This window comes from Lolium perenne, chromosome 7 (genome assembly GCF_019359855.2).
Source record: "Lolium perenne isolate Kyuss_39 chromosome 7, Kyuss_2.0, whole genome shotgun sequence".
Classification (NCBI taxonomy): Eukaryota; Viridiplantae; Streptophyta; class Magnoliopsida; order Poales; family Poaceae; genus Lolium; species Lolium perenne.
Window position 1 is genome coordinate 172,500,489 of NC_067250.2, and position 72,089 is coordinate 172,572,577.

At 44.9% G+C, this 72,089-nt stretch overlaps 2 protein-coding genes and 1 long non-coding RNA gene across 3 annotated transcripts; 1 reads left to right on the forward strand and 2 right to left on the reverse strand.

Annotated features, from left to right (window-relative positions):
- The first annotated feature begins 11,465 nt into the window (after positions 1-11,465).
- On the forward strand, positions 11,466-15,343 carry LOC127301072 (protein SMAX1-like). The gene is made up of 3 exons (XM_051331287.2): positions 11,466-12,942; positions 13,137-13,392; positions 13,481-15,343. Exons 1-3 carry the CDS (start codon positions 11,729-11,731, stop codon positions 15,044-15,046), a joined length of 3,036 nt encoding a protein of 1,011 aa, XP_051187247.2. The 5' UTR covers positions 11,466-11,728; the 3' UTR covers positions 15,047-15,343.
- Positions 15,344-25,548: 10,205 nt separating this feature from the next.
- On the reverse strand, positions 25,549-26,245 carry LOC127298076 (uncharacterized). The gene is made up of 2 exons (XR_007849592.1): positions 26,148-26,245; positions 25,549-26,009 (listed from the first exon to the last, which is right to left on the reverse strand). It is a non-coding gene; the product is annotated as an uncharacterized lncRNA (long non-coding RNA).
- Positions 26,246-47,390: 21,145 nt separating this feature from the next.
- LOC127301073 (thioredoxin domain-containing protein 9 homolog) lies at positions 47,391-54,219 on the reverse strand. The gene is made up of 4 exons (XM_051331288.2): positions 54,063-54,219; positions 53,707-53,979; positions 47,842-48,000; positions 47,391-47,759 (listed from the first exon to the last, which is right to left on the reverse strand). Exons 1-4 carry the CDS (start codon positions 54,081-54,083, stop codon positions 47,577-47,579), a joined length of 636 nt encoding a protein of 211 aa, XP_051187248.1. The 5' UTR covers positions 54,084-54,219; the 3' UTR covers positions 47,391-47,576.
- Between the last annotated feature and the right edge of the window lie 17,870 nt (positions 54,220-72,089).

Below are 72,089 nucleotides of genomic sequence, written 5' to 3' on the forward strand. Positions count from 1 at the left end.
CTCGAAGGTAGATGTAGAGGAAGTGTGCCGACAGCGATCACATCGACTTTGGATCCATTTCCAACGCGCATGGTCACTTCATCCTTTAGTAGTCTTCGTTTATTCTTTAGTTCCTGTTTCGAGTTACAAATATGAGCAACCGAACCAGTATCAAATACCAGTACTAGTACGAGAACCGATTAAGATAAACATCTATAACATGTATATCATATATACCTTCTTTCTTCTTCTTGACAAGGCCGCTCTTCAGATCCGCCAAATACTTGGAGCAATTACGCTTCCAGTGTCCCTTCTCCTTGCAGTAATAGCACTCAGCATCAGGCTTAGGGCCAGTCTTAGGTTTCACAGGAGGCGTGGCAGCTTTCTTGCCACTCTTCTTGTTCTTGCCTTTAGACTTGCCCTGTTTCTTGAAACTGGTGGTCTTGTTGACCATCAACACTTGGTGCTCTTTCTTGATCTCAATCTCAGCAGATTTCAGCATGGAGAAGAGTTCAGGTAACTCTTTGTTCATGTTCTGCATATTGTAGTTCATCACAAAGTTCTTGTAACTAGGTGGCAATGATTGAAGGACACGATTAATCCCCAGTCTGTTAGGAATCACTATTCCTAAGTCACTGAGTTTCTTCGCATGCCCGGTCATGGCGAGCATGTGCTCACTAACGGAGCTGCCTTCTTCCATCATGCAGCTGAAGAAGTGTTTCGATGCTTCATAGCATTCCACGGCCGCATGAGTTTCAAACATAGTCTTCAACTCATTGATTAACTCACGTGGATCGTGGTGCTCAAAACGTTTTTGAAGATCGGCTTCCAGACTGCATAGGATGGCACACTGAACTTGAGAGTACCGAGTTTTCCGAGTCGCGTAAACATTCTTTACTTCATCGGTTTCAGTTTCTGCAGGAGGGTCACCTAGCGGTGCATCAAGCACATATTGCAGATTTCCGCCATTGAGGAAGATCCTCACATGACGGAACCAGTCGGTGAAGTTGCTACCATTGCTCTTAAGCTTTTCTTTCTCTAGGAACTGGTTAAAATTGATTGAGGACGCCATATCTACAACATATTTGCAATAGTTTAGACTAATGTTTATGACAAATTGAGTTCAAATTTTAATTCAACATAATTAAAAACTAGGTGAACTCCCACTCAAAACAATATCCCTCGCATTGTCTTAGTGATCACACGAACCAAATCCACCACACCAAGTCCGATCATCACGAGACAAGATGCAACTTCAATGGTGAACACTCAAAGTGTTCATCATATCAATCATATGACTCATGCTCTACCTTTCGGTATCACGTGTTCCGAGACCATGTCTGTACATGCTAGGCTCGTCAAGGCCACCTTAGTATCCGCATGTGCAAAACTGTCTTGCACCCGTTGTATGCACTTGTTGAATCTATCACACCCGATCATCACGAGATGCTTCGAAACGACAAGTCTTGGCAACGGTGCTACTAAGGATGAACACTTTATTATCTTGATATTTTAGTGAGAGGGATCATCTTATAATGCTACCGTCGCGATCTAAGCAAAATAAGATGCATAAAAGGATTAACATCACATGCAGTTCATATGTGATATGATATGGCCCTTTTGTCTTTGCGCCTTTGATCTTCATCTCCAAAGCACGGACATGATCTCCATCATCAACGAGCATGATCTCCATCATCGTCGGCAAAGCACCAAGGTCAATGGCGCCGTCTTCATGATTGTCCTCCATGTAGCAACTATTACAACTACTTTGAAATACTACTCAACATGAAATTTAAAGACAACCATAAGGCTCCTGCCGGTTGCCACAATACAATAATGATCATCTCATACATAGTCATCATCACATTATGGCCATATCACGTCACCAAACCCTGCAAAAACAAGTTAGACGTTCTCTAATTTGGTTTGCATATTTTACGTGGTTTAGGGTTTTCGAGAAAGATCCAATCTACCTACGAACATGAACCACAACGGTGATACTAGTGTTGTCAATAGAAGAGTAAATTGAATCTTCACTATAGTATGAGAGACAGACACCCGCAAAGCCACTTATGCAATACAAGTTGCATGTCGAGCGTGGAGCAAATCTCATGAACGCGGTCATGTAAAGTTAGCCCGAGCCGCTTCATCCCACTATGCCACAAAGATGCAAAGTACTCAAACTAAAGATAACAAAAGCATCAACGCCCACAAAACCATTGTGTTCTACTCGTGCAACCATCTATGCATAGACACGGCTCTGATACCACTGTAGGATAACGTAGCATAGAAAACAAAAAATTTCCTACCGCGAACACGAAATCCAAGCCAAGATGCAATCTAGAAGACGGTAGCAACGAGGGGATTGTCGAGTCTCACCCTTGAAGATATTCCAAAGCCTACAAGATGAGGCTCTTGTTGCTGCGGTAGACGTTCACTTGCCGCTTGCAAAAGTGCGTAGAAGATCTTGATCACGGCGCCACGAACGGGCAGCACCTCCGTACTCGGTCACACGTTCGGTTGTTGATGAAGACGACGTCCACCTCCCCGTTCCAGCGGGCAGCGGAAGTAGTAGCTCCTCTTGAATCCGACAGCACGACGGCGTGGTGTCGGTGGCGGTGGAGAATCCCGGTGGAGCTTCGCTAAGCGTGCGGGGAAGAAGGAGGAGTGGGGCGGCTAGGGTTTGGGGAGAGGGGGGCGCCGGCCATCTAGGGGTGCGGCCACCTTGTGGTGTTTGGGTGGCCGGCCCCCTCCCCTTGGCCCCTCATTATATAGGTGGAAGCCCCAAGTGTTGGACTACAAGTCTCCGAATAAGACCCGAACCCAAAACCTTCCATGTGATAGGGAAACCTACCCAAGGTGGGAATCCCACTTGGGGTGGGATTCCCCCCTTCCATGTGGGGGGGTGGCCGGCCCCCATAGGGGAGTCCACTTGGGACTCCTCCCCCTTAGGGTTGGCCGGCCATGGGAGGTGGAGTCCCTCCGGGACTCCGCCTTCCTTAGTGGTTTCTTCCGGACTTTTCTAGAACCTTCTAGAACCTTCCATAGAACCTTCCGGATCATTTTAAATCACATAAAATGACTTCCTATATATGAATCTTATTCTCCGGACCATTCCGGAACTCCTCGTGATGTCCGGGATCTCATCCGGGACTTCGAACAAATATTCGAACTCCATTCCATATTCAAGTTCTACCATTTCAACATCCAACTTTAAGTGTGTCACCCTACGGTTCGCGAACTATGCGGACATGGTTGAGTACTCACTCCGACCAATAACCAATAGCGGGATCTGGAGATCCATAATGGCTCCCACATATTCAACGATGACTTTAGTGATCGAATGAACAATTCACATACGATACCAATTCCCTTTGTCACGCGATATTTTACTTGTCCGAGGTTTGATCATCGGTATCACTCTATACCTTGTTCAACCTCGTCTCCTGAGAAGTACTCTTTACTCGTACCGTGGTATGTGGTCTCTTATGAACTTATTCATATGCTTGCAAGACATTAGACGACATTCCACCGAGAGGGCCCAGAGTATATCTATCCGTCATCGGGATGGACAAATCCCACTTGTTGATCCATATGCCTCAACTCATACTTTCCGGATACTTAATCCCACCTTTATAACCACCCATTTACGCAGTGGCGTTTGATGTAATCAAAGTACCTTTCCGGCATAAGTGATTTACATGATCTCATGGTCATAAGGACTAGGTAACTATGTATTGAAAGCTTATAGCAAATAACTTAATGACGTGATCTTATGCTACGCTTAATTGGGTGTGTCCATTACATCATTCATATAATGATATAACCTTGTTATTAATAACATCCAATGTTCATGATTATGAAACTAATCATCTATTAATCAACAAGCTAGTTAAGAGGCTTACTAGGGACTCATTTGTTTGTTTACATAACACACATGTATCAATGTTTCGGTTAATACAATTATAGCATGGTATATAAACATTTATCATAAACATAAAGATATATAATAACCACTTTTATTTTTGCCTCTTGGGCATATCTCCAACAGCTTCATCATATGCCTCAGTCCTTTTGAGGGTTGAATCTTTGGTCCATTCAAAGCCAAGGCTTGCTGCAAAGTAAAAAAGATCAGTTTCTTCCGCGGACAGAGAAAATTTTGAGGAAGCCGGAGTCAAAACAATAACAAAAAGGGTCCTTACGGAAGATCATCTTGTCAATAGCCTCCGCCTCTGCCTCCTGGCTCTTGTTCCTGGCCACCAGGGTGGTCACCCTTTGATGGCTCTTCTTGAGTTTGCCAGTCAGTTCCGCCATTTCGCGGGAATGTTTTTCCGAGAGCTCCTTCTTTTCTTTGGTTTCCTTCTCGGAGGACTCTTTCAAGAAGTTCTTCAGAGTTTCATTCTCCGCCTCCAATACCTGAATCTTTGTGGACAAGGCATCGATGGTGGGGCGCTTGTCAGTTTCTTCTGAAAACAGAACATCACACAAGTTATACATTATGGTTGTTCATACAGTACAAATTTAAGCAACTCGGATTTTTCACCTTTCAATCGGGTCTCCAGGCGGAGCACAGCTTGACGACTATTCTCAGCAGTCTGGTGCAGCCCTTCTATTTCCGTCATCTGCTCCAGCACATGAACGCGCAGGTCTTCGTGCAGCTTCCGCGTGCTCTGAGACGCAGAGAGGATTTAGCCGGAAATTCAAAATTCTGGGGGCTGGCGAGGAGTTCAAAGTTTTGGATCGAGAAAATTTCAAATTTCTGTCTAAGACTAATGTTGAGAGAAGCATCAGCTAACACATGTTACACGGAAAAAATGTCTGAACCAATGCTTGGGAGCTAGTGTTACCTGGCGCACCTCCTTATGTTTAGCAAAGAAGACCTTGAGATCGCTCTTGAGGTCAGAGAGCTCCTTCATCTCTGTATCCGCAGGCCCCCACACCTTCTCCATCATGGCTGAAATTTCCGCGTGACGTTGAGAGAGGGGGAGCTTCTGCAGCGACGGAGTCTGGGATGCGCCAGTGGCACGGATCAGCTGCACTTTCTGCTCGTATTGTTCGGCCGTAGGCTCGGCGGAAGTAGCGGTGGGTTGCTCAGGCGGAGGAACAGATGAGGAGGCGCCCTTGCCGGAATCGCCTTGGCCAGTCTCGTCGGTCGGGTCTTCAGGGATGTCATCAATGTTGATGACGTCCTTAGGATCCGGCTTGCCGGCTGAAGAAGCCTTGGGCGGAACTCCGACTTCTGGTGTGACTGGTATGGAAGCCGGAGATGGCTTAGTCTTCTTCTTGGGGGCTTTATGGGCCTTGGGGGGGCTAGCTTTCAGAACTTCTGTCGCGAAAAGAAAAGAGCGTTATGATTAAGTATATGCTAATTCACGATGGCGGAAGAATTTTCCTTCGGAAACTTAGCACTTACCCGGAAGGTCTGAAGAACTGGTGGATTTTTGGTTGGGCTCGGTTGCTGGTATCGATAAGTTTGAGGCGCTTTTTCTCCGCCTCCGCCTTGCGAGTTGCCGCGGTGCTGAGCACTTCGCGGGCACGTTTGGCTGAAGGACTGGAGGGGGCAGCCCTCTTCCTCTTGGATGGGCGCGGTGCTTCAGGAGCTTCCGCCTCCGATGCGGCCTCCGGGTCAGTATTGCCCGCATGAGGAACCCGGAGGAGAGTTCCGAGGTCGCCTTCCTCGAGGGCTTCGAGCTTTGTTGCAGAGTCAGTACTTAGTCAAAATACAGATTACAAATAAAATAACAAGTTAAGACGCGATAACATACCGCGGTCCCGGAACCGTTGGTGTGGATGTCCTTGTTACACACGTGAACGTGAAGATCACGCGGAATCTTGATCAACAGTTGGATCCGCTTGTCGATGGCGTCGGCGGAGAGGTTGTCCTTGGACACACGCATAGGATCGTCGCGCCCCGTGTACTGGAACATCAGGCGGTCCCTGTGCTGAAGTGGTTGGATCCGCTTGGTAAACCAGGACATGGTAAGGTCCTTCCCCGTCAGACCCTCCTCTGTCAGCTTGCAAATCCGCCTAACCATCCGAGTCAGCTGAGGTGACTCGGAGAGATGAGGACATTGTGTCCAGGCCGGATCCTCGCTGGCGGGGCTGTTCTTAAAAGGTGGCAGCACCCTCTCGCTCGCCGGGTCGGAGACGTCCTTCAGATAGAAGAAACCCCCTGACCAGTATCGCGCGGATTCATGGCGATCAGTTGGAGGGTAAACGCGGCCGGGGCGGAGCATGAAAGTGATTGATCCGCAGGTAGCCAGCTCGGAAGCTTTGGGAATCTTCTCCTTTTTTCACGGAGAAGTAGTACTGGAACAGAGCAAGGTCAGGAGCTACCCGGAGATGGCCCTCGCAGAGCGTCACGTGGTTGCTGATCGCCAAGACGGAATTCGGGGAAATATTGTGGGGCTGGAGCCCATAGGTCTTCAAGATTTCTGAAAAGAAATCAGATGGCGGAAAGGAGAATCTGTGCTCCACTAGCGCCTTCGTCACCACCATCTCTCCGTCTTCGGGAGCTGGAGTGGGGGCACCCGAGAGTGTCCGCCAGGATCCGGGTTTAATGAAGCCCTCCGCCTCGAGGTTGGAGAGCTCTGCGTCGGTGGTGGTGCAGGGCCACCATTTTCCCTTAGACTCATTGTCTCGTTGACGAGCCTTAGATTTCTTGGCGGCTGCCTCTTCCGCCTTCTTTTCCATTTGCTCTGCGCCCGTGATGTCTTCCGGGTTAGCAGAGGTGCCCTCGATATTCTTGTAGGAATCCTTTGAGGACTCCAGCCGAACTGGGACAAATGGAGGAGGGGCGGAGGAGATGGGCGTCGCCATAATTGGTTCGGAAGCGGGAGGCGGAGTCGAAGAAGACATCTGATAGGATGATGAAGACGGAAACTGACTTAGTCGGATCCTATGTTAAATCCCAGGTTCATCCCTACCAACTGCGGCGAAAGGACGAAGCTCAAGAACTCACCGTAATGGTTTCCACGGTGATCGGAGTCGCCGGCGGCGAGGTTTGTGCGTGGTGGCTCGCCGAAGTTAAGAACAGGATGAACTGCACGGTGGTGAAATCGCTCCGGCGAAACTCCGGCGAGTTTTCCGGCAGACTCCGGCACGGCGGAGGAGGAGCTCGCGGGCGGCGCTTCGCAGAGAGGTGAAAGAGGGGGTGAATGGGAAGATCAGGGTTGACGGTGGATATTTATAGGCCGAGAGGAGGAGATTCATGTTCCGCATCCTGTGGTCGGAACGCAAGCGTCGTGCCGTTGGATGCGTGACACGTGTCCAAACCCTAAACGGTAAAAATGGCTAAGGATAAGTTACCGCTCAAATCGCGCGAAAATGGCGCCAGAATTGGCGGAACCGTTTGAACCTTTTAAGGTTCCGGGTTGCAGCGCGAAGGTACTCGGATCCTTGTCTGCTGCAGGGGAGTAATCCGGAGACGTGCTGTGTGCTGTCGATGGATGAAGTCCCGCAGGATGAGGGGATTTTCCGACTAAAAGTTGGGAAAGAAGAAAATGTGAAGTTGGAGTTCTTCAAGTTTCTCCGCATTACCAACATTGCCGGAGACCATAAGGTGCTAGCAAGGCGGAAACTGAAGGTGAAACTCGGAGAACTCTGGGGGCTACTGTTGTGGGTATACTTCATGGGTGTACCATCGACAGTGCCTAGATCCGGCAAGCCCGGGTGGCCCATAGACGGTGATGTGGCGTGTGGCCCATCGGGCGGCCCAGTTGCTGTTGATCGTGAAGGATGAAGTCCGGCCCAGGATCAGTTAGTCGGATCCGTACCGACCTTCAGAGGAACTCAGATCCATGGAGGCCCATAAGGAACCCGGATCCAGTACGACGTGTATGGAGGGCGGATCCTTGACGTACACGGCAAGTCATTGTACCGTAGTTAGGCAATCTGTAATCCGGCTAGGACTCTCCATGTAAACCCTAGATCCGTGCGCCTTTATAAGTCGGATCCCGGGAGTCCTAGAGGCACAACCACAATTCATTGTAACAACGCGAAAGCGCCCAGATAATTCCAGACAAGCAGCAGTAGGCCCTGTCATCGTGCAGGTGTTCCGAAGCTGGGTAAATCGCGTACCACCATCCCGTGTGCACTCCGCCCTATGGACCCTACTTCTTCTCCCCCTCGTGAGGATCCCTCCTCCGAGGTACCGTCGAATAGGCAACGACAGCCCGTCTCGTGTTTTTCCTCCTGTTGGGCACCAAGGCAGTAACCTCTAGCGCAATTTCCCCAACATTCTGCCCATTTATCCATCTATCCCTCTAGAAGAAAATGTTTCTTCCATCTCCAATTTGGAACATAGCCAAACTCTAAAACACCTCATTGGCATATGTGTCATTGATCGCAAGTATCCCTTGCCATGACCTGGTAGGATATGTTTGGTGCAGCCAAATCCATCTAACCCTGAGAGCCATTCCTTGTAGCCGCAGATCCTTCACTCTCAGCCCTCCAAATTGAATTGGCGTGCAGATAGTGTCCCAAGACATAAACATTAACCACCGCTCACTTCTTTCTTTCCAGCCTAGAAGAACTCCCTTAACCATTTTACAATCTCTTCAATAGCCATGTGCGAGATAATTGGTATCAAACCTTTTAGGTAAAAAATGATCATGGTTTCATTTAAATTCTATAGTTTTTTTGCAATACTTGGGAGCCACTTTGGCTGTTCCGATCTGCAGCCTCCCCTAAAATATAGGGCACATTTGGTTGCATGGCCTCGCCTTGGCTCGCATCGGCCTGCAATTTTCGGCCCATTTGGTTGCCTAGGCTCACTCGCGATGTTGCACGAATAGGATATTAAAGCGCCCTCGGGCTAGGCCCTCGAGGAACGCCCGGATTAGCCGTTTCTAACAATGCAGACAAATCTCGTACGCAGCTGATGAAAAGTGAATCTTTGGCCCACGCGCGGAGATGAGGAGGGAGATGGCGGGAGCTGCGACGCGCATCGACGAAAAGCAAAAATGGGGGCGGGAAGGATTCCGCCACCTCCCGCTGCGCCCCATCGCCTATTTATACCCCCTCCTCCACCCTCCCCCACATTTCGAGCTCCTCCTCTCATCGGCAAGAAGGTAAGAGGCGCACACATCTCCAGTCGACGACGGTGGCAGCGGCGGCAACGATGACTCCATCTGGGCGGCTTCATCTTCTTCCTGGTGCAACAGTACTTATTCACCTCCGGCGATGACTGTAAGGATTCCCTTACCCCGGTACCTCGGTTATCTTTAGATCTAGGTTAGGAGTTGTCAGATCTTGGCTAGGTTTTGATCTTGTAGGAGGGGTTAGTCCCGATTGTGCCGAGCTATCATGATCTTGCTAGGGTGCCACATTTTCGTTTCCTTGTTTGTCCCAAATGTGCTGAGCTACCATGATCTCGCTAGGGTTTGTGCTGTCCACAGTTGCAATGTATTGCTTCTCTGATTTAGGATGATGTTGGTATGGTTTGTGTTGTCTACTTTAGCCATGTCTTTGTTCCCAAGTAGATTCACGTTATGTATACTACGATGTGTGTAGGACTCCTTCTGTGCTGACTTTAACCAGGCGCTTGTCTGCTTTGGGGACTCTCAGATCCCTTCGCAAGTTGCTGATTCACAACCCCTCTTTGAGTCCAAGGTGGCGGTCACCCATGTGCCGACCGTCAATGGGCCTATGGCTGACCTGGTGGCTCAGATAGCGGCAAAGGTGGCAGCGAGGTTGGCTCCACAAAGAAGAGCAAGAACCGTAGTGAAGTGGCCAAGGCCTTGAAAACCTCACAGAAAGGGAATATGAGCATGAAATGGCTTCCATTCATGTCCAGCTTCGTGTTGGAGAAGAATGTGCAGCTTGATCAAGACCGGAGTGAGAATTGACAAAGGATTCAAGGAAGTCCATCTGATTGATGTGGCGAAGGCCCTGTTTGAACTGTGGTGTACACGTTAGCTCCACTCAGTTGTACAACCACCCGAGGAAATGGAGGCAGAGGTGGCTCGCCATTACTAGGCTCCGCGATCTAAGCGGGGCTCAGTGGTGCGACGATACCAAATGCATCATCCTTGAGGGTGAGCACTACCGCGGGCACGTCGCGGTGAGCACGCTCTATCCACCTCACTAACTCTTTTGATCAGCGACGAGCACACCTAACATCATTGTCCCTTCATATCGTAGGATCACCCAAAGGACGCGAAGTTTCTAAATGTGCCCATTGCGAACTACGACGAGATGCATACCACCTTCTCTTTCGGCCTCGCCACCGGCAAGTACACCATGGGATCCAGTGAGCCCCTGGGCTCGGCTGCAGCTACTCCTTCACCTGAGGATGCTAAAACACAGGAGTCCGACACAATCATCCTCGATGGCCCTTCTAAAAAGGCTGCAGATGCGCCAGACAAGGCGACCGCCGGCAAGAGGAAGAGAGGTGCCTTCGCCGATGACAAGATGGTGGCCTTCACCAACATGACTGTTGTGAAGGACGTCGCTCAGGCCATCAAGGACAATAAGCCCACGGACATGCACCCTGACCTGTACAACGCGGTCATGGACATGATTGGCTTCGCCGAGGAGGATATCATGACGGCACTAAGCCACCTAGTCGACCACAAGGCCTAGGGTTGCAGCTTTGTGCGCATGATCGAGCCACACCGCGTCCTATGGCTAAGGAACTACCTTGCCAAGTACCACTGCAAGCTGTAGTGGTGCCCTTGAGGGGGTGGTTTAGGGGATGCATGCATGGAGGTGATGAACTTGATGATGATGTTGATGATGTACATTTTGGCAGTAGCTAGGGTTGAAAGACATTTGATGGGCCCCTTTTATAACTATGATGAGGTGGTATATACTAACCTCTCAGGTGATGGTGAACTATCGGTGTTAGAATGACACCCACTTTTGCTGTGGTGGTAGGATGACACCATAGTAGTGTAGAATGAACTTGTGATCCACTTTTATAATGATCATGCATGCCCCGGCCTGTTAGGTTACCAGTTGGAGTCAACACTTGTGTAGTTCTATTGCTATGTTATGAATTGGTTCATGGTTGTGATCGATTACTTGTTCTTCTTATGTCGTGCTAGTGGTATGTGGTGTTCCGCGGACGGGTGCGAGGAATCTACAACTCATGGAGGATCTGTCAAGACTAAGCCAGTGGCTACTCCAACAACAGCTACAGAGGGTATGAAACGTTGGAGTAGGCACAACAAAAGTAACTCACCTTCCTGGAAGTTCTTCACGTTGGTGCAAGAATCCAGCTCAGGGCAACCAAACCCGCACATAAGAATTCATGTTCATATTTTGTCGACGAGGAAAAAAGCCATTACCGGTAACGTTTCTTTCCGTGGCTGGAAAGTGGTGACGCGATACTCTCTTCACTGGAAACCACAGACGAGCAAAAATAACAAAGAAGAGAGACGAAAATAGTAAAGAGGAAAAGAAATTCTGGCGTTGAGTTCTCACCTCATCCGCAGCTGCGGCTGACGCTACGCTAGGCTAGCAGTGTAAATTGCAGAGAGGAAGCGAAGTCGGAGACGAAGATTCTATTCGCCTCTTCCTCCTCCTCCTCCTCTCTCTCTCTTCCCCTTTTGCTCGCCTCGCACTGCTCTCGTTTCCTCCGCCTCCTCCTCCGAGGCTCCCCCTTTTCCCACGATCCGACGCGCCGTACCGCGCCACGGCGGCGGCCACACCGGAAACAGGAACCCACCTACGTGAAGAACACAGGAGAATTCGCGCTCTTCTCTGATCGATTCATGAGCGGCAGGCCGCACCGGCGGCGACGACCATGAGGGCGGATCTCAGCACCATCCAACAGACGCTCACGCCGGACGCGGCCGCCGCGCTGGCGCGAGCCATGGACGAGGCGGCGCGACGGAGGCACGTCGCCACCACGCCGCTCCACGTCGCCGCCGCGCTCCTCACCGCGCCGGCCGGCCTGCTCCGCCAGGCCTGCGCGCGGGCCGCCGCCGCGGGGGGCGCCGCCGCCGCCTCCGGTGGCGCGCACCCGCTCCACTGCCGCGCTCTCGAGCTCTGCTTCTCCGTCGCGCTCGACAGGCTGCCCGCCATGGCGGCCGGCGCCAAGGCCGGCGGGGCGGCTCAGGCGCCTCCCGTGTCCAACGCGCTCGTCGCGGCGCTCAAGCGCGCGCAGGCCCAGCAGCGCCGGGGCTGCCCGGAGGCGGCGCAGCAGCCGCTCCTCGCCGTCAAGGTCGAGCTGGAGCAGCTCGTGCTCTCCATCCTCGACGATCCCTCCGTCAGCCGCGTCATGCGCGAGGCCTCCTTCTCCTCCGCCGCCGTCAAGAACACCATCGAGCAGTCCCTCACCTCGCCCTCCCCGTCCTCTTCCGCCGCCGCGTCTAGCCCCCAAACCACGCCAACCCCGTTCTCCCCGTCCCCTTCCCCTCTCCCGCGCGCCGGCACCGCCAGCGCCTACCTCAACCCTCGCCTCGCGGCCGCCGCTGGAGTCGCCGGCGGGGACGACGCGCATAAGGTGCTCGACGTCATGCTCAAGCCAGCGCGCCGCAACCCAGTGCTCGTTGGGGACGCCGGCCCGGACGCGATTCTCAAGGAGGCAATCCGGAGAATCCCAACGGCCACCTCGCCTGCCCTTGCTGCGGCCAAGATCCTGCGCCTGGAGGCCGACCTCGCTAAACTCGCCGGAGACAAGCCGGCCATGGCTGACAGGATCGTCGACCTAGGCGCCGTCGTCGAGAGGCTCGTCGCTGACCACGGCGGGGTGGTTCTTGACCTCGGGGACCTCAAGTGGCTCGTCCAAGGCCCCGCCGCACCCTCGTCGGAAGGGGGCAAGGCGGCCGTTGCTGAGATGGGCCGTCTGCTCAGGCGTTTCGGTCGCGGCCTTGTGTGGGCCGTCGCCACGGCCGCGTGCGCCACGTACCTCCGATGCAAGATCTATTACCCTGGGATAGAGGATGAATGGGATCTCCATGTCGTGCCCATCGCCCGCACCACGCCGCCGTGTCTTGAGGGACCTGCTCTCATCAGGTGCGTCCCACTTCATTTTCACCACCTTCCTTTGTTGGATTGGATCCCCATCTTTTAACATGTCTGGTCTTGTGCAATTCCTTTCTTCATCCTTTGATCATTTGCTGCTGCAAAAATCAATACTACTACTTTGTACTTCGTAGTCTCGTTCTAGTCTAATTCTAGAGATGTAACCAACTATCGAATTTTGTTAGGCCTGGAGGTAGTGCAATTCTCAGCAACTCGATGGGGATGTTGTCGCCGATGCCCCGGCCTGTGCCAGTGATACCGACACCTCTCCAATGGCGGCCAGGGGGTGACCATACTCCAATGTGCATGCTTTGCAAGGATGGTTATGAGCGCGACCTAGCCAAACTTACAGCAGAGCGAACGGACAAGCCAGTATCCGGCCCTCAGGCTACAAACCCTGGTTTGCCACACTGGCTGCAACGCACTAGTGATCAAAATCAGGTTTGTGTTTCTCCATGCTTAATCTTGACAAAGCAACCTATTGTTTTATTGAAATCCTCATCAATATAATCATCTGTGTTCTCTACAGTCCAAGGCACAGGAGTTGAAATGGAAGAGGAGCAAGGATGAACTTGAGAAGAAATGGCGTGAAACGTGTGCCCGCGTCCATTCGACCCGTGCTGGAGCACCAGCACTCTCTGTGCCATCGATCCCGCTCGCTCCACGCCCACGTGTCGAGCCCAAATTGGCAATTGCAAGGAGTGCTGCCGTTCCCACTCTTAAGATGAACACCAATTGGGAGAAGCCAGCAGCCACTCCGACACTTGAGCTCCGCAAGAGCCCACCAGGAAGCCCAGTGAAAACTGACCTTATGCTTGGTCGCTTGGACCCTGCCTTTAATCCTACTGTGGAGAATGAACAGAAGGAAAATTACGAGGGACTAACTGCCATGCAGAAGGCTAAGATAGCTGGAATTTCGGATATTGATTCCTTCAAGAGGCTCCTCAAAGGGCTAACAGAGAAGGTTAGCTGGCAGTCTGATGCAGCTGCAGCCATCGCTGCTGTTGTGATACAATGCAGATCTGGAAGTGATAAGCGTCGGACCCTTCGAACAAGAGGTGACATGTGGCTCATGTTTGTTGGCCCTGATCAGGCAGGTAAGCGGAAGATGGTGAACGCACTGTCTGGGCTGATGGTGAACGCAAGACCAGTGATTGTGAACTTTGGTGGTGACTCCCAGTTGAACATGGGTTTCTGGGGGAAGACTGCACTCGATCGGGTTACTGAGGCAGTTCGGCAGAACCCATTCTCAGTAATTGTTCTCGAAGGCATTGATCAATTGGACACAGTTGTTCGTGGAAAGATCAAGCGGGCAATGGAGACAGGCCGTCTTCCGGACTCTCGTGGCCGTGAGGTCAACCTTGGCAATGTCATCTTTGTTCTTACTACCAACTGGGTACCCGAGGAAATTAAAGGGCCAAACATCGAGACTTTGCTCCAAGGTGAAGGAAGGATGCTGGAGATATCAAGCTCTAATTGGCAGCTAGAACTCTCTATTGGGGACAAGCAGGTCAAGCACCGAGCAGATTGGCTCTGTGATGATGCTCGCCCTGCAAAGGTAGCAAAAGAATTGTCCAGTGGTCATGGTCTGTCTCTTGACCTCAATTTGGCAGTTGGTGCCTTGGATGATACTGAGAGCTCGCATAATTCCAGCGATCTCTCTGTGGAGCAAGAGCAAGAGAAAGGGCAGCTTGCAGTCCTGTGCTCAACGCCGGCTCCTGACTGCGATCTATTGCAACTCGTTGATGATGCCATTGTGTTTCGCCCAGTCGACTTTGGTCCATTTAGGAAGACTATTACAGATTGCATATCAGCGAAATTCGAGTCGGTCATGGGGAGCAGCAACTCATTCAGAATCGATGAAGATGTCATTGACCGCATGGTTAGCAGCGTCTGGCTCGCCGAGGAGAAGATTGATGACTGGGCCGGTAAAGTACTTGTGCCAAGCATTGAGCGATTGTGGCACAATGTGAAGCATGATAATGCGCGCACTGTCGTCCGTCTCGCATCAGTTGCGGATAAGGCATCGCCAAGGTGGGGTGGGGGGAAGGAAGGGCTACCGGCGGCAGTAACGATCGCCATCGATGGCATGTAGAGGGATTGGAGAAAGTAAATTCTTTGTACGGTAGATATGTAAATATTTGGGGCAACTCTCTTGTTATAAGCTTGAGGGAGGTAAACCTCCTGAAGTACATAGGAGGAGAGGGGGAGTGAATATCCTTTGACTACCAAATAGGCAGGAGGTTATAGATCTTATGACACCCAAATGTGGTTATAGTTTTGATAATATTTATAGCTATGGTCCTTGGAACTAAAAATGGATATGTTCTTTTCCTCTTCCTATTGTTATGAGGGTGGACAATTTAGAGAGAGTAAATACTGATACTTGATATGTTTGTTTTTGCCCTGAAAGTAAATAGATTCACATATTCAGGTCATCTAATTGGATTGGTGTCTAGGGTAAGGTATACCCCTATTTAGCAGGATGTTGATAAACAGGGAAACGTGGTCTTCAAATATTCTCACCAAGTCTTCAATATGGTCTTGTCTGGAAGTACTATTTCCTCATATTTTGCTCGGTTATCCTTGGTGTACATCGTTTTCATGATTCTAATCGGAATAAATGTTGGCCACACCGTGGTCCTTATCGAACCATGCTTTCACAAATTTCCAGAAACTTTTAAGATGATAACTCACAGGCATAGATTCTCAGTTTCTCAAGACTTTGCACAATGACGACATTTCGCACTAGATACCTCCCCTTTCACATTTTTACTTAATAACATGTTAAAAGGCTGACAATACAGATCACTATCACTCATTGCTGTCATTTCTATTCAAAAGTTGTGCTATGTATTCTTCTTTCTTTTTTCCTCTACCCTCTCTCTTGAATCATCAAAATACTAATACTAAAAAGTCCAACATTTTTGTCTTTTGTGTTATTTTTGTATGTGCCATGTGGCCGGGTAGTTCCCTGCCAGCAAGCTTAACAGCCCATATTTAATTAGTGTGCGTTTAGTTATTCTGACCAACACTATGTTTGGAGGTGAGGCATCTTGTATATTCTCCTATGATGAACGAAGGAACCTTTTGGTCTAAACCAAAAGGCCACTTTTTGGCCTAAATGTGGGCCCACATTGATGTGGCAGATCACCAACTCTAATCAACTTGGAAACATTCAATGCTTGTTTATAAGATATCAATCTTGGTGCCACTTGTGAAGCTTTGTTTTCAATAGAAGCTTCAGATCAGTCACAGTGCCAAATGGCACACCAAAAACTTAATATTGAAAAGCCTATATTTGCCAGGGACCATAGATGAGATGATATTTCATTTGTGGTGGGTCCACATGTCAGAGATTATTATATGCCCACCGTGAGTACACCAGTGGTTGTGATTGTTCTTCTTTGATCTTTATAGCTGGCCTCCTATTTCCTTACATTAATCAGTTGGAGTGATTCAAACTTCTGCAAAAAAAAAAAAGTGCATCTCCATGTGACAAAATCACAAAAGATAGTTTCTCTTGCTAACACCAAAAGCCGAGAGAGAACAGAAGATGGTGTATCTAGAACACTTCTCGACGGCAGATAAACTTAGTTTTCATGGTCCACTTGCAATTAAGTGATTATGTTACATACTACTGTTGCTCGTCAGGGATCGTAGGTGATACGTTTTAGTCATTAATCATGCTGGAAAAAAGTTGTGGCTTGGGGAGCGCTGCCAATGCCAGAAAATATCGGGTGCTAATGTGTTCATCAGTCCCTTTTTTATGTATCACCATCATTTGTTTTTAATTTTACCTTTCTTCTGGCCGCGTATGCAAAGTGAAAGCGACACGAGTGTGGTAACAGGCACCTTTTGGTTTTAGATACCTCGATTATTTTTCTTGAATCTTTCAAAACATAGAGGAGACTTTTGCTAGGTTTCACAAAGCGAATCAATAAGTAATAATGTCCACCATAGCATCTTCTGTTTTGTCTTCAATCTTTACTCTAAGTATAAATTGGATAGTGGAATGATTTCTCTCGTAACCTGATTATTTAATGTGAAAGGTTAATTTGTGCACAGAAGAAAAAAAAAGGGTTTTCCACAGGTGATATAACCAAAAAACCTGTCATATATGGCACCTTGGGCAGAAAGGCTTGATGTAAACCAAAGAAAAATTTGCGTTTGGGCTGCAAATACACAACACCAATCAGCTGCCGCAAAACAGAATCAGGAACCCCAGGCGCACCAACTACCAATAACGGTCACGCACGCGCCTCCTGTCTCCTCCCCGGGCGGCCGCTCCCCACCATCGTTGGCCGAATCCCGACCAAATCGACTGGGGATTGACCTACCGCCGCTCAATGGTCGCCCTTTGGCCCCGCCCCACCTAGCCCGCCTCCTCTGTTAGCTTGAGCTAATTCTGGCCCACCGCTGCCCTCTATCGGTCATCTCTGGGATCAGACCACCCGAGAAAACGTCGATTTGATGCCCGAGAGGTGCGACGTGGCCCTAGTCTGACCGGGTTGACGGGTCAACCGACCTCCTCCGTTGTGCCACGTCTAAGATCTAGCCATGTATCACACGACCTCGGCGCTCCATCAATGCTTTTGAGGCTCCAGCTGGCCTAGTTCATCTACCCCGCCATCGAAGCAGGCTCCTACCGCCACCGGCCGATGAGCTTCGCGTTGCACACAAGGTGTTTGATACCTTTTGTAAACTGTAAGATTATTCTTCTTTTGTAGGTAATTTGTTTTCTAGATTTTGTTGTTGTGTTGTAGTAGTAATTTGACACAAGTATTATTGAATTGTACCTGAGTTCGAACAAGATTTTGACGATGTAAGATTATTCGACACCTGATGAGGATTTTGACATGGATGAAGAAGAAAACGTTGCAAAAGAACAAGCGACCAAAGCACGATGGTTCTGTTATTGGTCGTGAAAGGCTGCAGTGCGCTAGGTTTGATGGACACAACCGGTTGATGCTCTACTATTTTGCCGATTCGTCGGTGTATCCCGATCGATACTTTCACCGCCGGTTTCGAATGGGAACGAAGTTGTTCAAACACATTGCGGAGTCTGTGAAGTTGCAAGACACCTTCTTCGATGAAAGGAGGAATTGTGCTGAAGATCTTGGACATTGCACCTACCAAAAGGTCACCGCCGCATTTCGGAACAAAGACTCCAAAGCATCTTTTGATGCTACTACTATATACACACGTGATTCCTCTAATAGGCGCCCATCTTCTAACCTTGATCTCCCCGAAACACCAATTCAGAGGAACTGAAAATATAAGGACGATGCTTGCAATTAGTCTATTCAATCCTTATTGAACCTCATAAATACATGTATTCACAGTCCCATTCTCTTTAGGACCTTCTCATGGTATTAAGATGGCATATGGTAAAAAAGAACTTGACTTTCACTATAGACAATCGGTGGCTAGGAAGGATGTAGAGAGGGCATTTGGGATTTTGCAAGCCTAATTTTGCTATTGTGAGAGGACCGGCGAGATTTTGGGATCAAGAGATCCGTTAGTACATCATAAATGTTTGTGTGGGAATGCATAACATGATCATTGAGAACGAGTATGGTCAAGATTTTGGATTATAGGTTCTATGAGTTGATGGCAATAGGACCGGACCTAGCACAGGCAAGTCTATACCGCCCTCTTCGTTGAGCGCTACCATGATATTCACGATTCAGATATCCATGATGATCTTCAGAAGGATCTCATTGAGTAGTGGTAGTCATGGTTTGGCTAACAAAGGTGCTAGCTTCCATGTTGTATGTGACGAAATGTATGTTGCATGTGATGATATTTTTTTTCAAAAATACACCATGGAAAGGTGTATCAACCATATAGATGAGTGTCAAAGAAGGGGAAGTTGTCATTACCCACAGGGGCAGCTCCCCACACACGCCTACTCTCTGTGTTGGCACGGTAAAACACTCGAGTCATGAAACGCAAAAAATGTGCCACGAAAGATCTTGGCAAGCCACCACCTATCGAACTCCTCTCTAACCTTGTCCCTAATGGCGGACTGCGAGCCCACAACACCATTGAAGACCATGTCGTTCCGGTGCCTCCAGATGCACCAGAAAACTAGGATGATAGTGGTCCACATGTGTCGCCTATGAGCCGCCGGGCAAGGGCGAGTAGTCCACCACTCCAGCAGCTCGGTGTCTGCCACCGGGAGCCACTCCACCTTGCCCCAACAACGAAGAGTCCACGCCCACACCTCCCGCGCCACCACGCAACCAAGAAGCAGGTGCTACAGGGTCTCTGGATCCTGGTCACAGAGGGGGCAGGCCGATGGACAGGGCCGATCACGCCGCTGAAATCTATCGGCCGTCCAAACACAGTTCTTCACGGCGGGCCAAAAAAAGAACTTGCAACTATAGGGAGCCCTCGAGCGCCAAATTTCCTGCGAGACAGAGGCCTTCTCCCGACCAGCAAAGAAGGCCCCTGCCATAAGCCAACTTGAGTAACTACCGTCGGCAGACCATCTCAACATAAGCACATCCTCCCGCTCAGGAGTCAGATGGAAATTGGCTAGTCTCTGTCATAGCAAGAAGAACACAGGGAGGGCCTCCTCTCCCATGTCAGGCCACAATCACGCAGCCATTGACCGGATAAGCCCTCCTTTACCAAGCAGCCAATGGACCTCCTCTTCGAGACCATCTTTGCCATGTTCGGCGCAATCTCCGCCACTTTGGCTCCATCAAGCCAACCATCAGTTTAGAAATGAGCCCGTTCGCCATTACCCACTGTATAGCAGGTGATCGCATCGAAGATAGCGGTGCAAAGACTGGGTAGCTTAATGTTCAACTTAGCATGATTAAGCTCCATCTCGTTTGGCTCCACAAGGCATCATAGTTGCCATTTAACATGACAAGACTTTTGTGATCGGGTCCATATCTTTATGTCCTTGTATTTGTCCACGCCATGAGTAAGCTAACTGTTGAACTCTGCCCAGGCCTTTGATTGATCCACCTTCTGTAGCCACGCCCACCGGCAACGAAGGGTAAGATTGAGAAGGCCGAGATTTGGAATACCTAGTCCACCAAGGGCTTTAGAGGATGCCACCTTGTCCCACGCGACCATGCAGTGACCGCCATTGATCTCTCGCCGCCCTTTCTAAAGAAAGGCCCGACATATCTTAATTAAGCAGCGCCTCAATGACCTTCAGAGGAATGTCCAGCGACATCATGGCATGGACCGGAATCGTGCAGAGAGTGGTCTAGACTAGAATGGTCATGTGATGAACTTTTAGTGTTTGTGAGTTGATCCGTGTGAAACTTGATCATGAACTATTTGTGTAATAATGATGAACTATTTGTGTGATGTAATATTTGGTACTATTTGGATTTTATTTGTGTTTTAGAATCATTTACATATGAGTTTCATGATATTTTATGCATATATGTTTGCAATTGTGAATATAGGGCACAAGGTGTGGTGCTCTATTTTAAATTATCTAAAATTGCACATGTGCCCTATTTTACATTATCTGAAATTGTTGCCCAAAACATGCTGCCCAAAGAAGACACGGAGACAAAAAAAAGGTGACCTAAAACTTATTGGTGCCCTATTTTACATCATATGTTGGAGATGCTCTAAGTGTGGCGGCATGTGGGAAGCGCACTCCGGTTGTTTCAATTTTGTTATGTCTGATTTGATGTGTAAATTTTGACATTTAAACCAATTAAAATGGTTTAGCGTCTGAGAAAGATGCATGCCTCATTTCTTTTTTCACCCCAAGTGACAATCAGAATCTGGACTTTGGTTGTACTTAGCATGATTAGCTCCATCTCGTTTGGCTCCATCAGGCATCATAGTTGTCATTTAACATGACAAAATTTCTGTGACCGGGTCCATATCTTTATGCCCTTGTCTTTGCCATGACTGTCGGCTTTCAATACTGTAGTAAGAAAGGGGTGTTTTTTTGGGGGCAACCCGATAGGTTCAGTTATCTGGCTTTCTCATGGTCTTTTTTAAAAAAACGTAAATAATCGTGTGCTATATTTCTACTTTTTATCTGTAAATGTTATTTGTTTTTTTGTGTGGCTGTTCATTTGTCATCTGAGCATGAGTAAGCTTAGATCTCCAGTTCCTAACGCCACTTTACTTTGCTTAAATTTTCTTTCTTTCTTTAAAGCCCTATGATTTTCTTTTGCATATATTGTTCAACATGTTCGTTGATCAAAAGCTGGCATATGTTCCTCCAAGCAAATCATGCCAATGTTGCAGAATTTTTTTTCATTTAAAGAAAGGGTAACTATAAGCAGCGTGCATGGGTGGCCACTGGGAATAATAATTGAGGAACCGTTTCTTAGAATGCAGACAAGTATCATAAGACTGCTCATAGTGGGAGTAACTTAGGTAGTAACATCACACATTTCAAGATGTTTTGGTGACATGGCATAGCAATAAATGAAGAAAGAGAGGGAGGTGGTAACTAGCTATGTTACCATAACATCACACACCCCAAGATAAAATGAGTCTACAAACTAATAAATAAGGCTTTGCATGATACCATCTCTAAGTTACTTTCCACTATGAAGGTAGTAACATGGACTAGTAATTTATGCATGACACCACCTTATGTTACTCCCCACTATGAGCAGCCTAAGAAAGTCTAAGATATGCGTGCTGAAAGATGCATTGCCTTTCCAGGTTCATAGAATCAAGCGGTAAAGGACATGGAGACTTTTAAAACTGAAAAGGAGGTTTGGTCCCACTCCCAACCGCACTTGCATGTGCATCCATTTATTTGCTTTTGCTCCAAACCTAACCTTGGTATTGCCGTATTGGTCTGGTGCTCTCCTCCATAATCATCTCTCTGTCTGTAGGTTCATGCATGGATAGTCTTCTTTCGTTTCCGACGCTTTTCCATGCTAATCGTCAACAATAGATAATATTGAGTTGACTGCCTTTAAAATTGGTAGAATTGGACTAAGATTAGTCGTAGTAAGGAGTAATATGAAGTAGTGTTATACATATGATACTAGTCCATGTTACACAGTGCATATTGTTAAAAAAAATCTTCACAATGCATATTACCATAGATGTCGTATCATTCATGAGTATATAAATTAGCTTATAAACTCATTTTATCTTGAAAGGTCTGATGTTATAGTAACATAGTTAGTTATTACAACCATCTTTCTCCATTTAATGATATGTCATGTCATCAAAATAACTGATCCCTCCAGATCAGGTGCGCATGCAGTTTAAGACAAACTTTAACCATTAATTTTTTCAATAAAATATAAATTATATGTCTACAGAATTTATACCATTAGATTCATATTTAAAAATATTTTCAACGATACAATTTTTGTGACATATATCATATTTTATAGAATAAAATAGTGGTCAAAGAATATTCTTGAACTGTGGGCACGCCTCTTAACCAATCCGGAGGGAGGAGGGCCTGTACGTATCCTGGATCAATAAATTTTACGAAAGATAATATAAATTATATAGCATTACAAAGTAAAATATCTGAACTTTTTAATAATATATGTTTTATAATAAATACCTTATTTTACGTTAGTAAAATTTACAACTTAAGAATACGCGCAGGACATATAAACCTAAACAAAGGTAGTAGTTGTATGTCATTAATTTAGTTACTCCCACTATTAGTAGTCTAAGTAACCTTCTTGATCAAGTATATGTATCATTGTTTAGTGATAATTTATAAGGAAATATCTCAAAGAGTGCCCTCAGACTGATGTCTTTTTAGTTATATCTATCTATAATTTCAATGTACTACATATCCACATCTAGGTGGCCCACATTTGAGATCCAAGTTTTATATCACAAACATTATAACATTGACTTTGCATTCAAATGATGATTCTATTGGTGTAATTAATATGGCACTTTCATTCACAATTTAATGGCTAAATAAGTGGTCGAAGTTAAATCGAGGGCTCCATGTAAATAGGGACTGAGAAAATATCAAACAAAACAGTAGACAACACGGCGAATTCGCTACGTGTATGATTTATAGTTTTTGTCGTTCTATCAGTTCACATGTATGCTTGTAATAGTTAGGGATAAATGGTATGTATAATTTCGCTCCAAATTTTCATCCACGTCTGAATCAACCGTGTATAGATGCATATGTAGATATCTAGCATGGGATATGTGGTGGATATAATGTTCTTAATATATGGTAAATATATATGGATTATCTTCTGCATGAAGTACCCCAATACATAGGTGGAACAATAAAATGTGTGCGACAAGCAAACACCTTGGTGGTTGGGCGGGACACACAATGAGCATACTTTAAAAAAGAAAACCAGCGGCTTTCATTTGTTATTGACTGCCTTGAAGAGTTAGCAGAAGTTCGCTCTCTTTCCATGCATGAAATTGATCTCAAAAGCCAAACAAATGCGCATATAGCACGACTCATACGCAAGGAGGAGCTCAAATGGTATCAATGTTCTAAAGCCCAATTCATACTAGAAGGAGATTCAAATACAAGATACTTCCATAGTGTCACCAATGGCAGATATAAACACGAAACTTACTCGTTCTCATGTTGAGGATGAGTGATTGTTTGAGGGCCGAAAGCAACTAAAGTCGTACATTACAAACTACTACAAAGGTTTGTTCGTTGCGAAGACAACATCTCTATGGATGATACTCAAAAAGACCGCATACCCCATGTTTCAATAGAGGAAAATAACCCATTTATTGCACCTTACTCTGAGGAAGAATCTTAAAAAAGGTTGTTTTTCAAATGGAAAACAACAAACCCCGTGGTCCAGATGGTTTTCTGGCTGAGTTCTACCAGAACTTATCGGATAACATCAAACCGGACCTTCAGTCTTCGCCTACTTCTCTAGGGGAGCTTATCTCCAACTGTTGGGTGGGGGATGCACTGACAATTGTTGCTTTGGAGGTTTTCGGAGGGAAGAAGAAGGAAGAGGCGGATGAGGATTAAATTGACCGGCTGAAATTATATGTGACATGCATAGAATTTTGGGCGACAAGATGTCACTAGTATTTTCAGTGCTCAAAAGTCAAACCAAACCGCGCACACCCGATCCACGCGCATTTTCCACTACTTCCCTCGTCTAACAGTCTCTACCCCCACTAATATCTACCGAACAAACATAGTTAAGTTGCATCGTCTAGTTCCGACGTCACTTCCACCACAGCAATGGTTACCTGGATCGACGGCGAGAGCTCCAACGAGGACTTCACTGATGTGAGTCCTTTTATTTTTTGTTTATTTACAATCGTTGTGCCATGGTTCCAATTTGCCGCGCCACAGTTCCGAATTAGGGGTTTTCTTTGGAGGTTCGATTGACCTACGATTTTCTGTTTGTTCGCATGGATGTGTAAGTTCACCGAGATAGACTTTGCACCAGCGGATATCCATGATAAGGATTTATGCGCCGTTGCTGCTGAATCCATGTACCTGTATCGCATCCATAAGGAGCCGGCGGAAAAGTTTATTGCATTAGAAGGCATTAACACAAGGAGACGTTTCTATCACTGCCCACGCATGGATGTGAGTTTTGTGCTTTATGGTTATATGATTACTAGTTTGGTTAAGTTTATGTTCTTATGCGAGAGCTAATTAGCTAGTGTGCGTAAGTGAAAATTGTTTCGTAACTCGTTCTATTCAGTACACTTATTTAGTCTTGAAAGTTAATGACCGTGCAAAATAAATTTGAAGCATTGTGTTAATTAATGGATTTTTAGCTCAATACTTGTTTTCTTATTATACTTCATTAGGTGGAATGTGGTTTCGTGTGGGCAGATCTTGAATGGCCTAAAGCAATGAACTTCGCTTTGTGAAATGTATAAACAAAGTGTTGATGGGCAAATGAGAAGCCAAGTTGATTCTGGTAAGGAGATCATGAAGTTACTTGATGACAAGGACAATCACGACATACGTCGTGTGCATACGTGGATAAATTACATTAGGATGAGTGTGATGCATGGCTACATTTTTTATGATTATCCCTCTGGCACTTGTATGGGAATGGCATTCAACACAAAGATGGTGTTCGGTCTGATGGGACATGAGGACACGCTGAAGGATGACTTGAAGGATTCGAAAGATGATATAGAATGTGATAAGCAGTTGATCATGTGTCAGGTGAAGAAATGGGGTAAGGCAATGGATGATCTCAAGAAAGATAATGAGAAGATTCCTAGCTTGCTCAACGCTGCTAATCAGAACAATACCAATCATGAGATGAAAAGTCTATTTGCGATAAGTAAATTGTAACTTAGCATACTATGTTTGTATCAAGATCGACTATTTGCAATCGGTATTCCAGGTAATGTTGAATAAATATGGGAGTTAAACAATGTAATGTTGCAGTTCTCTATCTATATATATAACAAATATTGTAGTTGAACTATATTTCCTTAAAGAAATTAGTTGCAGGTTCACTGAATAGACAGATTTTATGCAAATATTTTCCTAAATACCCGGCAATTAATTTTGATCTGAGCGCCAATTTTGAACTTTGATGTTCTATACTAGCACCAAGTTGATTCATTTCATGTTTTTTATCAAATACGATGAAGAAATGTGCATTCCATATTCTTAAGAAACAAATGACAGAATTATAGAACATACTGATTAAAACATATATGTATATGTTCGATGGCAACATAAACACTGACTGTTAAAGATAGACACAAACTTAAACATAATTAAACTAGTTAAACATGAGAACTTCCCACCCTTGAGGCAATATGAAGATGATCGGCAATCTAAGAATCACCCCTCCTTGGCCAGCGCGAGCTCCTTGTGGAGAAGCTCGGCTTCTTGGTGTTGGGCCTCAATCTTCTGGTTGAGGATGTCAATCATCTCCTCCAATTCATTATTGCACATACTCATCATGTTGGTGGCTCAACAGAAGTTATATCTCGCCATTGTCTTGCTTGAGGCCCTCATCGAAGGCATCAAGTAACTGCTTATCCCGCTTGACTAGTATGGTAGTGAGGGTCCCGATTACCCACAACTCAGACTCAGTCACCGTCACCGAGGAATTCGGTGGGTCGACCTATGGGAACAACTAGCCCTGATGCATGAAGTTATACATAAGAAGATGATCAGAGTTTAAAATCAATCCAAATAGTTTATTAAAATAAGAAGAAACTGATCAGATATAAGTGATGCACGAGAAACAAACAACACACGCCGGAAGATGATCCGTCACCTAGCGGTGATAAGTCCGTCCCTGCTACAGGCACGAGATCCTCGAGGGAGGGTGATGATGCACCCGTCTCTTAATTCCTCTTCGCACCAGAGCGGGTCCATGTTTTTCTTCGTGTGGTTCCATGTTTTGGTTATACTAGAGGATGCCCCGCACGTTGCTGTGGAAATGTATGCTACAAAAATTGTCACACATTTGTGAAAAATAGTCCAAGACGTATGTGCAACTATTGACAGGTTTACCAATCTACCTCTGTACCAATGAAATAGAATAAGAATCAATACACCAATGTGAGAAATTCGGATCCACTTTGCAGAGAAAAAAAACAGAAGAGTATTCACCCTTTAGGCACGGTACCAATTTTTCGCTATTGTCCAAGGTGAAATGGAAGATAATGAGAATAAGAAATATGAAATCAGCAAAGGAGATCTTGTCATTTTAATCTCTATCTGATGATTGCCAACGAAACCAAGGATCGCAGGCAAGGAGGCCATCTAAACCCAATCCAATCACTTGCAAAATTAATGGGCAAACGACATGAATGGGTTATGAGTATATGAACCTTCTATCCATACAGTCGATACAATGGAAATAATATAGAAAAAAATAAAAAAAAATGATATATTAGTTTCATACATAAACAACCAAAACTATACCAGCAAGAGTTTGGAAAGGAGGACCGAGACCTATAACAAAAGATTTGCCAGGCTGCTGCTTGTGTGTTTTCACTTCGGCAGAAGGTTCCTTTTTATATGCAACAACTACTCGAAAACCAGCAGTGGCTCATTTCCCCACTCCCCAGCTCTGAAGCCTCCACAGTAGCCTTGTTCTTCCCCCTCCTTTGACAGGGCCGTCGACAGCCACTCCGCTGGAATAGCTGGCTAGAGTAGGTCTAGGTTGGTTGCCGGTGTAGTCTAGGTGTAGATCTGCAGGTTTTCTAGTTGTTTGTGGCTGTTTGCCACCGTTTGGGTGGATGCCCCGTAGAGGAGACGGTGGCCTGGATCCTCGCCGCCGGATCCCGGCTAGGCTAGGGTTGCTGCTGGCGCTATCTCTGCTCCGGTGTTCGGAGGGAGGTGCGGCGGGAAGCGACGCCGTCTTCTTCAGTAAGTCTGCGGCGGCAGGTTCTTCTCCATCCCTCGTCTGCAGTGAAGACGAAGCTCCCCAGGCCGGCCGTTGAGGCGAGGTGGGGATCCTTCTTGGAGCTGCAAGGTACGCAGTTGATTCTCTCCTGGCCGGCCTTGGTGGCGAGGAGGAGCAGGAGTGTGGCATGCTGATTTTGGATCGAGATGGAGGATCCTGTCCTCTCCGTCGATGCGGTGTGCGGCTGGTGGTTGCTAGCCTGCAACTTCTTCTTCCTTGCCATGGTGGCCAGAAGAGGAGCGGCGGCGATGCACTGGCGGCCCTTGCTCGTCAGCTTCTGCCTGCAGGGTGCTACGGAGCTTCTGGACAAGAGCTCCTTCGAGCGAAACACGCGGTATCCTCCAGCGACGCCGTGATCCTCGGTCGACAAAGCGGCCCTTCTTCAACCTCCAAGACAGAGGCCCTACAGCGCTCGGTTCGTCGGAGCTCAACACTTCTCCACCGACAAGTGGTCCTTCCCCGGAGGAGGAGGAGTGGCCGGCGGATCAGATGCTTCGCCGGAAGTATGCTGTTGAGCAGCTTGGCATCGTATCTCGACGGCAACATCTCGAGATCGCCGACGAGAGGTGGCGAAGGCGCCCAGGGACCCGGTTGCTTTTCTAGATTTTGTCTTAGGGTGTTTTTTGTAATTCTTGAGGGCCTTTCTTCAAATTCTAGGTTTCTTAGAGCGAGAGATTTTGAAGGGCCTCTTTGTAAATTGTACCCACCACGTGTGGACTGAATGAAATCTCTAGGGCCTTCTAGGCCCTGTTTCTGTTCAAAAAAAAGAATTAACCATCAGTGAATGTAGAAATTTTCATGAATCTGGATAGATATAGAGGTTATTCAACCGGGTATTACTGCATGTGCAGGGGTCTAATTGGACGGAGAAGAGATAATCACCCCAACCAATCTGCCGGAAGACGAAACATCTAATATTGTTGCAATGATCTGTAGAAGAACTGGATTTCTGACCGTTAATATGTTGCATGCTGTGTCTTGGGACTGCTTTGAACGCCTTCATAGCCTCCTGCTTATCCACGTGTTCTGCAGGGAAGCGCATCAGCATTCTTGCCATGATGATCTAGAGCAAATACAATAAAGTACAGTCAGCATGCTATAAAAGTTAAAATAATATAGTTTTACTGAGTTGGATGAAAGAGAAGAGGAGAGAGAAGAGAAGCAGACTATAAAATAATAGCCAGCTGCAGCGCATGCTCCTAAGCACTTTATGAGATTGCAAGGTGGGTCATCTAACTATTATATGGGCTGACTATAAATAGACTATATATGACATGACAAAAACATGTAGCCAACTGCTAACTCTTCTACTGTTCTTGCTCTTATGCAGCAGAGGATGTCCAGCCGGTCGAGAATAGTAAGACAGCGATCTGAACCAACACAAACTTGTTATACAGTAGACCAATCCACGACACTGTGGAGCTCGGAGAGACAAACTCAACCAAGTGCAGACGTACAGAAGCAGCTGGTATTAAAAGGAATGGAGAACACAGAAGTAACGATGCCAATCAAGCAGTTGTTCCTCCGTTTCAGCTTACTAGTCCTACCTGTATTTCAAAGTTATCAATTCAACCAACTTAACATAAGATATATATTGCAGAAAATATACCATTAGAAACTTTAAGTTTTATACTTTCTAATGCTATAATTTTTATGTTATATAATTTATATTATATAGATTAAATTGATAATCTAGGTACACGTGCATGTCTAGTAAACTAAGATAAAGGGAGTAGAGTTTTCTGGACTCTATTTTAATTGCAAGGTAAAGCGGCAACATGACATTATTGTGAAGGAAGGTGAGAAGCCGGAGTCAATTTGGAAGTACATAAATTCAGAATTAGACTAGTCACAATGGGAAGTATCATACACTAATATCATGCACATGATACTAGTTTATGATACTACTTCCACAATGCATAGTATCATAAGATAGTATCATAGTATCATCATATTTAATGTTTGAGTGAATTCCACTTTCTACCTTATAGTTGCGCATTTGTGACACATATTACCCTATTTAGTGTAACTTTTACAAAAATATCATATCTAGGAGTCTGTAAACACGGCTTTACCCCAATTTAGCATTTTATTTATTTTTGTTAGATAGGACTGGCGTATTTCATCGATGTGGTGTGACAAAATATGTAAATATAGGAAGTCATCATCTACGATTATGTCCAGACTTATCTTATCCAATTGTTTCATTCCTCATCCCCGTACTGATATTTTTGAAACTCGGTAATCACCTCGCACTTGCCCAATGAATACGCAACAGAAATCAAGGGTCCAAGTGTTCTAAAATGCCTAATCTATATGATTTTTTATTCAACAGGGTAATTAGTGTCACAAATACAGAACTACGGGGTAAAAAGTGGAATTCACTCTTAATGTTTTGTAGAATATCGATGCAAATTTATGACATGATATGTTTGCCATTAAGTTTTCTAGTTTTACATGCTATGATACGGTATCATATTATGATACCACTCCCATCTCTCACCTCATTAATTGGTGTGTCACATCAAATTTTTGCCTACATGGCATGCATGATACTACTTATGATACTCTCATTGTGACTAATCTTAGTTGAAAGGAGAAACAAAGAGGCGTCCAGGCATCCGGTGGTTGTTTTGTCCTGGAAATCAAGATTAAATAAGTGGGAGTTGGATTTAAGACCATGGGATGTGCGCATCAAGAGGAATAAATGTAAGCTAAGTTGGGAAGCAGGAGATGTTTGGCCGCGCGGCCGCTGAGTTGCCATGCAGCTATCTCCTTCGGTGATTATCAAAAGAGTTTAAAAATGGAGTAGAAATGATGTGTGCATCAAGAGAAATAAATGTAAGCTAAGTTCGGAAGTAGGAGATGTTCGGCCGTGCGGCCGCTGAGTTGCCATGTAGCTATCTCCTTCGGTGATTATGAAAAGAGTTTAACAAATGGAGTAGAAATTGTAGTGCTTGCTGATATGGCAAATTGCTGATGTGGATAGGCTGCATGTTCAGAGAAATATGGTAGTGGGGATGAACTTCTTAATTATATAGGATTTGCTTGTGATGGATAGTTCAAGGCAATAAAAAATATAATAAGGCTAGTTACTTCACAAATTAGAGTACATATATACCTAGCAAGGGGTCTATTAACTTCGAGCACTACTAACCTCGTGCTTTTAGGAAAGTAACTGAAAACTAAAGCAAGATGATGTCATAATTTAGAGCTCATCTTGTGTGAGTGACTTGATTCACCAACTATAATGATGAATATGAATTAAAATCAATGCCTCCTCAATCAAAATATTTTTCACAATTTTTTTGATGTGTTTAATAGGATAATCTTGAAGAAAATGTATAGTTTGTCAAAACTTAGCTTCCGTCCTCACGGTTCCATGTTTTGGCTCTATTTTCTTGTGATAAATACTTGAATGGCAATACTACACAAGATAAGAATGGGAGTGGTGTTGTGAACATGGGAGCATATGCTCCCTCTATTTTAAAATGCATCTTACACATATTTTGAAACTTTAAAAAAATTGAAATAAAAAGTTTCACATACATCTTCACATGCTACGCGCTCACAAAGCCGTTTCATAAAAAATCGACTTGTTATGTGACGTGTGTAAAAACGACAAATTTCAATGCTAAAAAAATGTTTTTCACTAGATAAATTTTCTCTTTTTTACATAGACCAAAAAAATATTGTTTTTTTGTGAAACTTGACGAACTCACATATTTATGGGGATGTTCATGTAGAATTTGTTGTCAAAAAAATTCGACATTTCAAAATATTTTTTTGGTAGAGGGAGATATGCACCCGGGAGCCGAATTGAATTTCCGGTGTTACTTCACAAACTAGACTACTTAGCTGGGATCAATTTATATTAACTTAATTATAGTGGTAACCTCTTGCATTTAGGTATGCGAATTAGGAATTGAAAAGCGATGTCATCATTCTGAGCTCCTCTTGTGTCAATGACCTTTGACTCCTCATCCATAATAATTAGTACGAATTAAATGAATATTTTCTCAAAAACAAATTCACCAATTATTCTATGTGTTTGATAGGACAATATTGAAGGAAACTTTTAGCTTGTCTAGAACATAACTTCCTTGTCTAGAACATAACTTCCTTACGCAACTAAAGCCCCCCCCCCCCTTTAGTCGCGGTTTCTTACGAACCGTGGCTAAAGGTCCATCCACGTGAGCGGCAGGAGTCCGTCGGGGCGGAGGACCTTTAGTCGCGGTTGGCCAGACCAACCGGGACTAAAGGTCTCCGCAGGTTTAGGGTTTTAACCCCCCTAAATATGGTTTCTTTTTGTTGTGCTTAATTCTTTTATATTTTATTTTATGTTTCATTTTACTTTCAAAGAAGTTTCAGTACACACATTCTACGCTACTATATATACGTTACACGTTGATGCATATGAATAAACAATTTCAAACAAGTTTGAAATTTCAAACAAGAAGAATTCAAGAGAAATATATAATATTCAATCTCAGGTGACTATATACAACTTCAAACAAGTTTCCATATACAATTTATCGCATTAGAAGTTCTTCGTCCTCGTAATAGTGTTCTCTAGTAGGATGGAGGACTTCCCGCATCAAAAATCCTGCTAATTCCTCTTGAATTGATCGGAAGCGAGCTTCTGGATTAAGCTTCTTCCGCAAGTCATTCCTCCGCAAGTTGATATCCTGAGCCCTCCTCTTAGAGGTGTGTCCCCGGATGAACTCACAAACATAGTATCCACATAGATTGGTCCCCGATGGTTGAGTATCCACATTAGCTAACCTTCTAAATGTTAGCTCATCTTTGAATTCACCGGTTATGTCTTCTTTGATCCGTTTCCAAACCCTACAGGGCAAAGAAATTAAATGAACATGGGAGTTATTAGTTACTTGATATCAGGAAATGAAGGAAAGAGGCCGATATAGTGCGCAAATGATTGAAAATAATTACTTTTGCAGCATTAATCTGATGTCGATCGAATGCTTTGGTTCCATATTCAGAGAGTCCATGACGAGAACTCTGGAGTTGTCAAATTCACCTATTAGCAGAATCCAGTGGAACCTGCGGACACGTTACATACACAGTCATGCATAACTCATCGATTAGACATAACATGCATGGAGTAAACAAAAGAGAATGTGCACAAGACAGAAACACTCACCCAAAATGGTAAGGAAATAGAATTTGACTTTTGAGTTCCTGCTTTGTAAGAAACTTGTGCAGGTCTCTCTCCATGTCTTGGGGGTCTTTCTAACACATATCCATTAATGATGTGTGGGTCAATGAACCTAACATCATGGATGTTCTTTCTTTTGCATTCCCCAAGCTTCCTTCTGCATAATAGTGTACACAAGAATATAGTTAGGATAATATAGTGCAGGCAATGAACAAGATGAGGTGGAGATTTAATTATAGAAATAAATCACTTACAGAACGTAGCAACTTAGGATAGATTTGTCGAGCACGCGCAGATTGAACAATTGGAACAATTCACTCATATGAACTTATACATGGTAATATTTGAAGTGATGCTCCTCTCTAACTTCCGCATAAATATATTCTTTGTCGGTTATGTGGGCATAACCCTTCAGGTACTCGATATTACCATACCCGGTGCAAACTATGAAGCTGAACCAGCACAAAGACTCAACAAGCTGGACCCACAAGGAAAATCAACTTGGACTACAAGGAAAGAAGACTCCAATACGAATCATATTAGGACTCTTGTAAACCCTATCTTGGCTCATATATAAAGTTAGGCAGGGGCACCCCTTAGGGACACATATTTAGAAACACAATTCATAGAGGCGACACGCCTAGACGTTGCAACCCGCAGATTAGAACTAGACTAGATACAATAGCTCCGCCTATGGCGGCCCCCTGTACTCATACTGGATTGCTAGCAGGACGTAGCGATCCTCCACCGCGGGGACGTGAACCTGGGTACGTCGTGTCTTTTCTTGCTCCCGGAACCTCCATCGTCGCCTTTCTCTAAACACAAGCCCCTCATGGAGGGCATTGCCGAGGAACCGCCTCGACAGCCAGCCTTATTTTTTTGAAATCCTTGTACCAGAGTAGCAGCTTTCACATTTGTGTTGGTCGACTTGCTTCATGCGCAGGCTCTCCGAGAGTCCCATTCAGCACATATGTAAATGCCACCTCACTTATTGGCGCATCCTCAAGGCCTAACAATGCACGAAGAGTCATACCGAACTCGGCCGCTCGTTCTTTGGCCACCGTTACAGTCATTCCCTGTGCGCTAGGAGCTGCTAGGATAGCGGAGTCCAATAGTTCCATGTCCTTATCCATATCGTCTTTGAAGGACGCCGCAACGGAAGGACCGGCTTCCACTTTGAGCGTGGGGATCGATTGGTTTTCCTGTTCCCCGAGCTGGGAAACTTGTTTCCCGCATTTTTTACTTGCTTCTTTCTTCTCCACCAAGGCTTTCTTCTCCTTATCCTCCAAGGCTTTCTTCTCCGCCATGGCTTCTTCCAATAATTCTACTTTCCTACGAAATTCATGTCCATAGTCATCTTGCACATTCTGCTGGATTTGGGACGATGTCGTCAAAAAATCCTTAGCCCACTTCTTTTGTTTCTCAGTAAATACCGGCTTAGGCTCAGGCTCTTTTTTCGCCTTGACTTCCGCCTTCCATTTCTCATGGTGAGCAGTCGCGGCCACGTTGGATTCCTCAACACTAAGTTCCCAAGGTCTCGGGGGAAGAGGCTTCAGTGATGGCATTGGTACCCTTGTGGTCTTAGGTACATAAGGCTCCGGGTTAATAGGCCAGGAGGGGGTTGCCTTGCTGTCCTTCGTAACCCCCTGCTTCTGCTTCTCCGCCGGAGGTGGACTAGGTGGCGACGTACCCGCCGGAGGCGGACTGGGGGCGGCGGCTGCTTACCCGCCAGAGGTGGATTGGGGGGCGGCGTCGGCTGATGTGAAGGAGGTGTAGGTGGACCACCACCACCACCGGAGGAGGGTGGACTTGTTGGGTGATTCCTCGGGGTCGGTGGCCTTGGCGTCTCGCCTAGAAACTTGATGTACTTCTTTTTCCATAGAACGAATTGGCGCTTGACATCTCAAAGTCTCGCATCCCCTTCGAGTGTAGCATAGTCAATCTCCAGGTCCTCGCACCCTTGGACTATGTCTTCCACCGTGACACGAGCATAGCCATCTGCAATGGGATTGTTGTGGTGGAGTGCTCCAGGTGTACAAGGTAAAGCGATGCCAATCGCTACCTTCATGGAAATGTTCCCCATTAGATAATGCAGCTCACATTCTTTCATGTCCTGTACATCGTCCACGGGGTAGTGAGGCTCCGGTGCACGAATATCGATCGTCGGTGCATTAGCACCAGCCGGGGCCAAGGGTGCATTAGCAATAGCCGGGGCCTCCGTGGAAGCCACGCTGCTTCTCCGCTGCTAGCTTCCGACATCCGCTGCACGATCTTCATGCGGCCCTTCCGATCGTTTGTCTTTTACAATTTCCTGCACCATCTGCTTCAACTCAAATAGTTCCACTTCCATCCTCCCCATACGATCTGCATCCCATTCCGTCTTTCTCTTATGGCTTTTGTAACTGTACGGGTCATTGTCCTGGGGAAACCATTCTTTCCACGGAATGGCGCCTTTGCCTCGTACACGTCCTGGGTGTTCAGGATTCCCGAGGGCCGTCAGCGTGTCGTTCTCTCTGTACTTGATCTTCCCCGCTTGAGCTTCGCCCATTGCTTTAATAAGGGCGGCGGTGGGAGTAAACACTTTCTTCCGGTGAACACACCTCCCTGTCTCCGGGTCTTTACGGATGAATCGGCAATGGATGTACGGTAACCGACTCTGTGACGAGTTCATTACGGGTTTGAATGATTTCCATGTTGTGGCTAATGCGAACAAGAAGCGGGGTTTTGTTCTCTGTCCATGTGCTGCCTGTAAGAATCAGAAGGATTACTCTTCCTCAAGAACCGTTCACGTCCACCTGCTTTGGCATGGTTTCATGCCAAGCTATAATTGTTGGATCAAGCATGGAGAAAGAGGGGTTAGAATGGAAGATAATGAAGAAGGGGATGATGACAACTATCCTGGTCATTTTGGTGATACTTTCATGGAGGATGCTGAAGGAGAGGAAGCATAAGGGGAAGGTCGAGGGGGAGATGAAGAAGAGGCACATGATGAGCCCGCTGATGATCTTGGTCGGACCATTGCTGATGCACGGAGAGACTGCGAAACTGAGAAGGAGAGGGAGAATTTGAATCGCATGTTAGAGGATCGCAAAAAGTTATTGTACCCAGGATGCGATAATGGTATGAAAAAGCTTGGCTGCACACTGGATTTGTTGAAATGGAAGGCACGTGAAGGTCTATCTGACTCGGGATTTGAAAAGTTACTAAAAATGATGAAGAATATATTTCCAAAGAATAACGAGTTGCCCGCCAGTACGTATGAAGCAAAGAAGATTGTCTGCCCTCTAGGTTTAGAGTTTCAGAAGATACATGCATGCATTAACGACTGCATCCTCTACCGCAGTGAATACGAGAATTTGAATGAATGCCCAGTACGCACTGCATTATGTTATAAGATCAGAGGAGATGATCCTGGTGACGATGTTGAGGGAGAGAAACCCAGGAAGAGGGTTCCCACCAAGGTGATGTGGTATGCTCCTATAATACCACGGTTGAAACGTCTGTTCAGGAACAAACAACATGCCAAGTTGTTACGATGGCACAAAGAGGACCATAAGTCGGACGGGGAGTTGAGACACCTCGCTGATGGAACGCAATGGAGAAAGATCGACAGAGAGTTCAAAGATTTTTCAGGTGATGCAAAGAACTTAAGATTTGGTCTAAGTACAGATGGCATGAATTCTTTTGGCGAGCAGAGCTCCAGTCATAGCACCTGGCTCGTGACTCTATGCATCTAAAACATTCCTCCTTGGTTGTGCATGAAGCGGAAGTTCATTATGATGCTAGTGCTCATCCAAGGCCCGAGGCAACCGGCAACGACATCGATGTGTACCTAAAGCCTTTAGTTGATGAACTTTTACAGTTGTGGGGCAGACCTGGTGTACGTGTGTGGGATGAGCACAAAGAAGAGGAATTTGACCTATGAGCGTTGCTTTTCGTAACCATCGATGATTGGCCTGCTCTTAGTAACCTTTCGGGACAGACAAATAAGGGATACAAGGCATGCACCCACTGCTTACATGAGACTGGAAGTATATATTTGGATAATTGTAAGAAGAATGTGTACCTGGGGCATCGTCGATTTCTTGGCCGACATCATAACTTAAGAAAGAAAGCCAAGCATTTCAACGGCAAGGCAGATCATCGGCCGACTATAGAATGTACTGGTGCTGATGTATTTGATATGGTCAAGGATTTGAAAGTCATCATTGGACAGGGTCCTGGCGGACAATCAGTTCCGCAGGGAGTTGACGGGCACGCACCCATGTGGAATAAGAAATCTATATTTTGGGAGCTAGAATATTGGAAAGTCCTAGATGTCCGCTCTGCAATCGACGTGATGCATGTTACGAAGAATATTTGCGTGATCCTGCCAAGCTTCTTGGGCGTGTATGGGGAGACAAATGATACAAAGGAAGCACGGCAGGACCAATAACATTTGAAAGACCCAGAACACCGTCATCCGGAACGGTTTCAAGGTCGTGCCAGCTACGCTCTTACCAAAGAAGAGAAGGTCATCTTTTTTGAATGCCTGAGCAGTATGAAGGTCCCGTCCGGCTTCTCGTCAAATATAAAGGGAATAATAAATATGGCGGAGAAAAAGTTCCAAAACCTGAAGTCTCACGACTGCCACGTGATTATGACGCAATTGCCTCCGATTGCTTTGAGGGGGCTCCTACCGGAAAATGTTCGAGTAGCCATTGTGAAGATATGTGCATTCCTTAATGCAATCTCTCAGAAGGTAATCAATCCATAAGATCTACCACGGTTACAGAACGATGTGGTCCAATGTCTTGTCAGTTTCGAGTTGGTGTTCCCACCATCCTTCTTCAATATTATGACGCACCTCCTGGTTCACCTAGTCAAAGAGATTTCCATTCTCGGTACTGTATTTCTACACAATATGTTCCCCTTTGAGAGGTTCATGGGAGTATTAAAGAAATATGTTCGTAACCGTGCTAGGCCAGAAGGAAGCATCGCCAAGGGCTATGGAACAGAGGAGGTAATTGATTTTTGTGTTGACTATGTTCCTGAACTTAAGCCGATTGGTCTTCCTCAATCGCGGCACGAGGGGAGACTAAGTGGAAAAGGCACGATCGGAAGGAAATCAATGATATGTATGGATGGCCATTCTATGACTGAAGCACACCACATAGTTCTACAAAATTCCATCTTGGTGGCTCCGTACTTCGAGGAACACAAGAATATTTTACTCTCAAACAACCCGGGGAAGTCTGAATCCTGGATTACAAAGGCCCACATGGAGACTTTCGGCGGTTGGTTGCAAAAATATTTAGTAAGTGAAAATGATGTTGAAGATCAGCTGTACATGTTGGCCGAGTCACCATCTTCGACTATATCAACTTTCCAAGGGTACAAGATAAATGAGAATACATTTTACACGATCGATAAAAAGAGCACCAACCAAAACAGTGGTGTCCGCTTTGATGCAGCAACCGAGAATGGGCAAAAGGTCACATATTATGGTTACATAGATGAGATATGGGAACTTGACTATGGACCCTCCTTTAAGGTCTCTTTGTTCCGGTGCAAATGGTTCAAGCTAACAGGAGGTGGGGTAAAGGTGGACGAGCAATACAGAATGACAATGGTAGATTTCAACAATCTTGGTTACCTTGATGAACCATTCGTCCTAGCCAAAGATATCGCTCAGGTTTTTTATGTGAAGAACATGAGTAGCAAACCGAGAAAAAAGGAAAGATAAGAAAATGAGTACATGATGCGATGATGCAAGGGACATAAGCGAAGAAATGATGTGTAATAATTTATCGTACCAAACTTTGTTGAGGAAAATTTGTTCCAAACTTTGCATGAATCATGTGAATTATATTATCTGGGATGTGCTTGGTGTCCATTTTTGAATGATTCGATTGATTCAAGATACCACTGATGATACATGAAATTTGAACTAGAGACAATTATGTGAAGGACATGTCTAGGCCTACGAGTACATCTTGGAATGTTGGAGTAATTTAGTCATACTCCTGCCTAGGCCTATAATATGAATACTCGTAGTGTTTGTACTCGCCGTTGTTGTACTGGTAGTCGTCGCCTTCTAAGTTACTGCCATCATCGTCGCTGCCTTCGTTGTCGTCGGGCGGCGCTCGTGACTCGAACCTCTACTAGTACTGAGGCTAGCGTAGGCGGGGGATATCGCCGACCATGATGTAGTCCATGACGCTTTGTAGAGTTTGGCCGCTCCACCATAGCTGACGGCCGGCCTCGTGGAAGTTCCCAGGAGGCAGACCGTCCTCCTCATAACTGCTGAGCGCCCTCTCACGCCGATTGATGAAGAAGGCGTCCCAAGTCTATTGGTCGTCTGGATGCCAGCGGGGATTCATCCGCTGCTCCGGCGTGAGGTCAAGGTAGTAGTGGTTCGTGATGGCCGCCCGACGCGCAGTACCCTGAGGGACGGGAAGGACCGGCACACCTCCGGCGCTTAGGCTTCAACCGGCGGGGGACGCGGTAGCCCGGTGGGCAAGGGTAGTTCGAGGCGCAAAGCTCCTCCACCTGCTGGTACGTTAGAGTGGGTACGGTGAAAGCCATGAGAGAGTGATGAGAGATTGTAGAGATGTGATTATGTTGGCCAAGCCGGGCTACATATATAGAGTGAGAAATGGCGGGAAAAATGGGGCCGAGAAGACAGGAGGCGGGAAGACAGAGGCGGGAAGAAATGACGGGAAGCGGGAGCGAGAAATGGAGGGAAGATAGGAGCGAGGCGGGGAAAGACAGAGACGGGAAGAAATGGCGGGAAGCGGGAGGGAGAAATGGAGGAAGACATGAGGCGGGGAAGACAGAGGCGGGAAGCGGTGGGAAGAATTGGCGGGAAGAAATATTTTGATATATTATAAGATTTTATTTTTCTGAATATTTTGATATATTATTTGTATTTTCTAATTTGAAATGAATTAGTTCTATTTTCTAAATATTTTGATATATTATATGTATTTTTCTGATTTGAAATGAATTAGTTTTATTTTTCTGAATATTTTGATATATTATTTGTATTTTTCTGATTTGAAAGGAATTAGTTTTATTTTCTGAATTTTGTATATATTATTTGTATTTTTCTGATTTAAAATGAATTAGTTTTATTTTCTGAATATTTTTATATATTAATTTTTCTGATTTGAAATGAATTAGTTTTATTTTCTGAATATTTTGATGTATTATTTGTATTTTCTGATTTGAAATGAATTAGTTATGAAAAAAGCATTTAGTCGAAGCTGGTGACACCAACCGCGACTAAAGGCTTTTCACGCGGGAACCAAAAAAGACAGCGAAAAAGGCTTTAGTCGCGGTTGGTGACCCGAAACTATAAATTTCACGCGCAAGCGCCTCTGTGTTTCATGGATCATTCGCTCGAAGACGCCGCCGCCCCCGAGGAGAGGAAGTCCTCGCCGTCACGCCGCCCGTCACCGCCGTCGCCTCCCTCGCCGTCGTCGCCGCGTACGTCTCCGCGCGCGTCCTCTCGCCCCGGCCGGGGCCAAGCTCTGCCGCGCCGCTCTTGTCGTGCGCTCTTCGGCCGGCCTCTCGCCTCGCCGTCACAAGCCTCCCCTCGCCGTCACAAGCCGCCTCGCCCTCGCGCGCCGCCCGTCCTCGCAGTGCGCCTCGCTGCCATCCCTCGCCCCGGCCCGCCAGCGCCACCCGCAGCGCACACGTTGAACGCGCGCACGCATCAGAGGCGCCCCGGCCTCTTTTTCTCTAAATTAAAAATTGGTGATTTTTTTAAGTAATAAAATTAGCCCCCCGGCCTGTTTAAGTAATAAAAATATTTTTTAATTTAATTGTTGTAAATAAAAATACATTTTTTGTTGTACAAATATATTGTTGTAAATTTATCTATTGTTGAAAATAAATTTTTTAATTCTATTGTTGTAAATAGATTTTTTATTCTATTGTTGTAAATAGATTTCTCGGCTCGTCGTCACGCTCCGCGCCGCGCCGGGGCCCCGTATCTGCCGCGCCGCGCTCTCGCCGCCGTCTCTTGGCACGCCTATCCAGAGATATCGAGTTTAGATTTTACAAAATATAAATACTACAGTAGTCATTTTAAATTGATACTTATGCATTGTTTAAGTGATTAGTAGTGCTATAAATGCTTTGTCCCAAGTATATTAGAGACGCGGGGACTCACATTTCTAGGCTTGTCTTATACTAGCTACAAAGAAACGTTTCTTCCGCTTTGGATCGTTTTGAATTAAGAATGGTTTTCAGATATGGAGGATAAGTGGCTATATGCTAGACTCTGGGAACAGTATATATCCTGCTAGGTACGATATTGTTCATCATAGCCATGATACACTCGCTGTGGTTGTGGAGTCTTCTCTGCCGAATGTGGCACTTAGTCGATATTTACTTGTACCAAAGCTTGTACTCCCTCATCCTAGTTTGTAAGTCACAATTTTTGAATATCTTGATCCAAGGTACTAGTTGATTGGGTCTCATTTTCTCTCTTTCATTGGTGCATGCAGCCCCTTTCTCTCTCTCATTAGTGCATGCATTCTCTTTTTCTCACTCATTGCCCTTTCTCTCCCTCATTAAATAAAATTATGCCTTGAAGGTGGGGTTATGGGACAAATAGTTTTTGGGAAACATGACTTACACTCTAGAACGGAGGGAGTATCTTGGAACGCCTTGCTTCAATGCTTGGCTCTAGATCATTTATTGCCTAGGACTGATGAATTTCACTGGAATCTAGACGAGAGTGGTAAATTCTTGGTTGATTCTATGTACAAGGCACTAGTACAGCCACAAATACTAGTTGACAACGTTTACAAAATATAGAAGATGAAAATACCTCTAAATACTAAAATGTTTGCATGCTATCTTTCGCCGAGGGGTTATCTTTACCAAAGAAAATCTTGTCATAGAATTGGCATGGAAGCTCAAAATGTGTTTTTTTTTCATCATGATGAGACAATCAAGCAGTTGTTCTCCCAATGCAATTTTTATCTTTTCTATATGGTCAATCATCCAAGTAGATTCGAACTTATATCCACCACGTAGTGTTGAAAATATATTTGGAAATTGACCGCATGATATAGGTAGGTTTAGGATTCTTCTTAGGGTACTAGCGTTTGCTATTATTTGGTCGTTGTGGCTCCGTTGAAATGATAGCGTTTTTAATGACAAAAATACAACTCTCTTGCGGGTTATCTACTTGTGTACCAGTACGGTTCGTTTATGGTTGTCTATACATCATGTGGACAACCGCAAGCTATTTATGGAAGTGCCTACACGACATGAAAATACATGGCAAGGAATTTTTACCCAACATGGATGGCAACGTAATCTTCGGATCGGTCCTCCACCATCATAGACGTTTTGCAATTCTCATTATTTGATATGTAATTTGCCTTTTTTTATTTCATAACTTATGGATATGTGTCAGCTATGTGCATCCTAATTATGCAGAGGCTGGGTGTAAGGTTTAATTTTTTTTAAGTAGCCCTTTATCATTTTGTTTGCCTCAAATAGTATTACCCATTGGTCCCATTCCTAAGAAAGTGCGTTATTGTGTAACATGCTATTTGCATGCCTATCTCCCCTCTCCATGTAATTCTCGTTAGTGCCGCACGTTTATTACTTTTTAGCATTTCTTATGGTGTATTGTGCGCCTTTGGGTGTTTTTTGATGTGGTGCTAGCATGAGCGTTACTATGTTGTGCAAACAAGTTTGCAGCTTTGGTCAAATTCTATTGTTGCACTTCATTGCCATTTGAATGAATAGATAATTTTTTGTCCTAATTTCTCCCGTTGAAGTTCAATGGATTGCTTCGTTGTTTGAATATCGCATTGTTTCATGCATTGTTTCATTCGTAAACTATGGATGTCGATGAAATTCGAAGGACTATTCAATTTTCTGAATGTTTTATTGGTGTGCTTCAATCTTGTTGTGCTATTCTCGGCCACCATGCAAGAACATGGCTGATTGATCAGATGTGGGAGGTCATGATTGTTTGTGTTAAGGATAGCAATTTTACCCACTGTACGGATACCCAAGGGTACCATACTCGCATGGACAGGATATGGGCACACTTTTATACCCATGAGTAGTACACATACCTTACATGTTAAGAAACGGGTAGGGCACGAGTATAGCCTTGTACCCGTGGGTATACACATATCCTAGTTATTGAGTTTTTGAACCTATGTTAAGTTCTCAACAATTGTTTAGTTATGATTATGTGATTGTGATTCCTAAATTTTGATAGTTGTCATATACTCAACTACCTGGATGCTCAAGTGAAACCTAGTTTGATTGGCATGTGTTGTAGACTTCGCCTACTGTTTTTTTTTCTAAAACCTTATCAATTTTAGTTTTAACTTATTGTTATGCAAACTATATAATTTTGATGTTTGATTTGTTATTTAATTAATTTGTGTGTTAGAAATTATGATGCAATAGAGTTGTTTTATTTTGATGGAATTATATAAATAAAGCCAGAGAAGTTAGGGCTAGTCTATTGGGGGTGCCATTGGAGGGTATCTTCCCCCAGCTGTTGGTACATCAGTCCTGATGCCTCAAAACCGACAATATTTGGGGGCATCCGAGCAATATAGAGGGAGCGCCGCGAGAGATGCTCTAATGTACATATTTGTTAGCCAACTTGAATATCAAACCTATTTGAAGAATACTTGCCAAGTAAGCATATAACTCCATCTTTTGATTTGTACAATATAGCATGAATTATCTTTACAACACCAAACATAGTTTAAATTATGTAAGTGTTTTTTTCATCACCAAATGATGAGCAATCTGCACCGCATGCATGCAGGCATGTCAGCACTGCATCATTTCAGCTTGACAATTCTCCATCTGTCAACTACATCCCACTTCCAGCATGGGCACAATCTTAGATGGAGCGAGTGATATAAAGGCAGAAAGGTGCTTCCCTGGCCCTGATGGCCTGATCCTGATGAGAAAGATGAGGAGGAGGACGCCTAGTAGGCTTGGCTTGATGGCACTCTGTCACCCCTCTCTGCCTGCCTTTCTTGATGGCTAAAGACAGGTAACCAACTCACGAGGCCCACGAGGGATTCTTCAACACCTTCTAACACACAATTATGGGGAGCCTGAAAAGGCAGCAGGGTCAAATGTAATGCAAACTGCAAAAAAGTTTTCCTGGCCGACAGGCATCAAGATGGAAGGCAATGGTGAGCCAGCCAGTTTGGCTACCGAATCTGGCGTGTGTGCAATGGTGATGCAACTTTGGGGGCCTCTTCGAGTGCATGCCGACCCCCAACTCTTTGGTGGAGGGAGAATGGGATTCCAAGTGTTTTCAGCTGCTGGTGTCTGTCACATTTGTATAAGAAAGCTTTCGATCCCTTTGTTCTAGACTAGATATCTGGTAGTACAATAATAATGTTGGACCTTTGTGATCAACTGTCATCCTTTGGGCTTAGCACGTGTAAAAGAGAATATAAGCATTTCAGCATATATATGTGCTATGCTATCAAAAAGAGAAGGGGGAAAGGTGACTTTCTAAGCAAAAAAAAAAAATCAACCTTTCCAGAATGGGATTCCAAGTGACTCTGCTTTTGCACTTGCTCTTGGAGATGCGAATCCAGTTGCTCGCATTTCAGGGCCTTTTTTTAAACATATTAGGGCTTGTTTGGAATGGAGGTAAAACTTATGGGGATACCGGTATTTAGCTCAATGTTGAACTAAATAGCCATTGACCCACTATCTTTACCCTCAATCCAAACAGGACCTTAAGGTTAAGGGGCTTTTAATTTATCTCTTGGTTTACTTATTACGTGATTAGATTTGATCAGATGATTTCTTGTATGTTGGGTGAAGTAAATTGGCATGGAGTTTCATGATGAAATTCAGATTTAAGACCCCTTTTTTTTATATATGCCAGGTCTGACGAACAAACACAACTCGTAGTGGTTAAACCTCCAGCAAGCAAGCAAACCAGCGGCACCCAATAATCGTGTGGTTGCAACCTCAAATCGGAAATCATTTCCTGTGGAGATGAGTGTCGCGTCGGTGATCCAAAATCCATATCTTGCTTCCTTTCAGGCGTATATAGATAGGATGACGATTCTTTACGGGTGATGCTTTCCAACAACTTTTCATCCCCTGCTCCAATTCCATTTTGTCGTCTACTCATTGTGACGATAGAGCCATGTATATATGACTATATATCATCTCAATTATCATGGGTCTTAGTCAGCTGCCCGGCCGATCCATGTCTTCTTATGGTTACATCAGCTGTTATGTGTCCTAAACAAAGCACTTACGAACAATTTGGGAATTGGTTAATTGGCCGTCCGAGTTGATTGCTATGGCAAAAAAGTGCTGTCATGTCTGCTTGCATCATTGAACATTTGACCTCTCGCAAATCAAAACGTTGTACGTGTCTCCCTCTAGATTGAGTCAATTTTATACTCGAGAACGAGTGTGAATGGCGTCATTTCCATGCTAATCTGACAGTCATAAGAGCCAAATAATAATAATGCTATGAAAGAGTCAAAAGACGGTTCATGCATAAGAGTGGTGTTTTGATTCATGGGATCGTATGGTCTCCTTATTTTAAAATACATCTTAGATATATTCTAAAATATCAAAAAAAAAAATCACACTTATGTATTCAAGTGCTACGAGTCCACAAAGTTGTTTCATGAAAAATCAACTTATCATGCAGTTTGTGTAGAAAAGGAAAACAAATTATGTGCTAAAAATAAGACTTTTCACAAGATTTTTTTTTTGTTGAGAAATATCGATTTTTCGAGAAACTTAACGACCGCACATATATTGTGGAGATGTACATGTAAACTTTTTATTGAAATATGCTTTTTTTTTAGAGGAAGCATATATTAGTTATGCACCCGGAAGCCTCTCATTAGTCAAAACACCACTCCCAAGCAAATCAAACAAAACAAGGAGCAAACTATATTCCTAGAATGGTCCTGTGTATATCAAGAGATCAATCTTCAACCACTGGCAGTAGTACACACTATTCGATCTAAATGAACATCGAACAACATCATTCGCCTACTGCAAATGCCTCCCAGTGCATTCATGTGGCCTGACCAACCGACCGGCATGAAGTTGCAATTCAATCTAGCCCGAATTTTCTCTGCATTGAAGCTGCAAGCAGAGTACGTAGTACTACCAGCAGCACAATTTGCACACAGACTCGCCAACAGCTTTACACCGTTCTCCTTTCCCCCACAGTTATTCAAGTCACCATGATGATGATGAGCAGCACATGGGAAAATGAGTGAGCAGCTGAAAAGGTGCCACCAAGGACACCGAATCTATTGATGGGCAATTTAGCTGGCGCAGCCTTGTCGACGCATTTTATAGCCCTCAAGCGGGCGTCCGTTTACGTCGCGCCGTTGACGCTAAATGACCGTTTTTATCCGCGCATCCGTTTGCGTCTGGCGTGGCTCCAGCGGGGCGACGCATTTTATTACTTTTTTTTTCTTTTCTCCATTTAAACATAGTTCTAAATATTATATATTGGAACATGATTTTACACAAGCTAATACATACTTTGGAACATGGTTTACACAAACTAATACATAGTTTGAACCATAGTTGACACAAATAAAATATTTTAGAAAAAGAAAACCAGTTGTGTTGATTTTCGTATGTTCGCTGCCAAGAAAAAACACTCGAGGGCACACCCAGTCACCCAAACTGGAAAATCCAGCTGGTGACGGTGTCCCTGTTGGTTCTTCCGAGGAAGAACATCCAGAAACCTTCACTAGTGGCTTCAACTGGCCCGTAGCCATATTCGCTGCAAAGAAAGAACACTCTAAGTTCTAACTATCGGTATCCGAGCCGGATTCACCGGTGTGGTAGTGTATGCGGCACTCTGTGTCATCGAACATCTTGACGATCATCTCGCCATCACCCTCATAGAGGAAGGTGAGCTGGCAGCCGGGCTCGTGCTCGAGGTCGCGGGCGAACTTGTCCCACCCCATGTGCAGGTACATCTTGCCTTGCCCATCGAACAAGACCTCAACATTCCACCGGCAGAAGTTGCAGCTGGCCTCCCGTAGCTGCAACTGCGCTCCCTCGACGGCATCGACGAACTCGGCGAACTTGTCCTGGAGCCGCTTGATGCCGAGTGGATCATCATCGATGCGGAGGAGGAACTGGAAGCAGTGGTCCTCCTGCGAAAACGAGGAGGGCGCAGGCGACGGTGACCGTGGTGTCGTAGCTGCTCCACCACGGCGGCCCCTGCCCCGACCACGGCCGCGGGGGCGCCCAGGCCCGCGGCCTCGACCGCCTCGCTGGCCACCGGGTCCCGCCATGGACTTCCTCGCGGGTCTGGCTGCGTCGCAGGAAGAGCTAGGCGGCGCTACGGTGGAGTTTGTGGCGGCTAGGGTTTGCTTGGAGGAGTGGATGAGGAAGAAGAACGCGCGTCCTCTTTATATAGGCCGGAGGTAGGAGATGGCCGCGGGACACGTGCCGTCGCCATTAACTTCGTTGGCGGAGGTGGGCAACGACCGCTCGGCAGCTGAGGCATCGCCATTAACGTGGCGCAGACTGCCGAAGCGACGCAGCGGCGCCAGTCGCTGGCGCGCCTGAGAAGACGCATCAACGCAAGGTCGTTGTCAGGCGGGCCCGATGAAACGTTTGCTAGACGCGAGCGGACACTTTCCGCGTCCGTAGAGACGCATCTGAGACGCATATTTGGCCAGGTTTGCGTCGCCGCGGACGGTCCAGTCACTTTGCGTCGCCCCGCTGGATGAGGGCCCAGACGCATTTTCGGTCACAGCGGACACAAAGGTCGCTCAACATCCATTTGCGTCGCCTGCTGGAGATGCCCTTATTTATTGTACAGGCTGCAGGGTATATAAGGCACCGAAACAGTCTGCAATAGCACCACATGGTTGGATGTCTCTTCATATTTGAAAACCCTGCCACGGTAGTGTCCGAGATGGAAAGAAATATCATCACTCAAATAAACAAACTAGATACCATATGGTGTATGTATGTTGTTGCTGATACCATGTTTTATCTTCAGATTTCAACATGTACATAAATTCTTTCAAATTTGTCATCACTACACAAACTTCTCCTATTACTAGATCGGATAGCATAATCACGCCTTCAGTACAACAAAACTACTCAGAGTCTGATGAGTTGCCAGTATCTGATTGTCGAACGCTTCGTTTGCTGGTGGCAGTTTGCTTGGAAGGATTTCCAGATCCTTCTCCATCAAGGAAGATCACTTGAGCTTTTGCAATGCGTTCCTCCAGATCATCTGTGCTAAAGTCATCTTTACCACCGAGTTGATCAAATCCAACCTGGCAGTATCACAAATAACAGTTACACTTAATGGCATTTTTCACACTACTGAAGAATTAACTGTGAGAAGAGCAGTCTTACCACATAATCCTCAACCTTGGCATTCTTCACTAGAGCAAGAGTTGGGAGCACAACAATCCTTAGTTTTTCGGTCAAAAAGGGAGACTTTTCAGCATGAACTTTGATAAACCGTGTTTCTACATGCTGTTTCGCAAGAATTGACATGTGCTTGTCCATAACCTGCATCCCAAGAGAGGAGGGTGTAAGAAATGTTTTTGGACAACGCAAGATTTCACAAAATGTCACCATCCGTGCAAACAACCCACATGACAGATACATAGTAACTGCATCGAAAAAGAAAACAAATACAGCAGAGGAACAATAGCTTAGAAGTTATTGTGCCTTCTCAGCGTTTTCCTAATTCACAATGCCAAAGCACATAGCTGTGTGCTCAAGAAAAAAAAAAGAATGAAAAAAAAATGCTCTGAACTCATAAATGGGAAAGCACTGAATATGCAGTGCTATATATACTAGTGCTTGAGTTTCACACACTCATGTTTCATCAGAATATATTTAAAAAGTACGGACATTACAATTTACTATAGAGTAGAGACAACAGCCTGTACTCATGCACTATGTTGTCCGCTAGGTATTGCAACTGGCCACTAAAAGCAAAGAAGAAAGTGTCTAGCAACGATAAATCCAACGTTGCTGAGCAGTGGCGGGGTGCCGGTTGGTGGTCATGGAACTGACAATGTTGGCAAGGTTGCAGGTAGCAGCGCCGCCACCCTACCAATGCCAAATCGAGAAGGGTGCGATGGTGCTTCAGGACAGGGTATGGGCCAACTCACCCTCCGGTAACTTGTAGCTGATGGTCTGGTAGTCTTAACACTAGGAGCAGGTGCAGAAGACCTGCTCCTCCTTGCTCGTGGTGCTGGTGGTCCACAACATAAGCACTGCAATGACATGCCGGCGGTGGCCAAAGGATAGGGGCATCACGTCGACAAGCGGGCCTTGCACCGTCTCATTGCCCTCGACGAGGATGGCAGCATGGACAGCAGCACGTCACCATGCACCTGCCGCCGCGGAAAACAGGGACAAGTGCCTGTGGGCACACCGTCAGTGCCCGGGCAGAAAGGGACCCTGCGGCCGCCACAGTACAGGAGGGATAAGTAGTACAAGAAGACGGAGGGTCATTCTCTGTCGTTGCAGAAAACCCTCCGATGCCGAGGACAGGAAGCAGCTTGGCCTGTTGGCCATCCCTGTCGCTATCTAAACAGATCTGGCGACTTCTGTTCCCGCCCTTTCTAGGCATTTTATAGTGATGGTTCCTATTATGCCCACATTAAACTTGATGAGTATGTACTCCCTCCTTGCCATAATATAGTGTGCATTGGTTTCCGCGAAAGTCGAAATTCACTAACTTTGACCAAGTTTATTGAGATTATCTATGTCTACAATACCTAATGTATACTATATTAAAATAAACTATATGATGAATCTGACGGTATTGATTTGAGAATCTAAATGTTGCCATTTTTGGTATAAATTTGGTCAAAGTTTACAGGGTTTGACTTCGAAAAAATCTTATAGGCACTATATTTTGGCATAGAGGGAGTACATGATTAAATTGCAGATGGTGCTTGCATGAATTCCCAATGTACTATTATGAGGATTAGTATTGTATTTTGGTATCTTCTTGTGTCAAATCCTGAAATGGCATCTCAATGTGAACAGAGGGAGTACTATCAAATAAGTGTACATGCGGGTTTTTCAAGACAAATTATGAAGTGAAGTAAAAAAATGCATTGGGAAGATGCATCTCTCCTCTTTAATTATTTCACCTCCAATGAGCTAGGTGCACGTAAAAAAAAAGGAGAACATGTGCTCAATATTATTGGGTTTGATTTCCGTGCGATAAGAGAGAAGCAATTAAAGTGCATTGGGAAGATAGGAGTACACTCTTTTGTGGACAAAGTTTAGAGCTAGATGTCCACTTATTTGAGGACGGAGGGAGTATATGGTACATGTAGATCCACTGAATAGATAAGTTTTATCCAACAATTATGATCTTTACCTCTAGGACATCCCACATGCATTTTCACAAATACAAAGATAGGTCGCCCATGTCCATCAGCGGTGATGGTCACCGAATTTTGGATGCTGGCGGACACGCTAGGCATGAGGCCAAAGGGGAAAGAGGGGAGCTCCACCGGTAGAGACGGGAGTCACTAGAGAGACCGAGAAAGGGAAGTTCTTATGCCCTGTGCGTGGTGACTTGGTGAGGACCAGCACCGTGTTGTGCTGGCACGTGCTAAACTGTGATATTGTGACGCGTGTGTGATTGGTGTCTTTTTAATTACTATATACATTAAGAAAAAACAGTAATTATAATTAACTTGCATATACAATGATGATAAAACGATGACTGGGCACAAAATTAGAAGCCAAGATAAACTGTTGGATCAGCAGCACCGATCGCCAAATTTTGGATGCAGGCGGACACACTAGGATTAAGGCCAAAGTGCAAAGAGAGGAACTCCACCGATAGACACAGGATTCATGGGAGTCACTATGAGAGAGAGACCAAAAAGAGATGTGTGTGTGCCTTGCGTGGGGACTTGGTGAGGGCAGCAGGATTGTGATAGTGCTTACCCATGTGTGATTAGTGTCTTTTTAATTCATACTCATTGAGAAAAACAGTAACTATAATTAACTTGCATATCCATCATAATAAACTGATGACTGGACAAAAATTTGAAGCCAAAATAAACCTTAGCTCAAAAGATGAGAAACTTATGAAATACTTACTTATATACTTATTTTGTGCTTATAAATTCCAAGTGAGATGTGTCGTGTGCTCTGACCATATGTCGCGTACAATTTGTGAATGGTTAGCTCAGCCACGGCATTGTGTGCATACAACTGTGTTTATCTATTTAAGTTAACAAATACAAAAGATAAAAAAATGAAGAGAGCTCAGGATAAAGTTATGTCTTGCCTATTTTAGTCAATTAAATATCTAACATAGAATTTGAAGAGGAGCTCAGGAATCAGGACAGGGTGAAGATAACTTTTAATTTAAAGTAAAAATACATTTTTATTCCCATTAAAATAGTATCTTAAATAAATTAACTCGATATCTTCAATAATAGAGATAGATATATCTAAGTGTGAAATTTAACAAAATAATATGACTTCCAACTAATATTCGAAGATATACCTTATTTCTATTTATCTTGGCCGTAAAGAAGGGCTCGTAAAACAATATGACACTAGACATTTCTTGACTTACAACTACGCTAGCCCGCCAAGAGAAACAACTTGATCGGAACGAGTCATAGCAATCTGTTAATGTTTCGTATTCTAAGCTCAATATGAACGAAACATATACACTAGACAGACATAACAGTGATGTAGATTCCTAACTTTTCAAAAATTAACTGACAATTGTAATATTTTCAGGTCTTCCTAGAACAGATAGATGTATGAAATTACAGGCTTACAGCATCTACTCTAAGTGTGCATGATTCTTGTGTACTGTAAGTATTACCATTGGTGTCATCAGCGATAATCATAGTGTAGATATCAGCATGGAGCTTTTCAAAATGCAAAATATGCGGTACTTCCATTGATTATGGTGTGTATTCATACACGTGGGAAAATTAACATTTGATGTTACTGAAATAACTTGCAAGATGAAGCACCTCACAACACATGGACATCGCAAAACAGGTGTTGTCCTAGATAGTAGTCACGTAGAAAAACAGCATGCATGATTTGATCGACAATACCATGCAATACTCTGTTGCGATCCAGGTATCAAGCACAAGCAACTACCTAAACAATGGGTCCGAAGTTCATAGCTACTCCCTCCATCCTTAAGTATCTCACTTTTTTCAAAATATGGATGTATCTATAACTAAAATACATCTAGATAAGTCCGTATCTAGACAAAAGTGAGACACTTATTTTGGAATGGAGGTAATAATTAATAACTGTTGTGGTGCATTCTAGAAGCTGAACATCAAAGACCAAAGAAACATTGCTTCAACTAATGCTTTTATATCTGGTTCCTTCATTGCCAATCAGAATATGAAGGGGCAATATACAAGAAAATGCTGAGATTAACGGTCTGTGGACATCCACAAGTTTCTGGCAGAAGCTGATGGAATCCCTTCCCTTGCATCATTCAGTGCAATCAGTGCCTACTAGCTAGAAAACAAGTGCTTGCAGCTTACATGTACCACCCAACAAGCACAGGAAATAAAGGTAATGTTATTCATTAAAGCAAAAAGTGGAAGGCTCTAGGTACTGAAGTTCACCTATACATGCACAAATCTAATATAGATGAACTAGAGGAATGTGTTGGTGATGTTTGAAAAATGTAACCAGCATATAAGTAGATATAAGCAGCCAAATGGCATATCAGAGTGGTGGTGCCTAAGCTACATCAAGCTATCTTGATTTATAATGGTGCTCCAATCATAATAGTATAATAGCAATTGGTATCTAAGTGACATAAGTAAGAAATAGACCACCATAATTTTAAGCACTCACTTGCAAATTAATCTAACCTAACACCACAGGAACAACGAAACCCCTCAACATCTTCACATGCATAAAGCCTGCATGCATGTATAATATCAAGCCATATGCATACAATCACATATGAACCCTCATGCTAAAACAGTGTTGCGCTGGTGGTTGGCTACAAGGATGAGCGACAAGCAGTTAGAGATGTTGGTCTGGAGTGGAGCAGCGTCTTGGACACCATCACAACTGCCTTTCAAAATTAAAATACTGCGGTGGGTACAGCCAAGCTACACCAACAAGGCCAATGGATTTCCTTTGACCAACCACAGGAAGGCCATGGAATGAAAAAAATTAAGGGAAGTTGTGCTGTGTACTTTAACTCTTCAAGACTTAAGAGGGGCAGGAGTGTCAGTGCCAAAATTTTAGGGTTCCAATGGTAATTTGCATTGGTTATCAGTCCTCTCTCAACACCAAGGGCTCAATTATTTATGCATAGCACGATTTGAACGTAGTAGAGCTTAGGCCCTCAGGCATAACCTCTGATCACTTCAATGTGTGGGCCAACCATAAATCACTCTCTCCATTTGGAAATAGGTGACGTTTTGGACTTCTTTCTCTCGTTCAAGAATACACGATATAGTACAATTCCAAGGCATTTTTAGTGATAGTTACTAGTATGCCCACATTAAACTTAATGAGTATGTACATGATTAAATTGCAAATGGTGCCTGCATGAATCCCCAATGTACTATTATGAGACAAGTTTTTTTTTTGGTACCATCTTGTTGTGTGAAATCGTGAAACGACATCTAAATGTAAACAGAGGGAGTACTATGTATATGGTACTCTTAGATCCACCTAATAGATAAGTTTTATCCAACAATTATGATCTTCACCTCTAGGGCATCCTGCATGCATTTTCACACACACGGAGTATTAACCTCAAGAACTAATAATGAGACACTGTGCAACGTGAGTGGACAGGCCAAAAATCCTCTAAGTTTCATTTCATTCATAAAAGGCAAGTAATTTAAGTTGGAATGAGTGAAAGGTGCTCAGTGCGGGTATCCGTCAATAAATTGATGAATAGGATGTTGAATAGCATGGCTTGTGCAGTAGAAATGGAGCAACGGTCACTCGATAGTTGAGACCAAAGCATTAATCCCAACTCAAGATATCTCGATCTACGAAAAGTAGAGCACGCCCTAATCGGAAGATTCGAGCAGCATTGCAAACCGATGATAGTTTTCTACGAGATCCACATCTAAACACACCACCCATACAAGCCCTCGACGCAATTACTGGATTCCGTGTGCGACTCGGTCCAAGATCCAATCCGATCTTAACTTTTTTTTTTTTTGAACGAGACGAAACGAAGAGAAAAGATGGATGCCAAGGAAGCGCGCGCACCTTGCAGGGCCAGTTGTCGCGGTAGAAATGGCACACGAGGCGCTCGCTGGCCTTGGCGGCGGAGAAGAACTCCTTCTCGGGGACCTCGGTGTACTCGCCGTGGCCCAGGGCGCGCCACTTGGCGCGGCGCTCGGCGGCGCGGCGCATCTGCAGCATCCGGCGCTCGCGCAGCGCCTCGATGTCGTCCGGGTCGAGGCGTTCGAGCGCGGCGATCTGCTCGTCTAGCTTGTCCTCGACCGCCTTGGCCGCCGACAGGACATGTTGCTCCAAGATCTGCGGCCGTCCGGGCACGCCAAATCAGAGAGAGGAGCTGGGGAAGCGAGCCGAGCACGATAGGACCGAGATGGGGCAATTACCTGGCTGACAACGCCGTCCATGGCGGCGGCGGGTGGCTGGAGACCGAGATCGGGGAAATGAGGAGACAGCTTGGGAGTGAAGAGGTAGGCGCGGCGGGGTGGGTGTTTTGCTTCGGCTGAACGAAGCCTCCGGGTTTTGTCAGGCTACCGTGAGTGCCGGGCCGGGCCGGGCCTGGCCGGGTGCTCAAGCTCAAGCTTGCCGAATCTCACGGCTACAAAGTGCGTTTTTTATGCACCGACCACGTCGGCCGCTACGAAGCCCCATACACTCTGGTAGGATCATCGGTTTGGCCCATTTTCATTTTTCATTTTAAGTTTCCTTTTTTCTATTTATTTTTATTTTCATTTTTATTTCTAGATTCGAAAATGCTAAATTTTGAAAAATGTTAGAATTTGAAGAAAAAATAAAAAAATGTACAAGTTTATGAAAAAAATTCAAATTCAAAAAATGGTCACCTTCAAAAATTGCTCAAATTCAAAAAATGTTTGGATTAAAAAAATTCAAGTTTCAAAAATGTTCAAATTTGAAAATTTGTTCATATTCAAAAAGTTACCAAATTGAAAAAAACCAAATGTTGAAAAAACTTTAGATTTTTGAAAAAAAAAATATAGAAATGTTCAAATTTAAAAAAACGCAAATAGAAAAGAAAAAAAGAAAAAACATAAAAGAAAAAATGGAAAAAGAAAAAGAAAAAGAAAAAAAGAAAGAAAGAAAAACCGAAAAGGACAAAAAAAGGGGCGGCTCAACACCCCAGCCTTGGGTGTGTGGTGACCCTCCCTTAAGAAGTGAGCTAAAAGCCTAAAATGGATGGCAACCCCTATACATCGCCTGTTGCGGCGCCGGAGCCTCGCACGTCACACCCTGGTGTTGATCTTGAAGAGATCGATCAATAAAACCTCGCCGTGAGCAACCTAGAAATCTGATATCACATGATACGAGGATACAACCTGATCCTCGGGGAGTTTGCCCGATCTTTCACAGCGAGACAACATGGTAGTAGATACTCCCAATCACGCGTGGAACGCAATCTGAAGTAGATGGACGAATCCAGCAAGCAACATATCGATGAACGACACGCCTCAAACCCTAGCTTTGATAATCCTTGATGAACAGAAGAACCCTCGCAATAATCTTTATTGGAAACAGATAAACGGCATTGTTGTCCCCGGAGGGATACTAAACCACGAGCACAAGCGATAGTACTTAGACTAAACTTCAATCGTATGCTAACCCTAACCCTAGCCGCACCATCTCCTTATATGAGGGGTGGTGGCCGGCCAACCTATGGGCTTTCCTAGTTCGACTCGGATGGGCCCAAGTCAAATAGACACAACTTAATAAAAACCTTAATTGGCCCACAACATGACCTGGCTAATAAAACCTACAATAGAATGAATGACACAACCTTAGACTTAATTATTACATAGCGTAGGTCGTCCTAGTGTGTCAAACCTAAATCCTCGATTCCATATCGCCTAGCTTGATGGAGTCCTGAAACTGGGATTCACCTCATCCTTCATGCCTGTATCATAGAGGTGAGGATGACCAACCGAACTTAGGGTGAGGGTGGGGGTCAAGCACTCTAGCCAGTGAAGGTGGCGGCTCGGGAAGGGAGGGGTAGCAAGGTGGTGCAGTAGCGACATCGGTTGCAGGTAGTGGGAGACGGCGGGTCGACGAGGAGGAGAAGATGAAGACGAGAATGTGTTGCGGAAGAAGAAATGACGATCCATCATGGGCCCGGCCTAGTAACTCACTCCTTCTAGCGACATGAGCATTGTGCAGCACTCAAGGCGGCGTATATGAGGTTCCAAATGGTCCTATGGGGAGAACCAGATGAAAATCCTATACACCGCTCTGTGCTATGCTAACGGCTCGCGCCCCACAGAGAGATTTGGTCGTGGGCCAGGTCCATTTGTTCAAGATTGTTCAACGTTCTCCGATGCGATAGCTGCGAGGTGAGTTGTGTCCAATTTTTTCCAGATACAGTTAATTCTTAGCAGTTTTTATGGTTTCCTGTCAGGGTTTTGTTGTTTTTCGGGAAATTCACTTTTGAAAAAAGTTCATTTTGGAAGAAAACTCATTTTCAAAAAAGTGTTAAATTTTAAAAAGTATTAAGCTTTGTTGGTTTTCTATCTATTTTTGGTTTCCCCTTGTTTTATGGATTTTTATGTGGGTTTTGTCGATTTTTGAAAAAATATTGATTAAAAGAAACGCTCAATTTCCAAAATATTCAGATTTAAAAAATGTTCATGTTCATAGAAAGTTTATATCTTGAAAATGTTTATTTTTTAAAATAAGAATATTAGAAAAAATCAGATTTTAAAAGTAGTTTTAGATTTTAGAAAACCTAAGAAGAAATGGAAAAGTAAAAGAAATGAAACATTAGAGAAAATGGAAAAGAAAAAATAAAGAGGGAGTACATTTTTAGGCCCAACCCAAGTTACCCAACAGAGCTTCCGCACGGGTCTCACGGGTGTGCCACACCTCACACACGCTGCTTTGAACGATGTATAGGAGCTCCTAGAACTAGGCCTAGTTGAGTTCAACGCGTTTGGTATGATATCAATGCCTACTAAAGGTGGAAGGTGGGTTGGGGTCCACAAAGGAAAGCAATGTCATGGTTGGGTCTTCTTCTTCCTCACCTTGTGTTTCGTCCACTGAGTCCCTCATGATCCACAAGTATAGGGGATCGCAACAGTCTTCGAGAGAAGTAAAACCCATTTTATTGATTCGACACAAGGGGAGCCAAAGAATATTTGTAAGCCTTAACAGCGGAGTTGTCAATTCAGCTGCACCTGGAAACAGACTTGCTCGCAATAGTTTATCAGTAGCAACAGTTTTATAGCAGTAGCAGTAGTGAAATATAAGCAGCAATGTAATAAAGACAGCAGTAGTGATTATAGTAAACAGCAGGATTAAAATACTGTAGGCATAGGGATGGATGAACGGGCGGTGCATGGATAAGATAACTCATGTAATAATCAAGACAAGGCATTTGCAGATAATAATAAAACAGTATCCAAGTACTAAATAACCATAGGCATGTGTTCCGTATATAGTCGTACGTGCTCGCAATGAGAAACTTGCACAACATCTTTTGTCCTACCAGCCGGTGGCAGCCGGGCCTCTAGGGAAACTACTGGTAATTAAGGTACTCCTTTTAATAGAGTACCGGAGCAAAGCATTAACATTCCGTGAACACATGTGATCCTCACATCACAGCCTTCCCCTCCGGTTATCCCAATTTCTGTCACTTTGGGGCCTCGGGTTCCGGACAGCAATATGTGTATACAACTTGCAGGTAAGATCATAAAACAATGAATATCATCATGAATCAATAACATGTTCAGATATGAAATCATGGCACTCGGGCCCTAGTGACAAGCATTAAGCATAACAAGTTGCAACAATATCATAAAAGTACCAACAACGGATACTAGGCATCATGCCCTAACAATCTTATGGCTATTACATGAACAATCTCATCCAATCCCTACCATCCCCTTCAACCTACAGTAGGGATTTATTCACACATGGATGGAGGAAGCATGGATGGTTGATGGAGAGGCGTCGGTGGCAATGATGGCGATGATCTCCTCCAATTCCCCGTCCCGGCAGGGTGCCCGAACGGAGTTTCTGATCCCGAAATAGAGTTTTCGATGGCGGCGGAGTTCTGGATGTCTTCTGGCAAATTGGTCGAACCCCCGTGCGTTTTTAGGTCAAGGGCTTTAAGTAGTCCAGAGGGGAGCGTCGGGGGCTGGCCGAGGCGGCGTCCCCATATGGCGCCGTGGCCCAGGGGCCCACCGCGCCGCCATGTGGTGTGCGCACCTCGTGGCCCCCCTCCGTCTCGTCTTTTGGCTCCGTAGGTCTTCTGTGAAAATAGGCCCATTGCAATTATTTCCGTGGATTTTCCTGAAAGTTGATTTTCTGCACAAAAATAAGACACCAGGGCAATTCTGCTGAAAACAGCGTTAGTCCGTGTTAGTTGTATCCAAAATACACAAATTAGAGGCAAAACAATAGCAAAAGTGTTTGGGAAAGTAGATACGTTTTGGACGTATCAACTCCCCCCAAGCTTAGCTTATTGCTTGTCCTCAAGCAATTCTGTTAACAACTGAGTGCGATAAAAGAACTTTCAGGAACACATTTGCTCATATGATGTAAATATTCTCATTGTATGGACGAGTACTTAGGCAATTCATGATAAGATAAATGCAAATAAAGTCATCTAATAGTTATGTCAATCATGAAAAAGATACCAATAGACCAATAATAAGCATCATGAAACATATCTATCAGCAGGATTGCAATGCTCATAAAAAGATATGATAAAGTGGTATCTCGCTTGCCCGTATTTGTACAGCAAAACATAAATGCCCAGGCACCTCTGAAATTCATGGGAAGACTAGAAGTAAAGATTATCAAAGATAAAAGCATCAAAGTTATACCACAGTTAACCATATTCCAGGACAAACATATTACCCTAAGAATGACAAGTATGCTCTCAAGAAGGTGCTCAAAGAAAGGATGGTGACTCAACATAAAAGTAAAAGATTGACCCTTCGCAGAGGGAAGAAGGGATTAACATGTGCTAGAGCTTTTCATTTTTAAAACAGAAGTAAAATTGTTTTGAGAGGTGTTTGTTGTTGTCAACGAATGGTAGTGGGCATTCTAACTACCTTGTCAACCAGACTTTCAAGAGTGGCTCCCATGAAGGACGTTATCTCTACCAGCAAGGTAGATCATCCCTCTTCTCTTTTGTTTACACATGTATTTTAGTTTCATTATGGATGACACTCCCCCCAACCTTTGCTTTGACAAGCCATGGCTAACCGAATCCTCGGGTGCCTTCCAACATTCACATACCATGGAGGAGTGTCTATATGCAAATTAAGTTGCTTACTGATAAATCAGGGCAAAACATGTGAAGAGAATTATTAATGAAAGTTAATTAATTGGGGCTGGGCACCCCGTTGCCAGCTCTTTTTGCAAAATTATTGGATAAGCGGATGTATATGCCACTAGTCCATTGGTGAAAGTCTATCAGGAGTAAATGACAAAGTTGAAAGATAAAACACCACATACTTCCTCATGAGCTATAAAACATTGACACAAATTAAGAAGTACTTTGAATGTTTTAAAGATAGCACATGAAAATTTACTTGGAATGGTTTGAAATGCCATGCATAGGTATTTATGGTGAACACTCTGGAATAACTTGGTTTTCAGGGGTTTGGAAGCACGAGCAGCATTCCCGCTCAGTACAAGTGAAGGCTATCAATAGAATGAGAAGCGGCAATCAAGAGAGCAATAACCGTCACAATCATGCTTGCGACAAAATAAAATTAATGGAGGCATAAAAGTGATACATGAACTCTGAAGCAAAGTAAATCATCGAGGCTTAATTGAATTTTTTTTCAGTCATATGCATGCGTGAGCATGTGCCAAGTCAATTCAAATGAATTATTCAGAGGAGGATACCACAATGTCATACCTATCTATGAATAAAACAATGCAAGCAAATATTTATGACATGCTACTCATTATTAATAATTGGAGCTAAACATGAGAGATCATGAACTACTAGACTTTCATTAAATGACATATACCTCACATGAACCAACTAAGCATGCTCACATGGATGAGTATATGTACAAAAATGAAAACAAATAGAGTTTATACCAGCCTCTCACCACGGTCGAGTTGTCGTAGATCGTCATTATTGCCTTTCACTTGTGTGGCTCGAATAATATGAAATGAAAACCAAGCTCCAACCACCGGAGACCGTTGAACTCCATAATAAACTTTACAAAACCGAAGAAGAACAACAAATATTTTTGGTGTTTTCGAATTGGAAACAAGAACGAAAGTAAAATCTTTTTGGATTTTCTCATAGCAAACCAACGATAGTAAATAAAGCAAAATAGGAACAAGAAACCAAATAAACAAATGATAAAGAGAAACAACAGAATTATTTTTGGTATTTTTGTGTTTTAGAAAAGAAACAAAGCAAAAACAAGAGAATGAAAACTCGAAAAGTGGCAGAAATCTTCCAAATCTTCCAAAACTCGAAAAGTAATTATTTTGTTCGAAAATCTTCTGTTGTTCAACTCGAAAAGTTCTCAACTAATGAAAGTTAGATAATAACCTGGGGAACATGCACAAAAATTGGCTGCTCAAAATAACGTTCTGGCTATTTATAGGAATTTTTTTAGTATCAGTCCAGAATCTGTTTTTTAGACATCACTTCCCCAAATATCATCTTCCTCATATTAGAGGCAACCATCGGCACACAAATGAAATAAAAAGGTAAAATTAAAGGTTACTACAGTAGTAACAACCTTCAAAAACTAAAATAAGAACCTACTGAAATAAAAATAACCGAAAGAGAAACAACCAAAAGAAACGAAACAAGTATATACAAATGACCGGCAATTGTAATATGCAATGAATGAGTGATGTCGGCATACCTCCCCCCAAGTTTAGGCTTTTGGCCTAAGTGGAGATCAATCCCATGGTGCCCATGAGGTGGCACCTCCGTAATATGATGAAGGAGGATCCTGTCCTTGGTACAAGCTGGAGGGCGCACCAGGATACGTGACAGTGTACCCGTCGGAGGGCTCGGCGTCCTCGGAGTCGTGCTGCTGGTGAAAGCCAAGTATCCTCATCTGCTCATCCACCTCCTCCTTGGAGCGCGACCATGGCCTCCTGCGAACACTGAACAAATCGGCCTGCGACAAAGGGATTTCCCTCTCATCCCCGTCAATAAACAACATTCTATAGACAATATTTTCTAAATTAGAGTTAGTTGTGACAAATTGGTGACCATTCATAGCAGCAATATCAAGCTTAATAGGAATTAATTTCTCATCGTTAGGATCTACAGAAAGACCTAGATATGCAACAATACATGAAGTAACAATTCCTCCATAAATAGATCCCTTACTAGGCAAGCGACGAGCAATGAGAGCACCAAGATGATAAGATGTACTTCCAGTAAGTGCAGTAACCAGAAAAGCAAGATGATAACTACAAATGTTGCTAGTGTTCTCCCTACCAAGAATGCTGGTAGCAAGATAGTAAGTGAAATATCTAATGGCAGGGAGCTGAATGTTCCTTATCTTGCCGCGCTGAATGGTACGGTTATCATCGTTGGTAACTTCTCGACAGAGTTCCATCAAATCTTTGGGGCGGTTCTCGATCTTCTTTGCTGTACCTATAGGAGTAATGTCCAATGCAGCACAAAAATCACCCAACTTCATAGTAATAGGCATATCATAAATCTTAAATTTAACTGATGGTGTGAAAGGTGAGTTGCTGAATTTAAAGCTTTCAACCCGCAAAAAAAAGAATTTAAAGCTTTCAACAAATATTTTAGTTAGCCTATAAAATTGATCACTCTCATCTTCCATATAGGTAGACAAGCCCACCCTATTAATGGGAAACAAGAAGTCATCAAGTAGCCCTGCATTACGCAAAAAGTCATTGCACGGAAAGGATGAAGCATTAGGAATCCCATTGTCCTCATCATCTTCAAAGCTAGGTGCAATGACATCCTCATCATAGGATCGCCTAACTCGAGTGGCTGCCCTTGAAGGCCTTGCCACTCTTGTCGTATCCCTCTCGAATACTTCTCCAAAGGTGTGGTTATGCATTTTCCTTTTCTGAAATTTTTCAACAATCATTATAAAAGTTGATTTTGAGACATATAAATGAGGGAGACTACTATAGGAACTTGATAGAGTACTAAACATGCATCAAAACTAATTTTTACAACTTAGAACAAGCATGGAAACTCACTTAACATGTCACCTACAGCAGCAAAATACTCAAGATATACTCAACTAAACAAAATTCTACTTGGATAATCGGAGGAGTCACATACCGGAGAACAAATTCCCCAAATCTCAGCAGCAAAGATGGGCTGAGCAAGGAGATCGAAAATCTCGAGCAAGAACAGCAAGAAACTCGGGTTTGAACAATGGTGGTGTGTTTTCCCGTGGAAGAGAGTGGAGTGGTAGGTGAATGAGTGAGTGGAGGGTCAGGTGGGGCCCTCCCCATAGGGCGGCGCGTCCCCCATGCTGGCCGCGCCGGCACATGGGGTGCAGCCCTGGGGTGCCCCACTGGTCAGCCCCAGGCACTCCCAGGTTGCAAATTTAAAAATAGGACCAGTGGTATAATTTTTGTAAATTTTTGAAAACTTCGAAAAATGCACATTTCCGGGTGTTAAAATAATTGTTTCAGGGCAGAAAAAGATTTTCAAAATTTTAAACCACTAAAGTATCTTGCAAAACAAGTAGTATTACAGAAAGTAAAACAAGTGTGGAGAAACAAAGAAATGTTGTTTAGCTCTTCCATGCATTTAAAATTTACTTGTTAACAAGGTTGATCAAGTCTTGCCACCAAATAAATTTTACATGACATAAGAAGAAATAAACCTCAAATCAATCATGTTACCTTATATTGTATTGATATGGACCCAATCATAATATTTTGATATCCTTCTTTAGGCTCATATATAGGACAATCAATAACTCCCACTTTGATAGTTCTCAAATTAGAAATTGTATTAACTCCATATAATCTTCTTGGGAAAATAAACAGTATGCTCCTTGTCATCAACATTGAAAGTAACTTTTCCTTTATTGCAATCAATAACAGCCCCTGCAGTGTTAAGAAAAGGTCTTCCAAGAATAATAGACATATTATCATCTTCAGGCATTTCCAACACAACAAAATCAGTTAATATTAAGCAATTATTAGCAACTTGAACAGGAACATCCTCACATATACTAACAGGAATAGCAGTAGATTTATCAGCCATTTGCAAAGATATATCAGTTGGTATCAACTTATCTAAATAAAGTCTCTTGTAAAGAGAAAAAGGCATAACACTAACTCCTGCTCCCAAATCACATAGAGCAGTTCAAACATAATTATTCTTGATGGAACAAGGGATAGTTGGTATACCTGGGTCTCCCAGCTTCTTTGGAACCTTGCCATTGAAAGAGTAATTAGCAAGCATAGTGGAAATCTCCTCATTAGGAATTTTCCTTTTGTTTGAGACAATATCTTTCATATACTTTGAATAAGGAGGCAATTTAATAGCATCAGTCAAAGGAATTTGCAAGAACAAAGGTTTCATCCAATCACAAAATTTATTATAGTGTTCTTCCTCCTTTGATTTTAGTTTCTTAACATGAAAAGGCATTTGCTTTTGAACCCAAGGTTCTCTTTTATTACCATGTTTCTTAGCAATGAAATCTTCTTTAGTATAATTTTTATTTTTAGCATGCTTTTCAGGTTCATCTTCAACCCCTTCTTTATCAGAAGCATCATTCTTATCATTATCTTTATCATGTTCATTACCACTTTCAGTTTCAGCATCAGAAATAGAAATACTATTAGGATCATTAACAGGTTCAGAAGATTCTACAACAATTTTATGTTTCTTCTTCTTTTTCTTAGAAGGAGCACTAGTTTCTTTAGTTTGTTGAGAATCTTGTTCAACTCTTTTGGGATACCCCTCAGGATATAGAGGATCCTGAGTAGAAACACCGCCTCTAGTTGTTACTTCATAAGCATGTTTTTCTTTAGAAGTATTTTTTAACAAGTCATTTTGCACTTTAGTGAGTTGATCAATTTGAGTTTGAATCATATGAAAATGTTTAACAAGCATCTTAACATCATTGGAGGTTCTCTCCACAATATCATGCAATTTACTAATAGCTTGAGAATTTTCCATTAAATGATTCTCTACTCTCATATCAAAGTTATCTTGCTTAACAACATAATTATAAAATTCATCTAAACATTGATCAGGAGGTTTTGAGTAAGGGATGTCTCCTTTATCAAAGCGTTGAAGAGAATGTACCTCAATTGTGGATGAATGGGGAGTTATCTTACATAAATCTTCTGTGGGAGGTGAATTCTTCACATCTTCAGATTTAATACCTTTATCTTTAAGAGATTTCTTGGCTTCTCTCATATCTTCATCACTTAATTTAATCATACCCCTCTTCTTCAATATTGGTGTTGGGGTTGGTTCAGGTGTAGTCCAATCATCATGATTTTGGCTTATTCTAGCCATTAATTCTTCAGCTTCGTCTGGAGATCTTTTCTTGAAAACACAACCAGCACAACTATCCAGGTATGCCCTAGACTCAATGGTTAGTCCACTATAAAATATATCAAGTAAGTCATGCTTTTCCAAATCATGTCCAGGCCGAGCTCTAAGAAGAGAGCAAAACCTTGCCCAAGCTTCAGGCAATTTCTCTCCATCTTCCTGGTCAAAACTATAAATTTTCTGCAAAGCAATATGTTGAGCACTAGCAGGAAAATATTTTCGAAAGAAAACATCGAGCAAACCACTTGGACTATCAATAGAATCATGAGGCAAACTATTATACCAAGTTTTAGCATCATCCTTTAATGAGAAAGGAAAAATTTTAGCAACAAAATAAGTACGCTTCTTGATATCATCAGAAAACAAGCTACTTAAAGTAGAAAGCTCATTCATGTGCTCTACAGCACTTTATTTTTCAGTACCACAAAAAGGTGTTTTCTCAACAATAGATATATGAGATAAATCAAGAGAAAAATCATAATCCTTATCCTTAATGTTTATAGGAGATGTGTCAAATTTAGGATCAGGAGACAGTTTGTATCTAACAGCATGTTGTGCAAGAAGCTTTTTAATGTTACTTGCACCAGTAGTAGCATTACATTTATCAATAAAATCATCGTCAAGTTCCACATAATCTTCATCAAGATCATCACTAGAGTATTCAACAGACTCAGGTGAATTAACAGGTGTAACAGTATTTTCATTAGGAATTTCAGTATTTTCAATTTGTCTAGACCTAGCAATTGTAGCATCTAGAAAAGGACCTAATGAACCATTATCATCAAGCACAGTAGAAGCATCATCAAAATTATAAGAGGAATTTTCAGATTCAGCAGAAGTACCAACATGTGAAGCTTGTGGTGGTGAAACAAGTTGACTTATCACAGATGGTGAATCAAGAGCAGCAGAGGTACTCAGAGTTGTGCCTTTTCTTGTAGTGGATGGTAATATGGCGACTTTAGCATCGCGAGGTTTACCCATGATGGAGGATTTGCAGCGAACAATATCAATTCAGGTGAACTTGCAAATAAAGCTATGCTCCCCGGCTGACATAGGCATCCCCAATGGGCCTGCCGAAGATGGTACCCAGGGTTTACTGAAGGCCCATGACCCGAAGGATAAGAAGAATCGGAAGCCCAAATTACTATTAAGGAAAGCTAGAGTTGTATTAAGATACAATACTTGTAATCTTGCGGGATGAGTTGGAAACCTTCCCGAACTCTGTAACTTGTGTATCACGAAACCCTCGGCTCCGCCTCCTATATAAGGGGGAGTCGAGGGACAAAGAAAGCATCGATTCATTGTCTCACAAACCCTAGTTTTCACATCGTCGAGCACTTTTCGGTTGAAACCTTCGAGATATACTTGCCCTCTACTTCCGACTAAAACCCTAGTCTACAACCCGTAGGCATTGACAAGTTAATCCCTTGTCAATTGGCGCCGTCTGTGGGAATTAGAGGCGTCAAGGATCTGATCTCGATGGCACGTTCAAGATCGTCGACTTCGTCAACAGCAAGCAACGCGATGGATAGAGGTAAACAGATCGAAACTGGTCTAGTCGATTTTGTTCCTCACCCACCCTCCCGTTTGGATGCATATGCGTATCTGGAGGAGCCTATGGAGATGACGTTCAGAAGGTTCCGCTTCCGTGTCGAGAAAGAAGGAGCGTATCGTATCGAAATTCCGATCTCATCGGGATTATCGGCGGGCGATTCCGATTTTTCAAGTTCAACATCGTCAATCGAGTCAGGCGACGAGGAGACTTCTTCGCCGCGCTTCATCAGCACCAGGGCAAGCGAAAAGCTCGCCAAGATCTTCAGCGACATGTCCTTCGAGTCATCTGCTGACTCAGATATAAGCGATGACTCGAGCAGTGTCGACAGCTTCAACTTCATCGATAGATCCACTACCGTTGGCAAGGTCTTCACCAGCCTCTATGATGGTGTCACCAAAACCAGCAAGGTTCAGAATTCAAAATATCATCAGATTTATGCCATTGGAGAAACAAGTCGCGATCAGGAGGAGACATCGGAGGCTTTCGACGATTTGGGAAATCCATATGTCGATCCCTCTGACCTAAGGCGAGGTTTAGGCAATAAATATGTCGGGCCTACACCACGTGTTAGGGTTCAACTTCCACAAGCAGCATGGGATAGAGCCGCAAGAGCTATGGATGGTTCAGAACCAATGGCCACAACCGCTACGACGGAAGAATTGCAAGCATACCAATATAGGCTCGCTCGAGCTGGAAGGGAATTGGAAAAACAGACAGCTGCTCTGAACAGGAGAAGGGAGGCAGCTTCCGCATCAAGCAGGCGAAGGGCGGAGTTAAGTCGACATTCAGGAACTTCGGGATATAGCCACAGAGAAGCTCGGAACAGAGCAAGATCTAGGCTGCAAAACATACCTGAGGCTGATAGGGAGAACTTGGTTCAAAACCTCGATATGTCCTTTATGTCGATAGACACGAGAGGGAACATTATCCCTAAGACACCGGAAGCTGGGTATATGGCGACGCAAGCCTTCATCCTCGCATCCAAGCCACCTCCCGGAGATCCAAGAGAAGAATTGTACAACATGGCCATGGCAGGAGTTGGAGCCATGGGAACGGCGTTCGTAACTTCGCCTCCCGAAGGATCAGCAAGGCAAAATAGTCCATGACCTGCTGCAGCAGCACCAGGTCCCGAGAGAGCAAGTGGAGCAAGAGACACAGCAGCACAAGCACGGGTAGATAGAGCACGACAAAGTAGAAGGGAATATCGGCACTCCCCAGAGATAGACGACGAGGATATGTGTGGGCTGCCATGCTTCACAAGGAGGGTCTGGAAAACTCGAGTGCCTTCAGGGTTTAAGTTACCCGATAACTTCAAAAAGTTCGACGGCCTGCAAGATCTAGAGAATTGGCTAGTCGATTTATCTCGAGACAGTGAAGTTGATAGGAGGAACCAGAGCAACGGCTATGCAGAGCATCCAAGTACATTTAAGCGGAGCCGCGAGGTCTTGGATAAAGAAGCTTCCTCCGGGTTCCATCGACAGCTGGGACAGTTTCGAGGACGTGTTTGTCAAGAACTTTCGATCTACCTGCAAAAAACTTGCATCGTTAGAAAAGCTGAGAGCGTGTCAACAAAAGCAGGATGAATCAATGAGAAAGTATATCCAAAGGTGGAATATCATTAAAAACTCGGCAGAGAACATATCTGACGAGAGAGCGATAGATGCGTTTGTCGCAGGAATCCGGCGAGGAGATTTTGTCGAGGATTTGGGAAGAACCAACCCAATGACAGTATCAGCGTTGATGGAGATAGCAAACAGGTGGGCAGATGGAGAAGATGTTATTCACAACAAACGGCATAGGTCACCAGAGGAGAACCGTGGTTGAAATTATCAAAATAGAATTATCAAAATAGACGTCGGTTTTCTCGGCAATTCTCGAATTACGACACTCCTGGCCAAATCTCGGTTGGGTTTCGAGCAAGCGCTAGAGGAGGCAATAGAGATGACTATCAAAGGAGCAACGAGCAGCGAGGCGTCAATAGAGATGACTCCCGAAACAACAGGCAAAATAGTGGGCCAAGGTTCCAGAGACCTTTCGTGTCTCCCGAGGATATGATGAACGGGCCGTGTCAGATGCACTTCTATCTCGACAGCAACGGGAAAAGACAGTCAGGACACTTGCAGAAGGACTGTCAAAATTTTCAAGCAATGCTAAGGTTTGCAGGGCAAGCCAATGCACAGGCGACAAATAGAAATCCCCAAGGGCCCATGTTGGGGGGATAACCCCCGGTATGCCAAAGGCATGCCAAACCGGATGGTTTGAGCCATCGAGATACCGGTTTAATGTTCTTACCGGAAGCCTAGTAGGAATCCGGGAGAGCAAGGCTAAGCCGGTATCCCCAAAGGGGTATGCCGGAACCCGGTATAGAAGATACCGGAAAGGAGTGCCTGTCGGCAGGACTGGTCAAAGATTCTCTACAGAGCAAGAAGACAAGGATGAGCTAAGCAAAGTAACTTTATTCAGAGCCCTGGCGCCAAAGAGAGAGGTGACGGAGAAAGAAGCCGGAGGACGTCAGCTTCTATGATAAAAGAAGGCCCCGGTGTCATCTATGATTAAAGTAGCTTTGTACAGTAACTCTGTAAAGTAGTTTGTCCAGTCAAAGATGCCATTAGGGTTTCTTGCTCTGTAAGCCACCCTCTCCCCTATATAAGGAGAGGGGGCAGCCCCCCTTGCGGGCACGATACGAGAGGTTATGTTAGAAGAGACGCGTGTATGCATGTAGGCAGAGCCTGTAACTTGTGTGAATCTATGAACATGGTGATCTAGAGGGAGTTCTTCCTTGTGCCTTTCTTCTTCAACCTCTGGCTTTGGCCAAGTTCTTGAGGAAACCATCCGGAATCTCTTCCCACCTGATCGCAAACCCTCCCCCGAATCCTCTTGCGTCCATTCGGCCCCAATCTAAGCCATCCTATGGCATCTGCTCGTTCACCACGACGACAGTTGGCGCCCACCGTGGGGCATGAAGTGGCGCTTGATGGAGTTCACATTCGGGCGGGCATCCTCAAGATCTCCGGCGAGCGTACGGTGTCCGCGTTGGTGCAGAGCATCTACGCCATGGACTTCATCAACGACAACGCGGGCTGCTTCGCCAACGGCGGCATCTTCCCCAAGAACGGCCGCATCATCGAGTTCGGCAGCCACCGCGTCTACTTCGGCACCGTCCCCGTCCGCCAGCGCCTCTCGCCGGTGCTGGTGGCACCGGACCCGCCAAGATGGCTTTGTGCTGGCCGCGCCGCCGGCAGCGTCGAGGTAATGATGACCGGTGTGGCTGGTGCAGGAAAGGAGGTTGCGGCTGAAGGTGCCGGTCGCGCGGTTTCGACCCGTGCGGCTAAGCCACCGCTGGAGCGCGGCGCAGGCGCAGCGGGAGCATCATCCGCGCCACCGGAGACACCGCTCCAGGCAGCGATGAACGTCCTCGCCACCCCCATCGCGCAGAACATCGACCCAGCAGCGGCTCAGGTGGAGCTGGAGGCGCAGCGCCAGAAGATGCTGGAGAGCGGCAAGGACATCGTCAGGGCGCAGCGCGAGCTGAACCTAACCGTACGTGAGTATAACGCTGCCCATGGCTTTGCTTCTGTTAGCGCGCATGCTGCTAGGGTGCCGGAAAACCGGCTAAAAGCTCGCAACCTAGATCAAGATTTGCGCAAAGAGATTCTTACCGGCAAGAGCGCCTCTGCATCTGTTAGCATCGTGGAAAAGCCTAAGTATAGCAGCCCGGATAAAACTATAAAAGCTGCTAAGGCTGCAGTAGAGCTATGTGAGTCGCTTTCCGGAGAGGCTTTGGTAAAGCAGCAAGAGCGTGTCAGAGAGCTGCTGGAAACCATAGAGCAGCAAAATGCTGAGCAGCTGGCTAAGTTGAACAAGGCCGCGGCCTCAAAATCCGCGCGTTCAACAAAGAATGCCGGTAGCAAGTCCCATGGGCAGGCTTCATCCCCCCATCCGGATAGAAAAAGAGAAAAAGATGTGAATGCGCAGCAGATGACTGTGTACGATCCGGTTCTTGCCGGAAAGCAACAAGCCGGGCAACATGATGCCGGAAGAAAAAGCCAAGGGGCAGAGCGAGGCTACGCCAGAGGCTATGCCGGAAACAATCATGCCGGTAGATATGAGACCGGGCAAAACTATCGAGCTGCAAGGGCAGCGTACGATGAGGAGGAAATAGATCCCCCTAGGTACCGGCAGGCAAGGGCCGCGGTACCGGAATGTTACGATGAAGCCGATTCCACCGCACCGGCAGATACCGGAACCCATTGGGAGAACGCACAGGAGAGAGATACTTACCGGAACGGGATGCGAGGCACCGTCTGGATAGAGTGTACTTGTCAGAAATGATCGAGGAGGAAGGTCCTCCAGGTCCAAAGTGCTTTGGCCCAAGGATCATGAAAGAAAAACCACCAGTCCGCAACTTTATGTTGCCCCGTGACACAAAGACATACGATGGCACCACGAAGCCGGAAGACTGGCTCGCGGATTACGTGACCGCGGTATACGTTGCAGGCGGTGGAGGAACCGTAGCAGGAGGAGGAAACCGGCGTTGGGCCGTGAGGATCATACCATCGTTTTTGGTTGGACCGGCAAGAATCTGGCTAAACAACTTGCCGGCAGGAAGCATAAATGGCTGGCTGGATTTTGAGGAGGCCTTTGTGAGCAATTTCAGCAGCACCTATCAGAGGCCAAACAGGCCGCAGCAACTTGCTCTGTGCGTGCAGCGCCCGAATGAAACAGACCGGGATTATCTGGCCCGGTGGAACACCACAAGGAACTCCTGTGAAGGGGTAATCGAGGCACAAGCCATTGCTTGGTTTAGCAGTGGATGCAGAAGAGGTTCACCGTTGTGGCAAAAGTTGCAGCGCAACATGCCGACAACGTTGGCGAGAGATGATACGTGTGGCGGATAGCTATGCGTTGGGAGACCCAACGCAGCCGGCAAAGGCAACCGAGCCGGAACAGCTGCGCCACGAACAACACCGGGACACCCGGAATAACACCAGAAGAGCAGAGTGTCCGGAGCGACGGTACGGTCCGCAGCAAGTTGCCGCTGTGCAGGAAAACTTTGAGGCCGCCGACGCCCAGAGGCAAAAAACCGGATCGCAGCCATGGGCGGGTCCAAAGAAACAATGGGTGGAAAAGAAACCTGGGTCCGTAAAAGAAAGCGGCAAGAACCCGCAAAATACACCATGGAAGCTGCCATGGACCAACCTTGCCGGTGGCACACGCCGAATCCGGCACACCCGTCAAACCATCTGACAAAGGATTGCACCTGGACCAAGTACTTGATGCAAAAAGGAACAGTGAAAGATGCGCGGCCACCACAAGACATGCCGCAGTAGCAACAACAGCTACCACCACCACCACCACTTACCGGGGCAAACGCCTTACCGGTGCAGCCAAACCGGCAGCAGTACCAGCAAGTTAACCGGGTGGAGCAAAATGACAACCAACCACCCCCACCGGCACCTTTGGGTCGGAACGTTCTGAAGATCCGCATCTGTGCTGTGTTGTCTTTGTCACTGAGCCAACAGACCGGCAAAGTGTACACCGGCGCTCCATGGAGGTCAATGCTGTGATGCCGGCAGTTCCCAAGTACATGATGTGGTCCAATCAGGAAATTACCTGGTCATCCAAGGATCACCCTAAGATCATGCCGAATCCGGGTGGATATGCTCTTGTTGTGGACCCAATCATGAAAGGGCCGCAAACTCGAGTGAAGTTCAGCAAGGTGCTGATAGACAATGGCAGTAGCATCAACATCATGTACAAGCACACCATGCATACGCTGGGCATAACAGAAAACATGCTTCAGCCAACGCGCACAACGTTCCACGGGATTGTTCCTGGCTTGTCCTGTGCCCCGATAGGAAAAGTTCGGGTGGACGTGGCATTTGGAGGACGTGACAATTGCCGGGTGGAAAATCTGGAGTTTGAGGTGGTGGATCTGGACAGCCCCTACCATGCATTGCTGGGGAGACCGGCATTGGCAGCCTTCATGGCCACGACTCATACGGCTTACCTCAACATGAAGATGCCGGCACCTCGTGGACCACTGACTGTGGTGGGAAACTATAAGATCTCACTGGAAACTGCATCTGCCGGATCGAACCTAGCGGAATCGCTGGTGATTGCGGAGGAAAAGAAAAGAATGCAAACAATGTTGGCTCAATCCTCACAAATGAGCTTAGCGGCAATGAGTGAAAACATGGGCTCACCGGCATTCAAGCCAACGAATGAAACAAAGGACATCGTCTTTGGATCCGGCTTACCCGCAGCGCACCGTTCGTATCGGTGCCGGCCTTGATCAAGCATAGGAAAGCGCGTCGTCGGCTTCCTCCGTGAGAATCGGAATAT

Coding starts and splice junctions, on each gene's coding strand:
- LOC127301072 (XM_051331287.2), top strand. CDS start 11,729: ATGAGGGCGGATCTCAGCACCATCCAACAGACGCTCACGCCGGACGCG. Junction 12,943..13,136: donor GAGGGACCTGCTCTCATCAG/GTGCGTCCCACT, acceptor GAATTTTGTTAG/GCCTGGAGGTAGTGCAATTC. Junction 13,393..13,480: donor GCACTAGTGATCAAAATCAG/GTTTGTGTTTCT, acceptor TGTTCTCTACAG/TCCAAGGCACAGGAGTTGAA.
- LOC127301073 (XM_051331288.2), bottom strand. CDS start 54,083: ATGGACGGCGTTGTCAGCCAG. Junction 48,001..53,706: donor GCGACAACTGGCCCTGCAAG/GTGCGCGCGCTT, acceptor CTTGGGATGCAG/GTTATGGACAAGCACATGTC. Junction 47,760..47,841: donor CCAAGGTTGAGGATTATGTG/GTAAGACTGCTC, acceptor TGATACTGCCAG/GTTGGATTTGATCAACTCGG.